The 53,598-nt window shown below is 50.8% G+C and overlaps 1 protein-coding gene across 1 annotated transcript; it reads right to left on the reverse strand.

Moving 5' to 3' along the window:
• Nucleotides 1–12,003: 12,003 nt before the first annotated feature.
• On the reverse strand, nt 12,004–45,211 carry SHROOM4 (shroom family member 4). The gene is made up of 12 exons (XM_015408935.1): nt 45,038–45,211; nt 31,553–31,704; nt 27,796–27,927; nt 22,827–25,050; nt 22,101–22,162; nt 20,738–20,898; nt 20,291–20,705; nt 19,860–19,972; nt 19,511–19,784; nt 19,036–19,198; nt 16,890–17,162; nt 12,004–16,342 (listed from the first exon to the last, which is right to left on the reverse strand). The coding sequence occupies exons 1-12, from the start codon at nt 45,209–45,211 to the stop codon at nt 16,073–16,075; spliced, it is 4,413 nt and encodes a 1,470-aa protein (XP_015264421.1). The 3' UTR covers nt 12,004–16,072.
• Nucleotides 45,212–53,598: the final 8,387 nt, after the last annotated feature.

Genomic DNA, 53,598 nt, shown 5'->3' on the forward strand with positions numbered 1-53,598 from the left:
GAGTCATATTTCATGGGTTTCTGGCTCTTCAGTGGTGGCGAATGAAAACCTGAAAGGTCCCACAGAACATGTTTTTGTCTTATCCAAATATAGTCTCCTTCAGGGGTCGAGAACCAAGTCTATTCTACACCGGTGGCTCTAGAACTAAATATGGCTCTTTTAAAAAGAAAATTAAATATCTAAGGTATAATGGATGAGTAGGTGGGATGATAAAATAACCTGTACATGAAGGGAAGGACAGGGAAATATTTGAATGGGGCCAAAAGTGTTTCTTAGACATGCTTCACTGAAAGGGAAATGATAGAGGTGAACAGATGCCTGTAATCCAAGTACAAACCATGCACAAGTGTATGCCAGTGTACTTAAAACAAATGTGCAGGGTGATTCTGTGTATGTTTATTACTTTTTGTGCAATCTCTTCTGTGCCACTTCCTAATGAAGGACACAAGAACCAGTGTTTGGGTGGCAGAGACTTTACTTGGTAATGGACATATTATTTAATACTGCATAATATTCAGTTATGTATATTTTAGTTATACAAATGGCCATTCTCACACCAGCTCATTGTTGGTCTATTGCTCTGAATTTTGGCATAGTTTGGCTCTTTGATTATAAAGGGTTGCTGACACCTTTCTACACATTTCCTTCAATTTGGTCTGCAGATATGAGTGTTCATGCATTCCTTCATCTTTATTTTATTATAGCTACATATAAATAAATATGGAGCACCTCAGAAAATTTTTCTTACTTACAAAGGTTACTTAAACACATAAACAAAATGAGCAAATGAATGCTGGAATAGAGAATGAAACTTTTACACTGAAAGAACAGGGAAATTGCAAAATGAATGGTTTTCATTAATTCTGGAAGATGTTAGAAAGAAAGCTGCGTGTTCACACCACTATTTTCTTTGATAAAAATAACAAAAAATCAGGCTTTAAAGTCACCTGACAAATTACCAAGGCATGACAGTATTTGCTTGGGAATCCTTAAAAATGCGCATATGAAAATGCTGATCTTTCAGTTAAAAAAAAATAGTCATCCTCAACCCAAAGAACTGGAAAACTACAAAATATCAGCTGTTTTTAAAAGGAATTCAGTGCTGGAATAGGGAACAAGAAAGCTGCAGGCTCATTAACCCTTACATGTTTCCAGATAAAGTGGGTGGATGGACATTACTAAATCTAGAATCATTAAACACATCAGTGAACAAGCCTTGCAGTGGAAAAGGCAGCACGAATTTTGCAAGGGGAAGGCCTGTCTCACCAACCTCTAATAATTCCTTGAGAAAAGCCAGTAATAAATGGATCTCAAAAGCATTAAATACTAACAGAAAGCTTTTAAATAAGTCTCTCACTAAAGGTTCCCTTTCGATGACATTACTATGGATTTCATTTTTTAAAAGGACACAGATGTTTGGAAAACAACAACAGTTCCCACAACGGAGGGAAGCAAACACTGGAAAACTCTAAGGATTTGTACTGGGCTCAGAGCTATTTAGTTTTTCGTAAGTGATCTAGACTCAGGGGAGAGCAAAGAGGTAGCTACATTTTTTGAGAACATTAAGCTATCCAAGAAGGTGAACTCCAAAACTGACTGAAATCTCTCCAAATGAGGTGAATGAGCAAAAACCCACCCTCCCCAGCAAATTAACCATTACTGATGCTTGGCAAACAGGTGCTTTCTTATGGCTGTTTTATTGCTTTGTTTTAGTGGTGAAGTTTCTTATAAACCACCTCCAAAGCTGTTACGCTGGGGATCTACATTTTAAAAATTAATAAGGTTCAATGAATATAAGTACCAAAAAAAAAGAACAGTGCATAGAGATGCCCTAGGAATTACCATCAGATTAGCCAGTTTGTGACATTCCCATCACAGTGCCATTCCTTGGCCATCTAAGCACCTCCCTCAAGCAGGAGCCATTACTGAAGAATCCTCCAGGGCCAGGAAAAGCTGTTCCAATTTTCACTGCTGCTTGGGGCAAACGTTTTAACAAGTAGGAATTACGAAGCCATCTTTGTCAAATTTACTCCTTACAAAGCACTCCAGAAACTGGCTTTGTCTTCTACCCGTTCTTGATGCATTCAGCAGAGACAAGAAGAATGCTTCCAGGGTTCTGGTTCAGGGGCCGTGCTCTGCACAGACTGCATGGAGAAAGGGAGGCCTACAAACACCTTTCTTGACTCTTCAAGATGATCTGCTGTAGTGTTTTGAAGGACTGATACAACTTCGCTAAGCCGTTTGGGAAAGGAACACATATTTCATACGGCCAAAGGCCTCAGGTACCTCGCCAAAAGGCTGACACACATCTCCCATGATATTCAACTAAAGAACCCTCAGGCCTGATGCACACACAACACATGCTTTCCAAGCAGACATCATCACGCAATTCTTAGGAGGCTGCCGTTACTATCAGGCATACTATTCAGCCCTGTTCTTTGCCATACTAGAAGAATATAATCAAACATGTAAAGATAAGAAATTCTGGGGAATTAAATGGTTGGGAAGGGGGAACAAAAGTGCCTTAGCTCACCTGGGCTTCAATTCTGGAGCAAAACAGCCCCCTTTCCACCCAAGCCTCATCATTATGGAGACTGCCCTGCCCTTAGTTCAGCAGTTGTACACAATCTGAAACAAATCAGCACCCTATATAAGGGAGCTACTCTGGATGGCTCCCAATGTGAACAAGATACCCTGGGGAGAAACGACAAGCCTAAAATGCTATTAGGAAACAAACAGGGAGCTCAGCGTTCCAACTCCCTCTGCCTCTTTCTTGGCCAGCTTTTCTGGCATCTTTCATGATAACTCCCCCCCAATGCCACTCCTTTGCAGCATGCTTTAGCGGTGCCCAGTTTTTAATTCCTCATCTGTCAATTTGCTGCAAGCTGTGCTCCCATCCGCACATAGAAATGTTCAGATCTGTTTGTCCAAACTGAGCCTCCAAAGAGCACCAGTTCCTTAGCTGCTGTAGTCATAACTTCATGGATAGAATAGGACACCAGCTTCCCCAGCATGCAACACCCGCCCAGTGTGGAACACCAGTGCATGCCCTGAAGGGTGGAAATTGATGCTCTTGTCATTGTCCACCAATGAGCAAAAGTGCAGATGCTGGGTTTGCACGTACAAACATCTAATCATTTGTCAATAATACTGGCCGTCTCAAGGCTGCTGCGAACAGCTGGGGATAGATTTCAAAGCACAGTCATCAGCTAATTTTTATAATAGCTCAGAATTGATTTCTTTCCCCTATTGTCTCCAAGAAACAATCAAACATGTTCTTCCGATTGCTTTTCTCTCTATTGTGTCTGTGGCTCATACATGCTTCCTGAGCATCATAAATGATTCTCCATGGTTCTCTCCTAGGAAGACTGCACAGGTAAGAGTTCAGCTGCCTTGGCTAACAAGGGGTCATTCCAACCTAACTATTTTCTTCACAAGGAATACCTACAAAATAACTCTTTTTCTGTTGAAGGGAGCTTTGACTCTCAAAAGCTCATACCCCGAAAATCTCGTTGGTCTCTAAGATGTGACTCAAATCTAGCTGTTCCACAAAATAACATTAGCTTCGGATCGCAAAATCCACAGAGGTTCTGCAGGAAAGATTCAAAAAGCACAAACAAACGGGAATTTACCTTTCAGCACACAGATTTTGCTTGCAAACACTCACTGTGGATTTTGCTTTATGATGTAGCTCCACTTTTCATAGGTATTGTTATATGTCAAAATCAGTTCTTAGACCCACACCCAAAAGACTACTGGTTATTTTTTTTAATCAGAGGAAGACCTTACTGGACCCCTCTTTTTAAAAATGCAACAGCGATGAAGATAGACTAGAGCACGGGAAGGTAACAGCGTTCCGTGCGCCTTGGTGTTTAGTCATGCCGGCCACATGACCACGGAAACGTCTTCGGACAGCGCTGGCTCTTCGGCTTTGAAACGGAGATGAGCACCGCAACCCTAGAGTCGGATTCGACTGGCTTTCAAGCAAGGGAACCTTTACCTTTACCTATATTTAAGGACGCAATCCATTTAGGGGTACAAAGAGCTAATGCGGACCGGCAAGTGTGATCACAGATGGTTGGGAAGTCACAGAGAAGCCACAGTGACCCATTCGTTCCTCAGCGAATGTCTCTTAGGGGACACTGACATTTGTGAGGATGAATTCTAAGTCTTTGCTGAAGTGAGAACTTTGCTAGGAAATAGCGACTGCTGCTAAATCATTTGTCACATGCAGCTAAATTACTCAAACCCCAACCAAGACCCATATGAAGGAAATGGGGAACTGCTCCATCGATCCAGAGTAAGGCTACCTGCCCTTTCAGGCACACAAGCAATGAAAGATCAACATGACCAAATCAATTCTTGGTCGTCTTAGCCCAACAGCATGCCTCCGACGCCGGTCAGTTCTGGATACCTGTAGTGAAACACTCAGGGCAGGGGGAGAGCCTGTTTAGGGATACTCTGCAAAGGTGGACATTTTAGCCCCTCTGTATTAGTTGAGGTTTATTCAACCCTAAAGTGATGAAAATGGCTTATCAGGCAATATTTGCAAAGAACTTGCATTTTAAGAGATTTATTGTGGCTACCCATAGGATGGCTGTTCACCTGTTTGTCACCTTACCCTCATCCACCTGGCATCCACCTGAAGCCGTGGAGCAGCAACACCACACTAATTCCATTGCCTCCCAGCACAGGGAGAATTTTGCATATGGACAGTGACTTCCTAGGAAAGCATATAGCAGACCAATGGCCTTGCTGAGCTATTCAAGACCACCTGCCTCACAATTACTACCATTGATGTTCAGACCCTGGTTGATTTTCCTATGCAGAAGAGAGTTTGACCCAGAGGCACGCCACGCACTCCCCAAACAAGCAGCAAAGCAGCTCTGTTCACCAACCTCCCCCCCCCAAAAAAAACCCCACTTGGACCCAGCAGTCTGTCCTTTACCTTGGTCCTCATCTGGCCAGAGGTGGACACTTTGCGGATGAGCTTATGGGAGCTGCCGTCCTGTTCGCCGTCGCTATCTGAGGACTCTTCTCCGACTGCCTCGCCTGGCGTCAGACGGTCCAGATCCAGGGAGGAGACCGACTCCCGGCCCTTGCGCAAGAACAGCTCCCCTGGGGGAGCCAGCTTCTCAGCCATCTTCTGCCGGAGGAAGGGCGGCTGTCCACGAGCCACGCTCCTAGAGGGAACAGAGAAGAGCCCTGGAGGCAGGCTCAGGCCCACGGGGGAGAGGAGGAGGGGGCGGAGCCTCGCACATCCGAGGGGAGGGGAAGGGGGCCTGAGGCGCTCAAAGGCAGCCTCTCCTCTAGTGTCCGTCCCCCCCCCCGCCCGTGCGCACACACACACACCTCTCCTCCTGCGTAAGAGCGCTCGCCGGAGGCTGCTTCCTCTTTTTCGCCCTCGGTCGGTAAACAGCGTGCCCAGCAGCAGCTCCAGCGCTGCCCCCTCCCGCTCCCTCGCTATGGAGCCCACCCGGCCGGCCTGCTCGGAAGCAGAGCGCTCGGGCGGCGGAGTCGCCGGCATCTGCACCGGAGCCGGCGAACAGGTGGTTGCCTGCTCGCCTTGGGCCGCGCTCGCTGGCTCGTCCCGTCCCCGGGCGGGCCGCAGCTCCCCCCGGGCCTCGACCTACCTGCCTCCCGGCCGGCCGGCACTCAGACGAGGCTGCCTTGCACCGCGCGGTCCGCCTCTCCGGCGGGCTCCTTCGCCTTCTGCAGCGCCGCGGGGGAGCGCGCGTGCCCGTCCTCCAGCCCGCCAGGCGCAGCGCAACTGCACCTCCACGCGCGGCGGGGCTGAGGCGAGGGCGGCCCAGCAACAGCCCCAGAGCCGCCGCCGCACGTGTTGCTTCCTCGCCCGCCAGCCCGGCCTCTCCCCCCCCCCCCCCCCCGCCCCCCCCGCCCCCCCCCCCAACCTCCAGAGTGCGGAGAGGGGCGCCAGCTGCCTTCCCGGCTTGTTTTTAATCCAAATTAATGGATTAATCCGTATTCATAATTGTGTCACCCTCAAAACAATCACATTATAGATAGGAGCGTGCGGGGGGGGGAGTCTTGCTCTGAGTGCGGTGGAAGTGCCCCCCTTCTTCCTACGGGGCCACCACACAACCCTAAGGCTCCAAAGGGAGCCAGCTCCTCCATTTGCCCCAGACTTCCCGCCGCGGAAAGGCTGAAGTGTTCAGGACTTTGGAGTGAAGAGAAGGACGCATGGGGAGGGACGGCTTGAGAGAGGCCTGTACAGTTATGTGTACAGTTATGTGTGGGGTGGGGTAATATTTTTACTCTCATACTGCAATCCTGTTTTAAGCCACCCTGAGCCCTGTCTTTCAGGGGAGGGTGGCCTAAAAGTCTAATTTAACAAATAAACTAGTCCCCGATACAAAATAATGGGCAGGAGGCACAGGACAGGCACACTTGTTCGCATAATGCATTCTTCTGGAACTCACAGTCGCAAGATGTAGTAATGACCCATTGCTGAAATGGCATGAAAGGGGGATTAAACTAATGCATGGAGAAAAGGACCCTTGGTTGCTGTTCACAATGACAAAATGGAACCCTCATGCTCAGAGGCAGAGTATGTCGGTTCTAGTGACTAGTGGAGTTGGGGATGTTCCCTTGCTGCCCAATTTGTGGATGTTATAGGTAGAAGCACCTGGCTGAACTAGATGGCCTGTTCCAGCAGGGTTCTTCTGATGTTCTTAAGGTAGACACATGTACATGTTGGAGCTCTCCTCTTGCTTTCCAGCAGAATGAGGGGCAGAAAATCAACACACAGGCTCAGATTCCTGATACGTGTTAAGAGATTGCAAAAGCAGCATTTGGGAGTAGTAGCTACTTTGGATTAATTAATCTAGTTTTTAAAAGAGGTACTGAGATCTCACATATGCATGCCAACGGTATAGCCTGAGCTGGAAGAAGACCAGATTAAATCTGCAGTTGTGCACATTCTTGCTAGTCACACACAATGTATGAGGTCTTGGAAACAGAAATAGTAAGCAGCCACAGTAAGAATGCTGAAAGCACCAAATTGAAAATTTATTTCTCACAAGATAGAAGTTTCTATTAGGCTACAGAGCGTCTGTGAGTTTTGACCAGGTGGACTGCAAGCTCTGTCGTAAAACCAGGGCTGCTACATTTGGATGATAAAGAGGTGCAGAGTTATGTGCCTAAAGTCCCACTGAAATCAAGGGGGGAGGTGTAGCTAATTGCCCCGGCGCAGTTTGATTCACGGTTACGCGATCAGACGCACCGGCAGCACACCACGGGTCCTTCCCTCGGCGCCGGCGGGTAAACGAGGAACCGGAGGGGAATGCCGCATGCTGGCGCGATCACACCACGGGCATCTGGAGGCAGCCGTGGCAAACATTTACTAGTACCTTGGAGGTACTAGTTTTTAAATGTGCATTGTCGGCAGTAAGCCACGGGTGCGCTCCACTTCCCAGATGTTGGGGTGTGATCGCACCCGGATAATCCGCCCACCTTCTGTGCCTCTCCTGCAGCAACTTTGCTGTGTGACCGGGGCCATTTTATTTTTGGTGCCTGAAGCTGAAAATCCAAATGGTGTCCCCTCCATGCTGATCACAAATCGAGTAGCTGACTGTTCAGTGCCCAAGATGGGTAACATCACCAAGCCTAATAAAATGGGCGTAACTGTGACAGCCCATGGCCAATGTTGTGTTTCATGCAAAGAGTGATTGGTCAGTAATAGCCAGTTGTTTGAATCTTTGACTTTCTTTGATCCAAGGGAAGCTCTAATAGAAAAGATTGTAGGTTTTGATTGTAGGATAGGAAATAGGGCTTTGATGACCTGCTTTATTTTCTCCAGTCTACTGCTTTTGCCTTAAGCACCAGCTCCTCAGAATGATATCCTTCTTCTCCCCAAAAACCTCTTTCTGGGCCTTTGTGTCCTTCTGGAGTGAAAACATTCAAGGTATTTGGCCCAGTTGTAAGATTTGCTGAATATCTGCTCCATTTCACAACTGTGGATTACAGCTTGAATTCAAGTGGGAGTGGTGTACTCTTGGTTGTCATCTGCCTCATGAGACTAAACTCCTTGCCTCCATTGTGGTTTATGAGGATTTTATCTCCGCTTCACTAATCCTCTGTCCCTGCAGTGTAACAGCCTTGTTGAGAAAAGAGATCCTGCATAACACAACCGTAAGGGATGGCGAGTATGGATGTGCTGCAGCTTTTGTACTTCAGTTCACTGAACAGCACAAATATACACTGAAACACATTGGACGGTTATTTCTTATAGCAGAAGACGAAGTTACTGCTTAGTAAGAAAGGCAGGTGTCTGCATGTTGTATCAAATCAGGAGGTCTGGGTTGAAAATCCTACCCACTGGGGTGACCTTGGAGCAGTAACTCTCAGTGCAGCCTACTTCACAGGGTTGTTGTGAAAATAAAACACAGGAGGTGGGATCACCTAAAGTACTCCTAAGCTCCTTGGAGGAAGAGTACGGTAAAATGTGACAGCTATCATTGCCTTAAAAATACTATTCAGCCATGGACTACTGTACTATATTAGGGCCACCAACTGAATCTATATTATTCTGCAGCAAAAGGGAAGCTTATTCTGGCTGGCCATTGACCAGAAGAGCCCCGGGCAATGATTAAAGGCAGGCAATAATGGGTTAATGCTGCTCTCAGACTGCACCAGTTAATATCCATGTGGATGTGAGATGGATTTGGGTGGCTATTTTGTTTGCCTTTGATATTCAGACACATTATTTTCCACTGGGGGGGGAGAGGGTGGTCTGTGATAAAGAAGAATGGAGAGCAGGAGTACCTGTCAGCTTCTAAGGAGCTAGGACCTCTTTGGCTTCCTGATGGGTAGCACCTTCTATAGAAACATAGTGTTTGCCCATTAATGGGCAGGGGGATCCCCCCCATACACACCATAGTCCAACCGTACTTTGAATGCATCAACCTGAGTATGTGCTTTACAAAAAAAGGAAGGAAGCCAAATGCGTGTACCTTATCAGACCACTTTAAAACAGGCCCACCAGGTGGCCTTAACTTCAGGCAGCTTTAACCATTGTGGCACAGTCACCAAGCCTGGTGCATCATTTGTGTCTTTGCTCACTCCAAGCTTGTCAGTCACTGTTGCTCATGTGTTCATGAGTTATAAGGATTTTCACTGCTGGGTGGTTTCTGGAGCCACATGGGGATAGCTGACTGGGGCAATGCCAGTCATTCATCTCACTACTGCTAGCTGTCAAGAGTAGAACTGTACTTGCTTCTCAAGATTGCTTCCTTACTCCGAGGGACACTCTAGCAACAAAACCCAGGATGGGGTTCCATCACTGCAAATGAGAACTGCCCTCTTCCCCTTTGAAATAAGCTTAGATTGTAAGGTAGGTTCAAATGTGGCCTTGAACATGAATGCACTAGCCAGATGCTCCCTAACACATTCTTAAGAAAACAACAGTGACTGGCCGTTCAGGGCTTTTGCAAGTATTACCAATAGTGCAGACGGGAAAACCCAAAAACAGCCTGGAAGGAGGGTTTTTTGAATGGCTGTGTGCATTTTGAAAGGACCCCCCCCCCCATAATTGTTCAACTTAGCTACCTTATGTGGTCATCATGTGTGTGGGAACTCTATGAAGGAAGGAGAATAAATAAATGTGTAACCAATAATTACAACACTCTCCAAAAGCTCAAACGTGCTTTCAGTACTCCTATTCATCTGAAGCATGTGTGTTTTTTCTTCCCTCCTTCTGAAGGCAGTTTGCAAAATTATTTATGCTCTTCTCTCAAAGGGGAGAGACTGAATATGTACATACATATGTAAAAGAACATTCAATACTTTTTCAGCCAGTCACTATCAGCCCTGCTGTTTCTCTCATTTCAGGGCTTGAAAAGCTACATTCATTCCAGGGACAACTCTTGAGCTTCCCTTTACATAGCCATTAAGAGACAGGAACTGCGGTGGCTCAAGTGGTTAAGATGCTGAACTGCAGGCTGTGGAAGGTCAGTAGTTCAGCAGTTTGAGACCCGAGTTGCCGCATGACAGAGTGAGCTACCGTCTCTAGTTCCAGCTCCTGCCAACCTAGCAGCTTGAAAGCAAGAAATTGCAAGTAGATAAATAGGTACCACTTCAGTGGGAAGGTAACAGCGTTCTGTGTACCTTGGTGTTTAGTCATGCCGGCCACATGACCACAGAAACTTCTTTGGACAGCGCTGGCTCTTCGGCTTTGAAACAGAGATGAGCACCGCAACTCTAGAGTTGGATTTGACTGGCTTTCGAGCAAGGGAACCTTTACCTTTAGTCCCGCTTAAAAGGTTAGTCATATTTGCAGTTTATGGACTTGATTAAACACTAATTAAATGCACCTATTTGCTAAATTAGCATTATCTGCCATCCCTGCAGTCTTATGCAGATTACCCAAACAGCAAATGCCACACAGTCCTAATTTCTCTGCCATTCTTGAGTCTGTAAGCCTGAGGAAGTTGCTCTTGAGACAGGCTAATTCAGGCGGAAATCATTGCATGTTAGGATTACCCCCCAACCAGTCCAGGTCTAGCTAAATCCAGGGCTGTAAAAAAATGGCCGTGTGCTCCACAATCTCTTAAATGGGTCACTAACAACTATTCCATTTGCAGGGCTATAAAACCAGATCAAATCAAGCAGGAGCCTTAAAAAAGGTTTTGGCACCGTGAGTCACCCTCCTATTGAAAGCTTCAAAGGACCGGGCTATCGCACAATAATTGCAGCCATCATCTGAAAAAAAAGGAGGTCCTCAGAATTCACCCTTCTGCTTCTGCCATCGCTTCCCTGGTTAGGATTGTGGCTGTGTTGCAGGGCCCTCTAGTGGCTAAAACAGCAGGCAAAGCTAACAGCCTTTTCCTTACAAGGAACACCGTTGATCAAGCAATTTCATCCACAAGGAACTCCACAGAACCTGCGCCAACTCTAGAGAAGTCTATAGGGGCAAAACTAAAATAAGAGTCTTGTGGCACCTTAAAGGCAGCTTTCATGGGCTAGAATCTACTTCATCAGATGCATGTGAAAGATTTTCACAAGATAATGCATTAAACATACAAACTTTTTTCCCTTCATGACCTCACCTAGAAGCATCTCCCTAGCTGCACCCAGAGGGTGAAGATTCTCTTGTTTTGTATTCACTGTCACTACAAATGCAGATACATGGACTGTGACAACAGAGCTTCCACACAGGAGTTTTCTGTGCTCTTTTTTCGTAAGCCACCATCTTCCCTGTCTTTTTTCCCATTGTGCTTCCAAAGGGCCTTTTAAGGGCTTAAGGAAAATCAGTAATTGCTATGTTATAGCACTATGGCAATTATACGGGGTGTGTGTGCAGGGGGGGTGAATGAGAGTCACAAGGGGTTGATGGAAGGAAAAAAATGGTGCTAATGGGAGGTACGACCTTTGGAAACGTTCACGTTGCTATCCAGAACATGCGACAACATGCATGAACTGTGTTTTATCAAAGGGAATGGTGAAAAGCAGGTTTGGGAAAGCATACTGTGGACAAGGAAGAGACAGCTCAAACACAATTAGACCACAACATCACGAGGATGCTCCAACGAAAAAAGGCACTTCAGTGTGGAAGCCAAAGCAGAGAAACACTCATATGGAAGGTAATGGGGATCCACTACGTGCACCTGGCAAAACAGGCTCGGGCCCCTAAAAGGCTAAGTGGGAATAAAATTGCATTAGCCTTTAGGATGCCAAAAGTTTACTTGGGATGCCAACTGTTTATTTTTGTGCCAACTCTGTCTCCTGTAGAGCACCAGCAAAGGTGCTGCTGGTGTTTGGGATTAAGCTCCAAGGTACAAGTGGGGGACCATCCTCTCTGGGGGAGAAAGGCCAGTGGTCGGCTGCAACCCAAGCCTCGTGCCCATCATGCCTTAGAGATCTCAGACGTGGCTCTCCTACCGTTCCCCGCAGCTAAAAGAGGCTGCAAACCGTTGCTCCGGTGGAAAATCACCACACAGGACTCCAGAAGCTTATCGTCATTAGCACCATTTAATGTGAGTGACTCTGCCCCTTTCCCCTCCCTCCCTACAACGGCACCCACGCCCAAGGCGTGAGCTGCTAGAGGTGGTGCCAAAACAGAACAGTTGACTGGCGAGAGACACCTTCAGAAACGCTACTGGAAAAGGCCTTGCTGTGGAAACGCTGGACAGCAACCATTGATTTCTTTAGTGTGTAGGAAGCACAAAATTACACCCGGCAATACATGCATTTAATAACATAGCAACATACAGAGCTGGCGCTTGGACTCTCCCTGTGCAGAGGAAAAGCTGGCCTAGGCAAGAAGAGGAAGCCTGCCCTGGCAGGGCAAGACAGGTGTACGAGTGGGGAGGAAGCCTGGGTCCGATCCCTTCATATACGAGGAGGAGGTGAAACCCATCTCCTCTTGGCAGCCCCCAAAAGAGAGAAGCGGGTGATCTAAAGTATGCACACCTCCAAGTTCCCGAACTGCTTTTACCCCCACCTGAGGAAGAACCCTGTTGCATGAAAATTTACACACTCTACCAACTACTTGAACTTGGTCAACCACACAGAAGCACTGCCTTACCTAGTTTGTATTCTGGCTTGGGGGAAGAGACTCAATGGCTGCACGAATGGTGGTGGAGCGGTACAGCCATGGCTACGGCTTACAGGGGGCCTGTGGCCCTTTCCCACAAGAGCTCCATCTCAGCCGATGATGGCCAGGGCTTCTGGTGGAGGAAGTGGTGCAGCAGAGGTCAGAGGAAGCCTCAGCTCACGCCCGGCTGCACCAGATGACAAACTCAAACCCCACTATGTAAAGGAGGGAGATAAAAAGCGGGCACACCCTAATCTAGAGTCTGAGCAGACCAGTGGGGAAGCCACACAGCCTCATGCCTAAATCCAGGAGACTGCTTTTGGGTGGCAGCAAGAGGACGAAAGCTGGGCTCTGGGTTAGGGGGACAGCAGCTTCTGGCCAGATCCACGGGGCTGGGAAATGGGGCAGTCTGCCCCATCCGCTGAGAGCTTTGGCGCTTGTTTCCAGGCATGTAAGCAGCAGAGAGTATAGCTGTGAGTGAGCCAGGGAACAGCAGCAACTGCAGATGCCAAGAGAAACCTGCAGTGCCGCACAGGGGCCAAAAGCCAGGGTTGGGTGTCTAAGTGCTGTTCAAAATGTGACATTAAAGTTTTCTTAAAGGTCAGGTCAGGTCGAAGGAAGAGAAGTTCAATCTTCCCTGTGGGATTGTGAACATCTGGAATAGTCTTCTGTGCAAAACATATAAACAACTTGGGGTGGAGGAAAACCCAGATTAGAAAGTCAAAGGACAGTGACAAGAGCCCTGAATAAGAGAGGTGGGGTGGATAAAGCAAACAACCAGGGCTGCCTGCCTGTGTTTGGAGCAAAGGCAGGCCTGGAAAGGGAGTCTTCAGTTGCAAAGGGGATTCTGGAATGGCTGCTGCTAGAAAACAAACCATCGTGCTGTGCCCCCTCAACTGTGCTCAGCCGCACACAGATCAGACTCTAACCATTAGGGAAACATCCCCCTCCAGTAGGGCAGGGGATGGAAGGTATTCCAGACCTGCCTACTGCCCCTGCCTTGCCCTGGGCTGAAGAGTGCTGCCATCTCTGCAGTCTCTGGGTTGTTCAGAACTGCAGTTGTGCAAAGGAGGTCCTGGATGGCTGTTTTTATTCAAACTCACTTTCTACCTTTGAGCCAAATGCAGCCAAGTTTGTCTAGACAGTTTTGACGCTTGTCTACGCAAAGTTAACAAAAGATCTCTAGACAGACGTGTTGAAAGGCTTGGCTGAGGACACACCTTTATGGCTCCCCCCTCCACAGGGCAAAGAGCAGCTCCAGGGAAGAATAAGATTTGCATTTGGAAAACAGTTAGGGAGGGTTAACCCCCCATGCTATTTGCATCTAATCTAGCTGAAGCCCAGCTGCTGTGCAGACAAACAAATGGTGGGTCGGGAGAAGAAGAGGAATGTCTCACTAGGGTAAGTGTAGGAGTCCTTTAACGGGAGGATTTGAAAACACAATTTCCTTTGCTGCAAACCAGAAAGCCCTAACTTGCAGGCCTTTCCAAGTGTTAAGTGCTATTTTTCCACCAAGGGGTCTCTGTTGTATACAACAAAGCCACCTCCTCAACAGCACAGGTTCTACTGAGAAAGCAACCCCGAGGTTAAAAAGTGTGGGTAGCTCCTGACTGTGCCAGCTGAGGGGAACGGCCTCCCCTTTCTGATTGCCGGCAGGAGAATTTGCAGCCAGAGAGCAGGCTGAGGGCAGCAGAGCACCCAAGGGGCTAGAGTGAGGAGCCTGGCCTCCCAACATTGTTTCAAAGACAATGGAAAGGAAGAGGATGTTGGGGTGGAATTTCTGTGGCAGGAGACCAGCACATTCCTTCGGCCACAGGAAGGGGGGGGGGGACGACAAGTCCTATTAACTCCTCAGACCCCAGAGTGAACCCAGAACGTCCTCTGCAAAGAGGCTTCCATGTTGGGAAAGATCAATTCCTCCAGAAACATGGGGAAAGGGAGGCTGGATCCCTTTCCATCCTCAGCACCTCCGTGAAACATGGCGGCTGAGTTTGCCGTGAGAACTAACAGTGGACAGTGAAAGGGGCCAACAAATGTGGATTGTACCCAAAGGTACATTAAGGCACAAGGAGGCTAATGCAGACACAATACTGTACCTGGCTGCCTCCTGCATGGAGACACCCAACAGTTCCAAGAGCCCCTGACCAAAGGTCACTGTGCTCCAAGACCCCTAACCTCAAACCCAGAAGGAGCTTTCTGGGATCCAGCCACACGTTCTTGGCAAGGGAGAGGAGGGCACAGACCCACAGTTGGCACAGCAGCAAATACTGCTCCCCAGCACAGCTTTATCAGCATGGTAAGGAAGTGGCTTGGCTTCTGGGGCCAGGATTACCCCAGACTCTAGCTCACGGGATCTGCAAAGCACAAGAGCCTTTCTCCGTGTTACATGGCGACTGGGGGCTCCATCTCCCCTTTGCATTCACAGGCAGTAAGAGGGACATGTGCAGCCTTCACAGGATGGATTGACTGACGTACAGACAGTCTTTAAACTTCACCCCTAGATGGAAATATGGGAAATGAGTAACCGGCTGAGAAGGCCCGGAGTGCTACCCTTGCTTCAGACTCTGATGGGAAAAGTTGGCTCAGCCAGGAACAGGAGCTGGAAAGGCTTTTTCCCCTTCCTGGACTTAGGAGAGCTGCTTTGGATCAAGGCACTATGAAAGGCCCCGCTGGCTAAATGGAAAAGAAGCTCATGGGTTCTGCACCGGGTTTAAATCCCACAGAGCTTCTACCTGAACAGACCTGTTCCCCCAGGTTAGGACAAAACCCTTCTAGGCCAAGGGATTAGGGTCCCGGTTGCTGCTGGCAGTATAAGCTTGGGATGAAGGCTGGAAGGACTAACTGCTGGCACCTGAAAGGAACGGCCTCTGTGCCCACAGCAGACAGGTCCTGTCACTATCCCTGCCACCTAACACGATTCCACTCTTGATTCTTTTCCTTTTTTAAAGAAACCGGTTAGGTAGGAAAATAAATATGATTGGAACAAGAGAAACAGAATGCTCCAAGTGTTGTCTGGCACGTGAGATGAGGAGAGGGGTCCCACAGCCATTGCTCACAGGCTGCCTTCGTCCTCTGCTTGGCAATGCAGCAGATACCACTGGAGCAGAAGGCTGCTGGTTCTCCTGGCGCAGCTTGCCCCCTACAGAAGACTGGGAAGGAGGCGGAGGAAGCTTGAACTGTCTCATGATCGCCATTCCAGTGTGGCTCCAGGAATCCCACCATCCTGTTCCTGAGCTGCTGCAAGAATCCATCCCAGCCACACAGCCTGCGTCCTGGCGAAGAGCACTTTGGTGAGCCCTTCCTTCCCCCCAGCCATGGAAGAAGGCGATGCAGTTATCTGGCATGGCAGAGTCTTTGGCAAAGATGATTATCCTGAGAGCGAGAAGGCAGCAGATGGCAAACGGTCCATGACAGGCAGGGCAGCTGGCACCTCTCCAAGGGGGACTTCTTTGGCACGTGGGAGGCCCAGGCTGTTCCTCCCGATAAACCCCCTCCTGGTGGCCACCAAGCAGGGCTCCGCTAACAGTCCCGGGGCACCCGGCGCAAGCTCTCTCGCAGGCAGCGGAGCTGTTCCTCGCCTAGCTTGATCTTGTCGTCCAGCTGCCGCTGCTGGATAGCGAGTCCTGACTTCATGCGCACAAAATGCTGGTAGTCCTGCAGCTGCTCGCTGGGCAGGCAGCGCGACACGCTGGCAAAGAACACACGCTCCCGCTGAGCAACATGCTCCTGCAGCTCCTTGGCATCCTCCAGCTGGGTTGTCAGCTGCCGCTTCTTCTCCAGTAGAGCCAGCTTGTAAGGAGGGGAAGAGAGACAGGAGAGGACAGGTAAGTGCCGGTATGGAGCAGGACTTTTGTTGGCAGCCGAAGTGCAAGAATTTCCCCCTCCCTCGCAGTAGTCAGAGGCAAAAGTAAGGGGCTGTCTGAGAAGCCAACAGAGAACAGGATTCTAGGCAGGCTAGCCTGCTCCCCCCCCAACCACGGCATCAGGCATTTCAGCTCACCCTTTCCCTGCTACACACTGGCAGATGGTTCCTCAACTCCTCTCCCCCTGTGCTGTTGGGTAACCCAAGTTCGGCATCAAAACAGCAGAATCCTGAAGCCCTCCATGCATAATCCCAAAGATTATAAGTACATTTGCATAAATATTTGTTCTGATTTGGCTCAGAAGCACAGGAGGTCGGGATAAAGAGACCGTAGGAAAAAGAGACCAGTCTGCTAACAGGATGCTCTTCCGTACAAGGGGACCAGCTGGCAGGTGTGTCTTCCTCTTGGCTTTACAAGCTCCCACTGGAACAGTGCCAAGTCCCATAACTGCACCCTCCCTACCCACTGCATACCTTTTCCTCCTCTGGGGCATCAGAGTCCAGGCTGCCAAGGGCATTCTCCACCCTGGCCAGTCGCCCTGACAGCGAGAGGAGCAGGTTGACCACTTTGTCCAGGTCTCCGATGAAGAGGCGGAACTTCTCAAATTCGTGGGGCTTGCAGACCACCTTGACGTGACTCTCCACTTCTTTGCCCAGGACTATGTTGGCATTAATGTCATCCTGCAAGCCCCGCTGGGCCTCCTGCAGCACCGCCAGCTTCCGGCTGATGCTCTCGATCAGCTGCACCTGGGAAAGCAAGAGATCACAGCCAAGGTGCCATTAGAAGGAAGCTGTGGCAGCATATCAAGGGGTGAAAATTGTTTTGAACTTGGTTTAGCCTTTGGCTACCGACCAAGGTACCACGAGAGCTGAAGTTCTGTAATTGCTTGGGGTCTCTGTCAAAGAGCTCTCAATACCCTCTCTCCAAGGGACATGTCCCAAGTTTTTCTGGGGACTGCAGGACACGACAATCAAGTGTTTTCAAAATAATCTGAATGTGCAGTGCAGGCTGGCCCTCAGTATCTCACCTGCTCTAGCACTATTTAATCAGATAAATTTGTGTTGGTGAAAAACTGAAGGAACAAAGCAAGCTTTGGATATACACAAGGCTCTCCTTCAGGCTGAGATCGAACATCAGATCCAGCTTGGAGGCTGGAGAAGACTCTGTAGATAGTAATATTGTAAATCTGAAATGTGGGAGGTGAAGTTTTAGGCAGGGGATGTTAACTTAAGTTTGACTCTTGGTGAATACCTTTGGGGGCCTTAAAATCTGCTCTACTCTCTTCCCACCTAAAAAGCTTAACTTTTATGATGCACATTTTGTTGTAACACCAACCAGCATCTTCTGGTTTCCCTCGCTCTCACTCTCTCATGCACACAGTGAACACAGCAAGTGCCTTGGTCTTTAGAGCTAGACAGTCCCCTTAGAGACCCCCTCCCCAAGTGGGACAGATGTGGGCATTTCACACTCAGCCAGAAGCTGCAAAAAAGGTGCCAGGAAGCAAAAGTACATTAGCAACGCAAATGGCAGAAAAAGGGACCCAAGAGGCTTAAATCCACCAGGCTAACTCCAGCAAGATTTAATGAAAGGTTTTCATGCACCAGGGAAGCCAGCATCCCTCTCCCCCCAACCCAGGCAAATGTTCTTCTGCTTGGCTCGGCAGGGCCCACACAAAAAGGCTGGGAGTACAGAGGGAAGCTGCAGGAAACAGGCTCGGAAGTCAACGTCCCAAGAGTGCCCAGCTTTCGAGCAGTGTTCAAACACAGCACGTTACTAGCCCTCATGGCTGCAACAAGACAGGCTTCAAAATGTGGGGGGCAAAGCTTGGATACATCCCAGGAGTCTGGGGAGAAAGGGAGGAAAGCAGAACTTCCAGAGCTCTGCGTGCATTTTGCTTCCCTCTCTGACTAGCAGGAGTGGAGCAAACTGGTGTGAATGAGCCTGTTGTGGCATGAAGTGCTAGAGTTGGAGCTGCAGGCCAGCAAAACTAGGGGCTGCTTTCTCCGCTGGACTCTCGTGGCGGCATCTCCCTCCAGACTCCCTGGGGCTACAGGAGCTAATGATCTCTGACACTCTCTGGACAAGGTACAAAGCACAAAAAACTGCTGGCTGAAATCTCTAAAGGTGAACAAAAATGTATAAAAATAATTATTTTAATACCAAGTTCAATAACACAATAACTAGATAAAGCCAAGGTGTTCTTACAAGAAAAAATAGTGCAGAGAAATAAAGCCCCGAAAGTTTCAATGTGTCTCACTCCTGTTGTATTGTAATTCCGTAGTCCAACTTGAGATACATTCATCATGGAGTGGACTCATACAGTTCCTTGAAGATCCATATAATCTTGAAATCCATAAACCATATGGATTTTCAAGGAACTATATGACTATGGAATTACAATACAACAGGAGTGAGACACACTGAACATCTTGGCTTTATCTAGCTGTATGGTTACTGTGTTATTGAACTTGCTATTAAAATCATTATTTTTATATATATTTTTTGTTCACCTTTAGTGATTTCAGTCAGCGGTTTTTCTGTGCTTTGTACCTTTTCATGTACGCTGGTTTCCCCTCTTTTTTTTTGTTTTACTCTCCGGACAAGAGCAAGGCCTCTCACCTTCTTCCGGGCCAGATCGTGGTCTGGCTCCTCCTCCTCCTCCGCACTGGCTCCCGGCAGCTCCTTCATCTTGTTCAGCAGCTCGGCCTTTCCTGATGACAGGTTGTAATAGGCTGAACAGGAGGTGCCCCCTGAGGTTGGGGATGCGGGCTGAGCCGGATGCCTGCACCAACAGAGAGCGTTATGGAACCTCAACCCCACATGAGCACAAGGGGCCACATGACCCAAGCCCAGGCGGGAGGGAGCTGTGAGTGGCAAAAGGCTGAACAAAGCCCTGGGTTTATGGGACACCATAAGGGGAACTCTAGGCCCATGGTTTTAGCTATGAGGGAAGACTGATGTCAGCCCCATGAGGCACAAAGCAGCTCCACAGGTAGGTCTCGGCTTCCTACTTCCCCAGCAACCCCCGTTCCTTCCGTTCCCAACAAATCGGGTGCTTCCATCTCCAAATCTCGGCTTGCCGAACTGTTCCTACCTCTCGGGGAGTCCCTTGCCAGCCGCCTGTGGTTGCCAGTCCTGCCCCTTCCACATGTCGCACTCGCTGGGGGAGAAGAGGTCACTCATCACCTCGGCCGCTGTCACCAGTCCCGAGGCCGGATTTAGCACACCAGCCAGGGAGCGGTCCCTGCCTGCCACGTCCCTCATCAGCTCCTCCGAGTTGAGGCGGAAGGGTGGTGCTGGGCTTGCCGTGCCTGGATGGCAGCTCTCTTCTCCAGCACCCTCTTGCGCAGACTCGGACTCTCTGGCGCCTGTGTGGAGACATGGTGTAAGTCAGCAGAAAGGACATCAAGGACCTGGCATGCCCAAGACCAAACGGGACTCACTCAGACTGGCGGGGCTGGCCTGCGGCAGTTCTGGGCCTCTGCTAGACACTGCGTTCTGCTCCTTATTCCACAAGGGCTCAGGTTTTTCTTCCTCTGCCAGGGAACTTGCCGGCCTTTAACACAAAACCAGCCAGGCACCGGTTAGAAACAGACCGACGACATGGCATCTTCACAAGTAGGGGTATTGCCGGCTCCCCTCTCCCAGTTTTTAGGTTTCAATCAGAAACTTTTGATATGGCCACAGTATAGTTCAGGCTGAACCTCCTTGAAGAGGGGCACAGTCTTCCCGTTTCAAGATACAGGATAACAACATATGAGAAGATACCTGGCACTGATTTCCCCAACTCTGCCCAGCTAGACATTCCTGCCACCCTTCCCCCTTGCCCTTCCCTGGAGCTCGAGCGACAGGGCGCAAAGTCCTCGGCACTTGCCTGGAGGAGTCACTCTCGCCGCTCAGGTCTGGGGTCGGCCACTCTGGAGTCCCACGTGGCGAGCCACGGCAGTAGCAGTGTGGGTCGCCGTGCTCCCTGGGCAAGGCAGATCCCCGAGGCCTGGGCTGGGGCTCCTGGGCCGCATCACCCCAGAGTTGCTCCAGGGGGAGGCTCTGAGACCGCTGCCTGGCCACGTCTGTGCTGATCTGGCTGGAGGCGCGAGGGTCTTCCGGGACTGCTGACAGGCCGGCCTCAGTGGGAAGCAGCTGGTGGTGGGAGGCACGGCGTGGGTGGTACTTCTCCCACTTTGGGGGTGGGGGGCGTGGAGGGGGCGGGCCCTTCTTTCTGGCCGTGAAAGGCAACTCCTCCAGCTTGGCCAGCGGGGCCTCTTGCCTCTGTCTTCTGGAAGCGCCGCCTGGCTCTCCCCACAGATGGCTTTCTCCTCACAGGCCTGGCTCTCCACAGCTTGGCCTGGCCTTTCACGGTCCCAAGAGAGGCTGTGAGTGGACAAAGCCCGACAGAAAGGAGCCCACTCTGGCTCAACGTTTTCCGAGCAGGGCCAGAAGTGGCCGACCCGCACAAAGCCCATCTTCTGTTGCGCCAGCTCGCTGGAAGAAAGGTCAGGACACAGTTTACAGAGCAGCCACACGCACCGGGACTCTCCAGTTAAGGCAGCACCTGGCGCTGCGCAAGGCACGCAGCAAAGGACTCCCACTCACCCCTCTCCTGAAGTTTGGCTGCGGCGACTGGACTCCTCAATTAGCTCAATTCACTTTGGCAAAGATCCCCCCCTACCCAAGTCGAAAGCCAGCTCCGCGAAGGATGCCCGCTCATTAGTTCCAGCCGGGAGCTAAGCGCGACTCTGGCTCGCCCTGCAATGTGGCTGCTGTCTCTCCAAGAAGAATGAACGGCTGTAGGAGACCTCTGGTCACGAGTCCGGCTGAGCAAAACAACTCAACTACAAAGGGGCAGTTGTCAACCCGCAGCAGCAACATCACAATAACGTCTGGCAAGAGTGACGAGGAAAAAAAAATCTTCTGAATGTCTGCTGTGTGGGGGTGGGGAAGGGAGGGGGAGCACCTTTGCTCCTCTCCCTGCGCAGGCTTCAACCGGCTCCTACAAGGACAGGCTCACGGGCAGATGATCTTCTGCCTATGGGGATCTCCTGCATGTACTAACAAAGTCTGGCTCTACTGATCCGCCCCCCCCTTCAACCCCCCCCCTTCAGTTATGCTCCCTCATGGTTTGGTATAGCCATGGGAAATGCCTTCTGCGTCAAGAGGAGGCTGTATAGATAGCTCTCCCTCTGCCCAGCGCAGACACACCAGATTGCCGTTTTGCATTCCTGGCTGTGCTCACTCCATTCACCCATTATGTTCCCAGCCCAGCAGGAGGAGTTTGTGGGTGGCTCTCGGCATCCCAAGAACGGTCCCCATTGGCCTCAGCTGGTGCAAACACCCGGGGCTGAAGCACCAGGAGCCACAAAGAAGCAGTATTTATCCGTAAACTGAACTGCATCCCGACCCTCCCAGGAGCTCAGCTATGGCAAACACAAAGCTCAACGGGGGTGGGAAGGAACGCTTTCACTATCCCCTGGCCTGCAAGAATCCCTTCCGTGGACTGCTCCTGCCCGAAGCCTCATGCAGGCCACGTGGCCATTGGTACAGAGGCCAATGCTGGAAAGCACTCTGTGGTGTTGGGTGCGGATTCAGCAGGCAGGAGCACCCCACCCGTACCCTGCCAACATCTGTGGCAGGCAAGGGGATTCCCTGCCGCCCCAAGGCCCAGTGTTTCTTGCCCTGCCCCTTACCTCATCGACTGGCTGTTCTTTCTGTTCATTGCCGGAGGCTCCCAATCATCCACGGGAAATTCCTGGAAAGAAGGACCCAAAGGTGAAGGGGATGCAACAGGGCACAGTTCTTCCTGCAGGCTGCCTTTCAGCCTGGGTGATGGCGATGGTGCCGGGCAGCCCAGGAGGGGCAGCCCTGCCCTTCCTCACTGGAAGGGGCCCAGCTTTGCTCCTGGCCTGCTTGATTCTCCACATCTAAGGGAACTGGGGCTCGTGTGGCCACAAGTGAGCTGGGAGGTGTGGGGCGAAGGTGACACCCACCCCTTTGCAAAGGAAGGGAATCTCACAGACAAGGGGAAGCCCTGAGCTAGCTGTGCTGTGCTTGCAGACAGAGGGAGAGCTGCTGGATGTGCAAATACCCCTGCCCCAACTCTGGGGCTCACCTTCCCACACAAAAGGGTCCGGCCATTCCATGTCTAAAACCAAAGCAAAACCAGACGCTCCAGGAAGCTTGCAAGCCACACGTGATGATTAAAACCCACCTGTCTCCTTGGGGAATGTTCTGTCCTTGGCCATAAACAGATCCCGTCCTCCGTTAGAGTTCTCTGCTTCCCTTACATCAGGTTAGCCCAATAGCCCCACCCACTCTGGCCAGCTGCGGCCTCCCCCAGCCCTGCTATAAACTGAGCCAAGCGACCTCGTACATGCAAACCGTCGCCACGGCATCCTGAGCGACGCCCCTCTTACCGGCGGGTAGGTCTTCCTGGCTTGCCAGGGACCCCCTTCCTCCAAGAGCTTGTGCTGAGCTGGGCAACAGCAGTCAGTGCAGCGGGCCCAGGGGCGAGGGTGGCAGTGGTGGGTACAGTGGCTGGATGGCACCGGCATGTTCCTCTGAAGCAAGGTGGGGCACCTTTCCCCACAGCAGTAGGCACAGGCCTCTCGGGTCGCACAAGCACAGGGAAGGGACCGCCAGCATTCACAGTCCCTGTGCCGGGCCAGTGGCTTGTAAAACCCAGACACCTCTGGCCGGAACTCCGGGTAGACGGGAGGCGAGGATGGAGGGCCGTAGGAATGGTCCATGGAGTGCCGGCGCTGGTCCCTGTGCTCAGAACTCACGGGCTGGAAAGCGTTCTGCTCCACCCCTCTGGGACGCAAACCGCCAGGCCTGCCGTGGCGGGAGGCTACGTGGGCAGAGGCTGGCGCCTTACTCGTCTCCTCAAAGAACTTCCGCCTGTCGGCAAAAGGCAGGAGGCCAGATTCCTCCGGAGGCCGCGACGGTGAGCCCAGCTCTGGCCCCTGGGGGCTCGGAGAGTGGGGCTGCAATTTGTGCTCCGGAGACCACCGCCAGCGACCCCTTCCCCCAGACGGCAACGGCAGAGCTGCCATGGTCTTCTCAGGCTCCGGCAAGGGGGCCTCCCACTTGGGCTCTGGAGGCACCCAGCTGGGGCTCTGGGGAGCAACGTCTCCCCGCAGCACACTCAGCTCAGAGCCCCAGCGCTTGGGGCCGGCCGTTCGGTGTGGCCTGCTTTCTGCGTGGAAGGCTGGAGGAACAGGGGCGGGAGCAGTGGGGCTGTCGGGGGGCTCCTCGGTCTCTTGCACCGGCTCCTCTCCACACAGGAGCATGACAGAGCCTTTGGCTTTCTGGAGCTGGGCCTTGCGCCACTGGATCTCGTTGCGCAGGTTGGTGGCGAAACGGTCACTGCGCCGGCGCATCTGGGCTGAGCGGTGCTGAGCCGAGCCTCCCTTCCTTGTGGCGGGCCGGCTCCCATCTCCGTCTTGTCCCCCTTGCACTGTCAAAGCATCCATACTGGGGACAGCCTCGGGGCCAGAAGGCTGCATCGACGGGGATGAGGGCAGCTCCACTGAAGCACTCCTGGGCCTCTCTTGAACTGTGTGGCAGCTCTCGGGGGTCCAAGACCCTTCCCCTGACACTGGGCTAAGATCCGGGTCTTGTGCTTGACCCGGAGGGCTCTGGCGGCCGGGGCCCTGCGTCTGCCATGACTCCTGAGTTCTGGGGCTCTTGCTCTCCACGTGCAGCGGAGAAACAGTCCAATGAGGTCCCTCCGGGCTATGGGCTACCTTCAGAGCCTGCAACTGGGCAGCCAGCAGTTGCTCGGGGGCACTGTGCCGGTGAGCCAGGTGTCCTGACCAACAGTCCTTCCAAGGAAAGGGAGAGAGGTGGCTACGCCCACCCAGATCAGCCTCGCTTTCTTTGCTGTCCATGCGCTGGGCAGGCTCTTCCGGAGGGGCAACTCCACCCTCCTCATTCAAGAGCGACTCCATGCTCTGCGCTCCTCTCTCCATGGGCGGGTGTCCCTCCGCGTGGGAGCTCAGCAGATAGTACTGGTCCGTGGGCAGAGATTCTTTGGTGTGGCTTGCGGAGGCCAACTGCCCGCCGGTCCCTTCAGGGCCTCTGCTGTGCACAGAGAGAGAAATGTCCGAGGTCCACCTGCCTTTCGGGTGCAGAGAATCGGCCTGGGGCGAGGCCCCCTGCGTCTCTGTGCTGGCTGGCGAGGGGTTGCAAGCCCGCAGGCTGTCCTGCCTCACCGGGGGCTGGGGAGGGGCGAAGGCTTTGGCAGAGCCGGGGAAGGGACCTTCCTGAGTGCAGGAGGCTGGCCTTGTGCTGGGGCTGAGCTGGCTAGCCGGGAAAGGCAGGCTCACTGTCCCGGTGGTCTCGCTGCCGTCACTGCCAGTCTGCAGGTAGCGGGGCTCCAGCAGCTGGCCTTGCTGGACGTATTCGGTGGAGCTGTTCTCCTCGGGTCTCAAAGCAGAATCAGAGGCGTTGGAGCTGGCGGAGAAGGAGCTGTAGGCAGAGTCGCGCTTGTTCTGGTACATGGCCTGGTCGATGGGGGAGAGGCTGCCCTCGTAGTAGGTCTGGCCTGGCTGGTCCAGACTCTCCATGCTCCCAAGGGAGCTGCTCTTGTCGGTGCTGCAGTGGCGGGACAGCGGGTTCCACGGCAAAGGTAGGTCGCTGCAAGGGAGGGGAAGAGGAGAGACAGGCTTAAGAACGCTCGGCACAGATGGGCCGGATCCTGTCCCGGCTTCCTCAGGTCACTCTGCAGTCTGGCTTACTACCCCTTTGCCTCCCTTCCTACCCCTTTGCCTCCCTTAAGGTGGTCAGGCGCCAGGAGGCTGCTCAGCAACCCAGCTCATGTTTAACATCCCCATTTAAAATGACCTTTTGGGGAAAGGCCCTGGAGAGCAGCCACCTTTCAGGAGACAGTGAACTCGGATGGCTCAGTGGTCTGGCCTGGTATACGGCAGCATCGTATTGACAAGTTCGGTTGTGCCGCTCCTGCCTCTGCCTCCCCCGTTCACCTCTGGCCAGGCCTTTGCTGCAGTTTCCCCTGTGGCCTGACTGAGAAGATGTTCACATCGACCCCTGTGTTCCCGGGACAACAGGCGGCAGGAAAAGAGCCACAAGCAATGCTGGCATCCAGTAGTGAGGAGGCACTCAACTGCCCAATAAACAGGACGGTTCCAAACGCCACGAGGGAGCAGCTGATTGCTTCCCTGCCCCATGGAGACGAAGCACTTTACTGAACAGCACAGCCTGACACAAACGGCCACAGGGTGGGGATTCTGCTGGGATGACACCCTAGTCTCAGATAAGCAAGTGGGGACAGGCCTTGGGGGAGGGGCTGCTGGACAAATCACTGCTCTCAACTCTGCCATGTGCCGAATTATTACCAAATTCTATTTCTAACCCACCTTTCTACCATCACAGAATTTCAAGGGTGTCTATGAGGATTCCCAGGGACCTTGCGTGGACCTACTTAGCTTCAGCTTGGTGGGTGCATGAGCCCCTAAGGCACTGACAACTACACTAGCTTCACAGGTAGGCTTGGATCCCAAAAAATCCTCCCAGATTTTACAAGCATGTTACTTTAGCATTCAGTTCCAGGGCTCCTATTGGCTGGCCTGCGACAGCATTTCATAACGCAATGCCAGCGGCTATGATACAGGGAGCGAATGACCTCCTCCTGGGATTCCACCCTGAAACAACTTGAGTTGCCCCAGGGGACCGCAGGTGGGTGCTATGTTTACAGGTGGCCTAATGGGTGCTAAAAGTTGGACACAGCTGCATGGGAGGGGCAATGCGGGGTCACTTTGGTCACAGGGAGACCTTCGACTGACAATGAAGAATGAGCAGCCAAAAAGGATAACTACAGTAATTCTGGACGGAAAGCAAAGAGCTTGCGCCATTCACTACAAGGAGATAACTCCAGCTCTACCAAAGGATCCTCCTTCAAGACACTCCTAACTGCAGAATGTCCAGATGTATCCAGACACTCCTGAGTCACACAGCAGCTCCTTAAAGGCTCTGGATGAGGGCCACCAACAACTTCATTAATGAGAGCTACTTCAGAGAAAAGGGGAAAAATCCCAAGCTGCTCCCCTCCTACACCCTGCAGGGTACCAGGTTTTGTTCTGTCCTAGAAACAGAACACGGACTAGGAAAAGCAAAAGAAATGAAGCTAACAGTTAAGCAGCATGGAGAAAAATCCTACCAGATTTAAAGCTTTTTAAAAAACAGAAACCTAGATCTTTTGCCAGTCTTCTAGGGAATGCATGAGCTACTCTGCAGCGGTTGGCTAGCTACTAGGCGCTTGTGAGCTACCTGCTGGAGACCCCTGCCCTGTATCACGCCTCCCTATGGCCCATGGTCCCAACCATTCCCTATAAAGCATCATGTTGTTGTGCCCTGCGGGGGATCTCTGACTGTCCTCCTTTCCAAGGCATCTTCTCCCCCACGCGCCCCTTCTTGAAAGGGCCCCTGCCTCTTTTCAGAATCCAGCCGGGCAGGAGCCAATCCCAAGCACCCTAAGAGCCCTTTCAGGACAGGGAAGTGTGCACTGAGCATGCCCGCCACACCCGCCAGCCATCCAGAATTGGCAGCTCCAGCTCTTTTCACTTGGGCAAGAGATCTGGAATTCATTACCTCCCTTTCTGGCAGCCAGAGCAGCTCCCAAGCCACCTCCCTTCCTGACAGGAGATGAGAGAAAGCTCAGCCCAAAACAAGCGGCTGCCAAGGGGAGCCAGCTCGAGCCCGTGCCCCACACCCAGCTCGCAGAGCAGCGACGGTTTTGCCCGGGGCCAGCCAGAGCTCTGAGAGGGAATGGGGCAGGCCAGCCCCGCCGAAGCTCCCAGGCTAGACCCATCTGTGTCGCGGAGCAGCCTGAAGCCCAGCAGCCCGGTCCACACCCAGCTCTGAGTTCCCAGACAAGGGCAAGGCTGACAGGAACTGCCGAGCGAGAGCGCGGAAGGGTTAGGCAGCCACCCCCCCTCCCAGCAAGCTAGGAAACGCAGCGCTGAAGCTACTCAGCGGCACAGTCTAACCCATGGCCTCTGAGGGTGGAAGAACAACCACAGAGCCCCCCCAGCTCTGGCTTGCTGCAGAATCCAGCAAAAAAAGCAGCTCTCCAAGATAGCCCAGGGGTACAAATCCAGAGAAAGAGAGGCCCAGATGGCCAGCCAGCCACCCTGCCACATCTCTGCACTTAAATGAAAGAAGACACACTGGGAGGGGGGGCTGGTACCAGCCATGAATGACTCTGGCCATCAAGGGAATCGGGGACCAAACAGTCTGGGCTTCTGGGTGCCGATTCATTCTCCTGAACGTACCCACCCTTCTCCAGCCCCCGCTGTTCCTAAGAATACTGCTCCTAAGAGGAGAACGCACAAGCGCAACAGCCCTTCTCCGCTGCCCACTCACCTGGTGTCACATCCCGAGTGCCAGGAGAGGCTGAAGGCATCTGCAGGAAAGTGCATGGCGGCAGTCTCAGTCCGGACCTCGGACAGCTTGGCCAGGTGCCATGAGTGAGGCCTGATGACGGGCACGTTCCTCCTGCCCAGTGGCAAGAATGGAAAGGACATTACTGGAAGGAAGGCACACTAAGACTCACTCACACACACACACACACACACACATAACAGGGAAGACTAATGAGGAGCTAATGGAAGGCAGGGATCTTGGATTTCCCCCCACTAACGGCTGCATACTGGGCTCCCTGGAAGGGACCAGCTCTGTGCCCCGCAACCAGTGCCAGCTCTCTTCAGCGCCTTTTCCCACCCAAACTCTCCTGTTGCCTCATCTCCAGCCCATGGCACCTTGCCCTTACTGCCCTGTGAACTGCAGCCAAAGATGTTCCCTTTCCCCGTAGGACCAAGTCTGGTTGTTCACTGGTGATGTATTTACAGAAAAGCCTCCAGGAGCCTCAGTTCATGCAACGGCATGTTGCACTCAAAGTCCATGAAGCTGTCGCTCTCTTAGTTGCAGACAAAAGCCCAAGGAAATCTCTTCCACATCCCAGAAGCCCAGATAAAAGCCCCCCCCCCCAGCATTTTTTACATTTGTTGTTCTTGTAAGATTCCAGTTGGATATTAAAGTGCCAACTGTGGTGCCAAGAGACATGTTGGGTTGGAGAGCTGTGAGTGAAACAGTCAGGATTTTAATGTTCACTTAAAAGCAACCATAAGGAGAATGGATTGCTAGTCTGCTCACCCAGTGGCAGCACTTGCAGCAACAAGGAGAAATCAGGGAACCCAAGACAGGACCCATCAAGACATGACAGCGATAGGCCCTGAGCAGAACAAGGAAGCAGGGCCTTGGCTCAGCAAGGATGCACCTGCACTGCCACCTGGGACTTACAAGTTGGCTGCTTCCTAAAAGTACAGAGCTGAAGGGGATACCAAAAGGCCATCTAGTCAGTCCAGCAGCCTGCTAGTAAAGGTAAAGGTTCACTTGCTCGAAAGCCAGTCGAGTCCAACTCTCGGATTGCGGAGCTCATCTCCGTTTCAAAGCCGAAGAGCCAGCGGTGTCCGAAGACATTTCCGTGGTCATGTGGCCAGCATGACTAAACATCAAGGCGCACGGAACGCTGTTACCTTCCCACTGAAGTGGTACCTATTTATCTACCTGCAATTTCTTGCTTTCGAACTGCTAGGTTGGCAGGAGCTGGAACTAGAGACGGGATCTCACTCTGTCATGCGGCAACTCGGGTCTCGAACTGCTGAACTACCAACCTTCCACAGCCTGCAGTTCAGCGTCTTAACCACTTGAGCCACTGCAGCTCCTAGCAGCCTTCTACAGCCACACTTATTCACCTACAATCCCACAAGTCCGTCCAATCCAGACCACAATATGTCATCCCACATAAGGGGCTCATGAAAGGACACCTACGGAACTCACGGCAGAGCTGCCGCCTGAACCATGCTCATAGCTTGTGCTATTAGCTACAGTGTTACAGTAGTGACAGGACAACATGGAGTAGGCATTGGCCTATCCTCACCAATGTCACCCAACTACAGAGTGCTGAAAAGACCAAAACCATTCCAGGCACGGAGTCTCCTGTAGCCTGTTTTCAGATCACAGTAGGGTAGACACAACATCCCCTTCACCACCCAATACTCCAGCATCACACAGGTTAATGCTCTCAGCAGAAAAAGAACAGCTTAAAAGAGAACACGGCAGGTCTGTTGAGGAGCCTTGTGGAATCCACCAGCTGAGCAGCACCCAGAGGACCTGCATGTGCCTGCAAAACTCCAGAAGTCCAAACAGCATGAGAAAATCTGTGCCTGCCCTTTTACTAAACAGGACAGAAGGATCCTCATCTCTACAGTCCTGTGATGCTCAATTTTGTTTACAGCCAAATGCATAGGAGAATCCCCCCTCCTTTTCTAAAAGGGAAAGGATGCAATCAGGGTAGGAGGCAGAGGTTTGTGCCCCTGTGGGCTCTACACTCACCTGTCACTGGGAAGTGGAAGAGACCTGCGGGGATTTGCTTAGAGGACAGAAAGCACGCCAGCGCTCCAGCCTACAGACAGCTGGAAGTTGTGGGGAACAGTCAGCTTGGAGGGGCTGGAACCTGCATGATAGGGAGGGGCTCCTTACTAGCCAAGGGTTTCCTGCCCCCCCCCCCACTCCCAGAGCCAGACACCATTCTCATTCCCTCACAGCCAGGAAGTGGTGAGGAAGTGATGTGCAGGGAGATAACACTGCACACAGAGCAGACGGCAGTAATAGCGGAGGCCAGAGACCACCCCCCAGGGGAACTGGGCTTCCTGGCTTTGCAAGCAGCAGCCATCCCGCTGCAAGACCTAAGGCTGAAAGAAACTCCATATTGCCTGCTTGGGAAAGAAAAGGCCCCAGTAGCTCCCAGCGCACGGCACCTGCTAGCCACTCTGTACTTACAGCAGGAGGCAGGCTGCTCTACAGGAGGGGGTACTGCTGGCCCCCAACACTGAGGGGGTCCCTGAAATGGGGAAACTCCCCCCAAAGCTCTGGACGGACAGGGGGAATTCCAGAAGTCCGCCTAGCGGAACAACTGCAGCCGCCTTCTGGCTCGGTCTCAACACTCACCCCACGCAGGAAGCGGCTGGGACAGAGCACAGGAAGGGTGAGATCACTGCCAGCTCTGTGCTGGGAGCCATGGGACTGGGGCTAAAGGAGCCTGGGTGTGCGTGCGTGTCCATGTGTGGGCCGGGGAGGGTTAGGTAGGAGAAGACAGCAAAGCCAGGGAGACCAATGGCATCCAAAGGCCTGGAGCAGAGAACCCTGCAGCTTTCCAGACACGCAACTCTGCCCTGCCTCCAAGGGCCGGCATGAGTGTGTGTGCGCGCATGTCTGATTGCTGTGTATGGCCAGGATCCTCTGGCTCAATGTAGGTGGCCATGCTGAAGGGCAGATTGTGACTTTTAAGTTGTATACAGAAGGGCCAAGAAAGAACTCACAGAAACACACCAACTTCACTACACAATCCTCTATCAGAGAATTGGAAGTAGGATGTTTCCACCTACCCTGGAGCATGCCTTTAAAAAAAACCAAACAGATCTTATCACTCCCACATAGGAAAAATCCAGATGCATCTATGCATTCCTGTAATTATGCTCTCTGTATCTGTGAATTAGTTCAACTTTCTGTTCTCCCGAATAACATTCTGCAAAGTGCAAAAGTCTGCACACTTTCCCACGAACGGCAGCCCATCTCATAAAAAGAAATGTTATTTATATCTCAGATCTGTCCAGTTATTACATGTTGAAGAATCACAGTGTTGGCGCTCCTAAATTATTAAATTACTGTTAACTCCAGTCTACTCCCGAAGGTGTCTGCGTTTGTGTGGACGGAGGGAGGTGTGTGGGGGGGGGGGAGATGTGTTTCCACACTCTCCAACAGGTCTGCAAATCTTAATTCCTGCCACACGAGGGCAGCAGCATTTCAGCCAAAGGGTTCCAGTGTCTGATAAGGGGTTGGAAAAGCTGGCACAGGCAAGGTATGGCGGGGAGCCACGAGGACCATCCTTTTGTTGCGGCAACTCAAGTACTGCCAAGCAAGCACCCCTGCACCTTCAGTGCCCAGCAGGACTGACACAATAGCAGGACGGGACAGGGGAGCAAGAGGGCCTCTCCAAGGGCTAGTTAAAGCCTGGCCTACCAGCTCCTGAGCCAGCTCCCGGCTGCCTGGAGCCTCTCACCTCCGGATGATCATCTTGAGTGTGCGGTAGGAGCCCTTAATGAGGATCAGAGCCTCCTGCCGAGAGCCATACAGGGGGGTCCCGTTGATGTTCACCAGCTCGTCCCCAGGGCGCATCTTCTGCGACAAGGCTGCCTTCCCGCCATCCTCCACCTGAACCGGAAGAAGGCCAAGTGTTACTAGTTTAGATATTTACACCTCACGTTCCTCCCCAAGGGAGACCCCAAGCAGCATACAACAACATCCACATTATCCTAACAACAACCCAGTGAGGTAGGTTAGGCTGAGAGTAAAAGACTGGCCCAAGGTCAACCACTGAGCTTCCACGGCACTGTGGGGATTCCAGCCCATATCCTACCACTGCCCTCTAACCACACCATCCGGCTGGCTTGTGAGAGGAGGCAGGCAGGCAGGCAGGCCAAGCTCCCACCAGGGCCTTACAGCACACCCCCAGGTGCTCCCCAATCGGTCCAGCAAGCGGCTGCCGCCTGCCACAAGGACTGAGGGGGAGAAAATGGAGGAAGACCCTCCAGTTTTCTCTTACAAACGTAGTGGCATTCTTCCCAAGCAGGTCTTGCTTCAAGCAACACGTCCTTCGTAGGCACCCTCTGCAGAAATGAACACCAGCTGGAAACTGCTTAGTTTAGCATTAAAGAGAACAAACAAGTCAACTTCCTCCACCACTGCCACACACAGTTCTCCTGTGCCCTACCGGTAGCAAGCGTGGGAAGGGCTTTAAGGGAGAGGAACCACACAGACAGTGCCACCAGAGGCCATCCCATATCGCAGGGCAGTCTCTTAACCAGGCAATGCCACGGACAAATGCTCCCCTCTCTCTTCTGCGGCTGGGATCTAGCACTTTTATTTATTTAGAAAATCCATACGCCACCTCTCCAGAGAAACTGTTTGTGGCTGGTCACAAAGTAAAGCATGATAAAGTCATTTTTAAAACAGCAGAAAATTCAAATTAATACACTATTAAAATCTCAACCAGAGCACTAAAAACAGCGTAAAACGATCTTCATAAAAACAGTCCTTAGGCTAAAAGAAGACCTTACAGAGGGAGAGGTTTCTGCCTGGGCTTCTCTTTACCTACCTCTCTTTCATATCCTCAACCACTTGCAGCTGTTCCATACAGGAGAGATGGGGCACTGATACAGTCTCTTCCCTTCCCTGAAACAGCTCCCATTAGCAGCCTCTACCCATCCCAACAACTTCCCAGTTTAGGAGCCAAGGAACTCCCCCTCCCACAACCCTTCTTCCAAGGGAAAGTACTCCCCTCTGCTTTGGAGCCTTACACTTTCCTGACCTCACCCTGAGAGAAATTCCCCCTTTTCTCTTGCATCCTCCCCTTGGACCAGGGAACAAGATAAAGGGACAAAGCAGAGAAGGCAGGTCCCTGGGCTGAGCCCTTGGGAAAGCTGGCTGCTCAGCCCAGACGGACAGGATAAAGCACCATCCAAAGAACCAGCAGTGCTAAAGTTGCCGGCTGGCCTCCAGCTACAGTCCACCCTCACTTACTGGCTGCAGAGCGGCGACCCCTGAGGAGACGGTTCTGCCAGCAATGACTCCAGAACCAAGCTGGGGCTGCAGCACCAGGCAAAGCAGAGAGCTGGGCTTGGCCACCCTTCTCCGTCGCAGTCACGTGAAATACCAAGGGGGCTCCCTCAGCTGCTTCCCCCGTGGCCTGGCCAACACAAGGGCCTATTGTGCTGCCAAAATGCCAGTGGGACTGTTCAGAACTCACAAAGGTCTTGCGTTGCTTGTTTGCTGGAGGAGCCCATGCTCAAGCCATGCCCAGGGGCGCAAGCCACAACTATTCTGGCTAACAGAAGAGTGGATGATAGGCAGGAAGGAAAAGGAAATGTTGTTTGACACACACATACCCCGAGCAACTGGAGACCTCACCACTAACTCATGTGCTTTGACAAGTGGTCAGGCATACCCCAAAACACAGGTGACGTTGACAGAAGACTCTATGTCACAACCCTTCTGTGCTTCTAGGTTTAGCTTCCAGATCCTGTCCTGGGGCTTGCAGGGAGAGGTCAATAATCAGAGGCACCTGCTATGTGCCAAGAGAGATGCCACTTCCAACACAGCAGGTCTTTGATACACTGGGCACAAAAAAGGCCAACATCTCTTCGTCTACAGGCAATGTGTTTTTCATGCCAGCATGGAACTATCTCATGTGCCCTTGAAATCTGGGCCTAGCCACAAGTCCCAAAGGACTCAACATCACACACACTCAACTAAGATACCCCCAAGGCTGTGGAATGTGTTGACCAATTAATGTTGCTGAGACTTTCTTAATACATGCATAGTGCAGAGCAGCTTAACACAATGGGAAAGAGCCTTTCTAAGTGAACCAGAAGCCACACAACAGGAGCCATTTTACGAAACAGTTGTTAAGCAGCTGCAATGAATTGCTTCTCAGAGTTAATCCTGGGATGTGTGAAAGTTGAGAAACTTTCTCAAAGCTGTAGAGGTAGGCAAGATTCCAGTCAAGATTCCAGTCTAGGCTGTGACAAGATTTCAAACCTAGATTGGCTCCAATCTCTTCTGGACGGGAGAGCAGAATTTAATGAGCAAAGCAGTTGAGTGACAGGACACAGTAATGTGAGCTTTGTCCAAATGGAAAGGAGGAGAACCCACCCACCTCCCACAGAATGGAACTGCCCACAGATCCCAAACAAAGAACAAATCCTCCTGTACAAAGTTTGGGAATCCCCATGACGGAAAAGGCCTGCCAAGGCAGAGATGGGACAATTAAATTCTGGGAGGGACTGCAATCCAAGTCTTTGACTTGGATGCTGCATGGCTCAGGCAAAAGAAAGCAATGTTCAGGATGCAACACCTCCAGGCTCTTAGCCACAGGTGGCAGCAGGGAGATGTTCAGTCACTGAGCGGTGTCTCAAGATTGCACTACAAGATTCCTTTAAAAAAATGGGATTCTGTCATTCTAAATGTGCATTCCCCACTGCTTGCAGAATCCTTTGCAGTTCATCACAGATGCAGACTTAGTGGATGCTGAGATGCTGCAAAAGGAAGCCACGGAAGGACAGACTCTCCAGCATTTGATCAGTACTATCCCTTGGAAAGAGCTAAAATAAATGATTAACATTACTAAATTCACCCTCCCCCAACAGAAAAACCCCTCTGGTCCTCTTAAGATCACAATCTTAATTGATGACAAACTCAAAAGGACAGGATGAGATACATTTTTTTAACATACGTATATGGAAGACACTCTGCCACTTAGAATTAATTTAAATCCAAAACATCTTGACAGCGGCCAGTTCTAAGGGCTTACCAAACACTAAGAAATACCTAGCATGAAAACCAACAAATGAACTCCAGCAGCCAAGGACTCGTGCCCTCAATTGTAATTCTTTTTTAAAAAACTTCGGAGGTATGTTAATCACATACAGATGCATATGCTGGGGCTTTGAGTACAGAATCTGTCATTTATTTCTGTTATAGCAATTTTCAGTGGAATTAGTGATGCTTCTTAACCAAACCACTTTTGCTCTGCATCGGAAGAAGAAGAGAAGAGATTGGATTTATACCCCGCCCTTCACAACCCAAAGGTGTCTCAGAGCGGCTTACAAACTCCCTTCCCCTCCCCACAACAGACACCCTGTGAGGTAGGAGGGGCTGAGAGAGCTCTTGACCGAAACTGCTCTTTTTCAAGAACAGCTCTTATCAGAGCTATGGCTTGCCCAAGGTCATCCAGCCAGGTGCAAGTGGAGGAGTGGGGAATCAAACCCGGTTTTCCCAGATTAGAGTCTGTACTTAACCACTACACCAAACTGGCTCTCTGATGGAGTCCATCAGAGCTCAGTTTTATGCAGTGAAAGTTCAGTTCCCAGTTTTGAACCAAGCCTCAACAGCTGGGCTGATAAACCTTGCAAACAAGGCCGAAGTCACTAGTCCACAAGAGCTGCTTACCTTACCATTGAACCATTGACGTTTGGAATGAAAAGTTTCAAATCTCTTCAAAGTCACAAACACTTCCTGCCTGAACACCTACAGGGGATTCTTACCTATATACCTTGTGAAGGGGCTATGGAAACAAACCCTCGCCCGCCAAACTGCTGGGAAACCAGCACCCTCCCACTTTCCAAAAATTACAATGCCTTCATAATTATTTTTACATAATCACGATCTAATGGCAGAATGATATCCCATAAGTTAGCCTTAGCCTCAGCAGAATGCTTCATTCAAATTCTGATGGAGACCCAACTCTACTTCGCTAGAAAAAGTCTAGTCACAGCTCCAGGGAGGGAACCCAATTGCAGGAAAGACAACACACACTGGAACGGCCTCAGAAGGGGGGAAGGAAAAGGAAGCATCTCCCATCCTTTCCAGCTTTCCCTCTCCATGATCCCACCTCCCCATTCAGCCACTGCCAGTCCCCCCCCCCCCCCCCCCCCCACCTACATATGTCTGCTGCAACTCCAAACACACAGAGCACAGCTATGTACAAAATCAGCACATTCTCTCAAAATGCTGCGAGGGGCTGAGCTCAGATCTGAAAGAAAACAAACAACGCTCTGCTCTAAACTCTGGGTCTGTGTTCCGCGCATCTCAGCCGTATTTCGGAAATAGAGTCCAGATGGGGACGGCCAGCACACAGTCGGAGGGCCTGGCACACTCAGAGCAAGAAGAGAGGCTCTCATTCCTCAAATCCCAGCTGGAGGCAACAGGGAGCTTGGAGTTTGCTGGGGTGGAGCAAACAGCAGGCCTGGACTGTAAGTGTGCTGGATGTGGAGGCTACGCACATGTCTCTGAAGCCCCAGTCATGCAAGCGCATGCCAGCGGTTTTCAAACTGCCTCCCAGAGAACTACAGGATTCTTTGGAAGTTCATCAAAAGTTCCTGTGTTCAGTCCTATGCTCCTCTCCCATCCAACCCTATCTACAATGGGAAATCCCGCTCCCTGAATCCCTGCATTTGCCCGGCAATTTTTCCAGTTTCCAAGAGCCTCAGCAGCCTGCTGACTGAGCCCAAGATACCACTCCTCCTTTAGGAATCAAAACGGGGGTCCCACAGAGGATGCAAATGGCCCAGGGATGGTGGGACAAGCAACAGAGAGGCCACAGCATTTGACAGCTTAGGTGTAGGAGGCCAAAAGCCAGTCCATCCATCTGTGGCACCAAGCCCAGGCAAGACTGCGGCAATGGGGGCATAGTGTCTAGACACTCCACCTATCCGGGGAGTTTGGGAATCACATAGTGCAATTACTAATTAGATGTAATGCCAAGAACATAAATTATAAAATGGTCCCTACCCTCTCAAAAACAAGGTATGTGGAATGGTCTGATTTCAAAAACAAAGAATGAGGAAGAACGGGACAGCTTTGGAGATGCTGGTGCCCCAAACAGTCAGGCAGTACCATTGAGCATGCCAGGCAAACAAGAGCATCAATACCTAGCTTTATGCGAAAGGGAGTAATGAAGCAACAATCCATGGGGGGGGGGACATTTTAAACCACTCCTGCCCCCCACACTTATATCTAAACTAGTCAGAACACATCAAAACCCAGGAAGGCTAAGACAGTAACTTTCGACCTCTCCCTGCCCAGTCTAAGACAAGGAGATAAAATACACCCTTCTTAGCCTTCAGGTAACCATAACGAAGGCAGCAGAGGTGGAAGCATTAGAAACTGAGCCTTCTGCCACACAAGCTACAAGGGATTCAGCCCACTGATGCCTACAGACAAAGGCAGACGTCCCCTGGGGGGCCTGAATTCAGAGCTCAGAATGAATGATCCAGATTTGCATTTAATTAACACTTTTGACAGTGGCTGTAAAATCTGGAATTCCACATTGTCTGGAACTGTGAAGGATGAGGAAGCCAGAAGACATGCTGTGGAGATCTGAGGCTGGAAGGATACTAGTGAAACAAGGAAGAGGAAAATCCCTTCTAGGAAGAGCTCACTGGGACAAAGAGATCCATCATCTTTGTCCAGCTTTTCCTCCTACTATGCCGTGGTAGGCTGCGAGAAGATAAGCAGACATGTGCCCCTCCCCACAGGAAACAGCTGGCCTGCGGCTGGATGGAGCCCACAGACCCCCTGCTGTGGGAGGAAGTGCTGTCTCCTCCCCACTTTCTGGACTACAATGCTGTTTGGCAGCAGCCGCTCTTCACACCAGAGGGGAGATGTAGTTGGAGGTGGCTGTACAGACTCAGTCTCTTAAAGTCCTTCCATGTAGCCAGGGCTCATTAGCATAATAGGCCACACCCAACAACAGGAACTCATTAGCATATTGGGCCACACCCCTGACAGCACAGCTCATTAGCACATAGCCCATGTTACCAGAAGTGTGGTCATCCAGCCACACCCACCTTTTGCTTCTTATTCTGTTTACCTTGCTTGTTGTCAAAACCCAGGGCCTTTTTTTGTAGCAGGAACTCCTTTGCATGTTAGGCCACACACCCCTAATGTAGCCAATCCTAATGCGTTTCTGCTGTTGCGTGTGGCCTGTTATGCTAATGAGTTCCTGCTGGCCGTGGCCAACTTGGGAGCCAGCCGGAACTCCGTTCCTGTGCGTTCCTGCCCAAAAATAGCCCAGCATGTAGCACCAAATCGAAGCAAGAGGACTTTGCTCAGGTACGATTGGCTCTCTCCAAACCAGAAGAGCAAGTCATCATGGGGACTCCAAAACCCATCAGTGGTCAGGTACTCAGACCCTATATCAGGCTACTGTGACAATGCGCTAAATGGGGCTGCATTAGAAGAACAGTTAAGATACTGCAGGTAGTCAGTTCTGACAGAGTTGGTTACATGGGTCTCATCATATCAGAGTTGCACCATTTGTACTGGTTTCTAAGTGGTTTCTGGGTCCAATTCAGCTGCTGGTTTTGAACTCTGAAGCCTTGAACCGTGTGAGTCCAGAGTACATCAACGGTCACATTTTCCTGTATAAACCTACACAGAATTTGGGACCTTTCTCAGAGCCCCATTGCGTGTGCCTTCCCTGTCAGATGTGAGCTGAGCAGGCCATTTCAAGAGTGGCGCCCAATTTATCGAACTCCCTTGCCAGAGGAGCAACTGAAAACAGCACTATTTGCAGTGCTGAGAACTAACCTAGCTGCATCTCTTATGTTTTTTTAAATTACAAAATACTGATTTCTAGCTTTTGCTGCAGCTTTGTACTAGGTTTGGTTGTGTTTATGTGTTGGATTATTTGATTGTATACTGTCGGTTTTAGGTAATTTGTGAGCTGTTCTTCAGAGAAGCACAGAGAGCAGGTCTGCTGGCCACTGCTGACACACAAGACGGGGGAGCCGGGAAAGGAAGCTGCATTATGGATCCTGCGTCTGTTAGACAGGGTTCTCTGACTACCAAAATGGGTAGGGCCGGGCCAGGCCTGCCAATTTGGAGAAAGGAGGAGCCGTAAGTCTTTTGGCCCAACACCAGGCCCCAGCTTCCAGGAGGGAGTGGGGAAGAAAGAGGGCAGGGCTAAGCCTGAGCACACAGAAAAAGGGAGTTCTTGGCCTGACGGCTAATTATGGCACAAAGAGGCCCTTGTTCTTGCTTGGGCGGCTGGTGACTTTGCAACAGAAGAGCAAGGAAGACGCTCGTGCCATCCCACCCTGTCAAGGAAAAGCAAGGAGGGGCTCCCTCTTTATACCCACTGAGAGGGACCCAGGCACCTCCCCACCACCATGCCCTCTGTTGCATCTCTTGGACGTATACACAATTCAAGGAAAGTTACTCAAGCTTGCATCAGCTGTATCATTAACCCAACACTAACCAGCAAGTTGCAGAAAGTGTGGATGATCTCCTGCACACAAAACAAAAAGGACTGGGGCACACGGAAACACGGACAGGAAGCTCTGGGGAGAAAGAGGGAATTCTGGTCACAACTGGGAGACTGAAGCCCTAACCAAGATGTTGGTAATGCCTTTTCCAAAACATACCAATCTTTGGACAAACTGTTTGGCCTTAAAAGAAACAGGGCACACAAGGGAGAAAGAGGGAATTCTGGTCACAACTGGGAGCCTGAAGCCCTAACCAAGATGTTGGTAATGCCTTTTCCAAAACATACCAATCTTTGGACAAACTGTTTGGCCTTAAAAGAAAAAAAGCACACAATGAAGAAAGAGGGAATTCTGGTCACAACTGGGAGTCTGAAGCCCTAACCAAGATGTTGGTAATGCCTTTTCCAAAACATACCAATCTTTGGACAAACTGTTTGGCCTTAAAAGAAAAAAAGCACACAATGAAGTCCAACTACTTAGGAAACCTAGAGTTGGTGCCTGATTTAGACACCATCCTGGCTCAGCAGTCCTGTCTATGTATGCATTTTACCCCTCTCTTCCTCCAAGGAGCTCAGGGCTCCTCTCCATTTTATCCCCAAAACAACTCTGTGAAGTATGTCAGGCTGAGTGTGCAACTAATCCAAGGCCACCTAGTGCACTTCACACCATGATGGAGACCAGGGCTTTTTTGTTTTGTTTTTTTGGAAAAAGAGGCGCAAGAACTCTCAAGAGGGAAATGAAGTTTTCAATCTGTATACTGAAAAGTCATGAACTTGTAAACATTTTAAAAAGAATTTTGTCAAAGAAGTTCCGGAACTCCGTGCTGGTGCGTTCCCCAAGGGAAAAAAAAGTCCTGATGGAGACTTGAACCCTGGTCTCAGAAATCCTTGTCCAACCAACCGCTGTACTACATTGCCTCTCCAATTAATCCACGGTCACACCTCCATGAAGAAACAAGCCAAGCTCAGAGCAAACAGCCAACCAACCCCTGGGATTGGGAGTAACGTTCTGAAGACCAAGCCTACCTGGCAAAGCAGTCTGCATCCTGCGATTCATTTCTTAAGTAAGGGATACAGTTCAGCTCCCACTCAGCTCTGTTCACTCCCAGAGGTGACTCACACTACTTTCAAGTGGCATCAAAGCCTTCATCCATGCAGATATTTTGCTCCATTGTGGCTTCCTTACAGCAGCGCTGTTTTGGAAGCATCCTCATGAACGCCATCCTCTTCTGTGTTTTTTCTTTCCTGCTTCCATCCCCCCCCCCCCATTTTGCTGTGATCTTTTCTACACCTGGTTTGGTGAGATCTATTCAGAAGATCACAGTCAAAGCACGCTTACAAGGAGTACAGAAGGGAAGGTGCACATTTTTGCCACTCCTGCCCAATCAGTGCCATTTTTCTTGTCTCAGTCCCGAGGCTGCCATTCACACACACACTGACAAAGGAGATTTTTTTGGGCTTAAAAACAGCATTAAAACAATACAGCCACAGACCAATTACCAGTGTTTAACACTCCCCCAATCCTCTGGTGGTGCAGGGAAGAAGGTGGGACATGGGGACTAAGGCAAGGAAACAGCAAGGGAAACAACCACGTGGATGTCCTGTTGCTGCTGGGAACACCTCTGAATACGTAGCAGTAATGAAGAGCTACACAGAGAATTGTGGCTGTGTAGAAAAAGCCACAGCTGTTTCACATGCACGGTGATAATGCAAGGGACGTGGAAAGGCGCTGCTGTGTGGAAGTGGCCATAGCAAACAGCAGAAGCCACTTCTCTCGACTATTTCAGCAGACAACAGCCATGGGGTCACACAGAAAGTAGACGGCATGTCCGTCACAAGCCACCCTCAGTGCTGCAGCTGCTCCTAAGTATAATCTGGTAGGTGGGTACTGATGCACACAAGCCATCCCATGATGACTTTACACAAGCCGGGTCTTGCCTTCAGACCCTGAAGCAGTTGTGGCATGTGGGCCTCCACAGATGCCTCAAGACAGAAGAGAATGAGACGAGCCATCACAAAAGCCATCCTCCACACACCTGAAATCTTTCTCCTTTCTTCTCCTCCAGTGGGGACCAATCCAATCCTGGCATCAAGAAGGCATTCCACCCAGGGGAGTGGCCTTGCTTCGAGCCCAAGAACCAAGTGCCAATGCTGGCAGCCAAGGAACAAGGACAGTTAATAATTCACTGCCTGCTGGCCCTGGCTGCTCAGCACCCAGCCGACTCTCCTGGCACACAGCCACCCACTCCAACCTGTCCGATCAGCAAGTGAGTTAGTGGCATATACAGGCAGTGCCACCCCAAGGAGGAAAGCTTTGCCAACCTGAGTTTATTTCACACACCGATTCATGTTAACAACATGGAAGAGCATGCAATGGTGGGGCTGTGGACTTCTATCAAGTGGGACATAGTGCAACACCAGTAGCAGCACCCCCAAACATTCTGCACCCTTTCCAGCAACGAGTGTCCTGGGAGGAGGTCAGACGAAAACTGGATGAAGTGGGAATCATTGTTTTTTCACTATTGCAAGTAGAAGCTTCATGTTTTAGAATCTGGATGTACACTGAAAAACATACATGTGTGCATTCCTTCCCCCCCCCCCAAAAAAAATGATAAGGACAGAACATTTCAGTCCTCATCTTTCAAGGCCCATCCTCATGACCATCAATGGCTAGTTCTCTCTCTTACATACATACAAGATACTTTTAAACTTGAGGATCGAGTCTGGAACTCTGTGCATGCAAAACAGGTGTTCTACCACCAAGCTACAGGGCCTTCACTGCACATGCCTACAGCCATCTCAGGTCAAAAACCACAGCTTTCTTCTGGAATCCGTAGAAAGACTTTTATAATGTGAAAAAATGGTCCAGGCAGAAAGCTTTGAACCTCAGAAGGAGATTTCGCAGCAGAGTGGGGGGAAGCCAAATCCATCACCCCAGGAACACAAGACAGGACTGGTCACCTCCTAATCAAGAAGCTTGGTAGAATTGCCTGGACTTATTAGAGACAGGGTCAGCCTCCTCTACGGGCCTCACTGTGGCTTTTTGGCAACTGAACCAAACAACGCAGGAGAGCAAGGCGTCAGGGCACACTGTGAAGAGGGGGCAAAAATGAGCAGAGAGCGCAGGATTGCGAAGCTTTGCAGATGCAATGGAGAGCCCTGCAGGAATTGCAGTCTCTTCCCTATTTACTTTCAGCAAGACCTCTTGGTGCATTTAGAAATCCACACAGTTATCACAACACTTGGTTAGTAGTTTCTCCCATTGGTCAGGAAGGAGTTTCTGTGGAGATTTAAAACAAATACAGACTGGGTAAACCAACACTTCAGGAAATGTTTTAAGGGGGGGAAGGAGAGAAAGGGTGAAGTGCAGCACAAAGCCTCTTTCACGGAAACCAAATCTGAAGCGGAGAAGCAGCAGGCCTGAAACCAAGTTTTGGGCAAGGGAAGCTCCCAAGGGCAGGCAAAGAAGGCACCACAAATCAAAATCTGTACAGCTTCAGGGACAGGGGACCAGGGGCCATCAGTGGGAGACTCCAGATACCAATGCAAGGGCATGGGATGTGCCAGCAAGGCTACCTTGTCTCTGTACCCACTGCCAAATAGGGGCAGGCGGAAACTCTAGGCAACTGTACTGCATTCCCACCCCTTCCTCATCCTAAAACTGCTGAAATACTTCCCCAAGTGAAGCACACAACTCAGCTTCATAGAGCCATACCTGGAAGAGAAGAATAGGAGAAATGGACAGCCATGATCCAGAGCCACCCCATGTTAAAGCCTACCCCTTCCTATGCTAGTGAATGAATAAATGATGTTTACTTACGGTCAAAGACCATTTGTCAAAATAATACATATTCGTTAAATACAAACAGATTAGCTTTCTGTCGAAAAATATATATTTAGACATACAACCTTAAAACTATTCAAATGTTAAAAAATAAAAAGTTTAACAGTCCATTATATCAGAATAACTATGAAAATGTCTAAAACTAATTATAAGTCATGCAAAAGGTGACTGAGGGTTTTTATTGTGGAATTTTACCAGCTGCAAGCAGAATTTAGCTGTTTGTCTGGAGTTTACCTATGCTAGTAGGTATGCAAGTAGCAGTCCGGCAACTTTCATCTCCTCCTGTATAATATGTTTTCTATGGTAAAAAATGTGTACAGGCTCAGTGCCTTCTTACTACTCAAAACTCACTAGATGCTTTGTCAAGCTTTGATTATTCACCATTACATCAATCATTTAATAGACAGAGGTGTGAAGCTGCCCTCACCAGTTAAATGGGGGATGGGGTGAATCCCAGGGCCTCTCTTTCAGTCAGGGAATTCTTCAACACCACCAGCCAAGCTGAGAAGTCTACTTAATTAAATAATTTATATCCTACCTTATTTCCTTGGACTCAAGGCAACTAAACATTCAATCACAAGTTGCAAGGACCCCAAAGGTCCATTTAAATTTACAACTAATGCACAGATTTTAAAACTCACACAGCTAAACCTGCTGGAAGAATTCACCCTCCCACAAACACCCTCTGAAATAGAACTGTCTTGCATGCTTCCTAGATGTAGCCACTAAAGAGACCCTGCAGTAGACCATTCCAAAGGAGTGGAGCAGCAACCGTGAAAGCCCATGATGACCTAGCTGCAGCTGCTGAATAGACAGTTGTATGCATGTTGCCTGCCCCTTGGATAAAGGATACTGTGCCACCCACAGAAGCTAACACACACCCCAGTACCAATCAATCAACCAGAGGCGGATGCCCTGATGGGAAGCAGGAATTTCACACAGGAAGGCATCTCTAAGAGAGATTGCCCCCTTATTCAAACCCATCCGCAACCTGGCAGTGCAAAACCAGCTGGCTCTTGACCTCCGTACCCCTCTCAACATCCTTGCTGGCAGCTTTTACCTTCTGATCCTGCCTGTGCTAAGCCAGCCTTCCTCCTCTTGCCCCAGCCAGTCCCCAGATGGGTTTGATTCCAATTGCCAAGTTGCCTGAGCAAGCCAAGCCCCAAAGGCCATCTCTGGTAGAGGCTGGCACAGGAAGGGATCCATCAACTACCCTAGGGGAAAAAATTATATGGCACCAAGTGTGTGTGTGGGGGAGACTTTTGCTTATAAGGATGCAGGGTTTGCCAACTTTCAGGCAAAGCAACTGCTAAGTGCCATTTGGGAGGACTTGACTGAGGGGCAGCATATAGTTCTCCCCGGTTCTATCCAGGGCATCCCCAGGTAAAGGTTCTCAGGTTTGAAGGTGCTGGGAACAACCTTGCTTTGCTGGACAGCCACCACCAATCGGGGGGGCCAAAGCCAAGCAAAACGGATGAAGGCCTTGACCTGGGAGTTTCAGATAACAGTTCACAGTTCGAAGGCGAAGGCCCAGCCAGTCCTCAGAGATGCTCGAGAGGCCCAATAACCCCGGCTGGATATAGTTACCTCTCCAGCTGGCCACGCCAGAACCGCTCAGACAAGGGCTTACCGAGTCTCCTCCCAAGCCCCCGCTGGTCTACAAGAGGGTCGCCACCACCCCCACCCACCCCGGCGTTTTGCAAATATGAGATAGGCAGGAAGGCGGTCAGCCCTCCCCCCGCCGACCTCAGACCACAAACTTCCCGGGCACACCAAAACTCCGGGAGACACAACCAAATGGCGGCGACGGAATAGAGCCGGCTGCACGCCTGCACCGCATGGCGACGGGCCTCGGCGGCCCGGAGGGAGCCTCTCACCTTGGAGACGATGAGGGGCTCGCCGTGCTCCAGCCCCCCGCGCAGAGTGAAGCCCCAGGGCGCGCCGCCGCCCAGCTGCACGTGCACGTACTGGAAGGAGACCAGCAGCCGGCTCGCCGCCGGGCTCTCCCCCCGCCGCCGCGACTGCGCTTCCTCCCCCGCCGGCCGCGCCATGGCACCATCCCGCAGCCCCTCACGCACGGCGGGCCAGCCCAGACCGACTGCCGCTCGGCATCAATGGGACGGAGGCTGCTTGCTGCTGCTGCTGGGCAGGGGGCGGGCCGGAGGCGGCCGCGGTGGGTGGGGCAGGGAGAGGCGGGCGGAGAGGGCTGGCGTGTCTGTGCCGCCCTTTACTTCTGAGTAAGCTCCCGGTCCCGGGGTAGCCTATGCGCCACCCTTGCAGATTCCCCAAATGACGCGTGGCCAGACTCTGGCGAAAGGGAGGATTTTCCGGAGGAAGAGGGCGCGCTTCGATCCCGTGAGCACGCACTGTTTCGCCTTCGTGACTGGGTGCAAAAAGGGACGGGAGGGGGGCGCAACGGCCTAGCGACGACACCAAACATCAGGGAGCCGCAGCTACTCCGGATTCACGATTGGAAGCGCTCTGCGCCACATGGAGAAACTCAATGATGAGTTTGAAAACGGGGAGCGGGGGTGGGGGGAGCCCTGGCTCCTCGTCTCAGGCATAAGGCAACTGGGCCGAGGTTACAGTAGAGCGGCGCATCCAGCACACGCTCAGCTGCTTCTCAGCCCCAGCAGTGCATATGCCCTACTGCATTCCAGAAAGGTAGCCTTGTGAGTCTGTTGTCGCCAGGAACGCCTTAAAGACTAACAAATGTATTGTGACAGAAGCCTTCCCGAGTGACAACTTGTTTACTGGAAAGTAAAGTCCCATTGTGTTCCAGGAGATTTACTCCCTGGTGTCTGCAGATTGCAGCCTTATTTTAATTTTATTTATTTATTTTCATTATTACCTCATGCTTCCCGGGTTTAGGCATAGCCTCGAAAACAGGTTCGGCTGCTGTTGAATAGTGGCTCACAAAATGCTTCAGGGAAACCAGGACCCATGACTGGTGCCAAAGCCAAACTTTCCTTAGCCAACATAAAGTAAATCTATACATGCAGAAAGAGTGGGGGAAAGGCACCATTATGACTTTAAAATGTGAGGATTAATTCTACAATTTATACAGCCAATTTCTAGTCAGAAAAGAACAGTGGATTTAAACTGTCAGACAAGGGCAGGGGGAGATCTGAGTTCAAATCCCCCCTCAGCCATGAAGTTCACCAAGTAACCCCAGGGCCACTAACTTACCTCACAGGATTGTTGCATGTACACCACCCTGAGTTCCTTGGAGGAAGGGTAAGATATAACTGTAACGGCAGATGAGCCACACTTCATAGCATGTCAAAGGAAACACACTGGAAAACACACACGCATAATACAATAGCATGGGAGGATCAACATTTTAGGGGGTTAAGAAGAGGCTTTAGAGGCTCTTTAAACATCCCCCTGGCCACTTGGTCCACATAGATGTATCGTCTGTATTAGAACTTTGAGGTAGAAAAGAAAGACTGCAAGGGGCCAAGAGTGGAGTTGTGTGAGACCTGTTGCCTGGATGAGGCAGGGGTCAAATGTCATGGGCTGCCTCCTTGTGAATCCCCAGCTGTGTTTGTTTAGGAGCAGTGAGGAAGAGAAGCAACCTTCTACACACATAACACACAGCTCCCCCTCCGTATGCCTCTGAATCTAAACCTATTCACTCAGAATTAAGTTGCATGCATCAGACTGAGAGTTGCCTTTTCTGCGACCCCACCCCGCCAACTCTAGACTGGCTCATTCCTCCTCCTTCGCTCCCTTGTGAGGACTCAGCACATCCACAGCTGGACAGGGGGGTGGGGAGCTAGGAACAGCCGTCCAGAGTGCGCCCATGGCATGGCTGTTGGAAAATTTCCATCTTCTCTCATGCTTCAAGCTATCTCACCCAGCTCCTGCCCAGGCATGGACTGGGAAGTCAAAATGGCCCTGGAGCAACCCAGGGTGAGTGGCTCTTGCAGGACTAAGCAGAACTACTGGCTTGGCTCTGTTTGCTCCTGGATTGCCAGGAGACCCTTCCGGCTGCAGTCCTCTGGGAACTTTCCCTGTAAGTGAAATGGCCAGTCTGCCACTGTGCCACCCCCTCTTCAGTCTGTATGGACTGGAAGAGCAGTAATGAGAAAGTGAAGGTGGGGGAAGAATATGAGCGGGACCCCAAAGAGGAATTTGGTTAAAAGAACAGAACATCCCTAGTAGTACCCAGGAGTTTTCAAGACTCGGGGGCTGTTTTGCTGGTACCCTGTGAATCATGCAAATGACCTGGACTTTTGCAGGGAATCAAAATGAGTAGTTTGGTGATCTTTGGCCCTGCATTCCAGTGACACAGCTGGGATGAGGCCCCTATACCTCTGCCCACATCTGTGCCCATACCCAACCAGAACATGGACAAAGGAGCAAATGAGCCACCTCCAAACACACAGGCAGGCATGGCTAGCCAACACGCAGTGCTGCCTAAGGGACATTATTGCTCTCTGAATAGCTCCCACCAGCTGCCCCCAACCCTCCCAGCACAAAGGCCAGACAATCATTAACACAACCCTGGGAAACAATAACCATCTTCTGTTACTCAGCTGGAAGGCCAGGAATGGGGGGGGGGTTTTGGTCATGAGGTTCTTCTGTGTCCTTGGTTGGCCTTTGCTGGAAGCTATTTGACCCGACTCTGAAGGACAGAGAAGGGAGCTGGATTTGAATTAGACACCACCAGCCTTGGAGTCTGATTTTAATGCTGAAAGCTCACTCAGCACTTGGAAACAAAGCTGCTGCTGCTGCTGAGTCCTGCTTACAATGGCATTCAGGTTGATATGTGGGGCCCTGCTGGGCCCAGCAGTGTTCCAAAAGACTCTGCTCTGCAGCAGGATCCTTTGCGTGTTGATGTTGATCTCTTGTTACAAGCTCTGAGCTTTTGCACTTTTAAGCCAGAGGAAGACAAAGGCTGTGCTTTATTGCAGGATGCAACACCCCCTACTGGATGCAGGCTGCTTGTACGCACAGTAGTCATCACTACCTCTGTTCATGCATCAAGTTGCCCTTGCAATTAAAAACTCCATCTGCAATAAATTAGTTAGGCTTCATGATGCTTCAAGCTTTCTGTTTTTTTGCACTGCAACAAGCTATTGTCACAGGTCTTTCCAAATTATATGAGATGCATTCTGAACCTTCCAAGGTGGTGGTAGAGATCCTTTTCTCAAATGCAAGTGACCTCTCCACAAAGTCTCAAATGTTGCAAGGCATGGCACCTTTGCATAGCTGTCTCCTTGAATGCCAGAAAAGCTGCCCCCTGAGGGGCTATGGCTCACTGGTAGAGCATCTGTTTGACACGCAGAATGTCCCAGTTCAATCCCCAGCATCTCCAGTGAAAAGAAATAATCAGGTGGTAGGTGGTATGAAAGACCTCAGCCTGAGACCCTGGAGCGCCACTGCCAATACTGACACTGATGGACCAATGGTCTGATTCAGTATAAGGAAGCTTTGTGTGTTCACACAGAGCAACCTCAGGAGGATCAGCAAGCACAGAAGTCTAAAATTCCAACAGTGTGGTTATTAGCAGAGGCTTTCCCCCCTTGCCATCAAGTCACAGCTGACTTATGGTGACCCTGTAGGGTTTTCAAGGAAAGAGACATTCATAGGGGGTTTGCCATTGCCTGCCTCTGTGTCATGACCCCAGTATTCCTTGGAGGTCTCCCATCCAAAATACTAGCCAGAGTCGACCCTGCTTAGCTTCCAAGATCTGGCAAAAAGCAGGCTAGTCTGGGCTACCCAGGTCAGAGTTATAACCTTATAAATCCATTTTTCAGTGAGTTTAGGGTCTAGAAGTTTGTAATTGGTGTAGCTGTGCTTTAGGCTTACACTACAGGTCAACTATGCATTGAAAAGTGGGGACCACTACATTTCCAAGCGGGCAGCATACATATAAAATCTTTCAAGGATTATAAATCCATTCAGTTGTACAAAGCATCTCTCTACAAACACTGGCTGAGGACTAGCCTGTTGCTCAGCACAGCGGCTCATCTGGAGGCAGCTGCCCATCTATTTTGCTCAGTTGTGTTCCGTTCTACCTGTGGTGCTTCTCCTCCTGCCATTTCATAGCTCCTACAGCAAAGGCTGCCCAGGTTCAGAATAAAACAGAAGTCTAGCAGCACCTTAAGGACTAACAGAATTTATTCCCACATACACTTCTTTGAGTCAGAGCTCACTACATCAGATGCATTGGAATATTCATCTAATAGGGCTGCCGACAACTTGGAGAAAAAAAATGTCCTGCCCCTTTAACAGAAGCTTAACGGGGATGCTATTTACCAGGTGAGGTTATTTACCTCCATGCCATAAAAAGCTTTACTTGCCCATATCCGGACATTATGCTGCTGTTAAAGAGGAAGACATTTCTTCTCCAGGATCTTGGCAACTCTACTAGGTAGCCCACAAGAAAGGGCAGTGGGAAATGTTCTCTCTGCAAGTTTCACCAGAGTTCAGCTTCTGTACAAGTGCTTAGGGGTGCATTCCAGCTCACCTCTGCGTGGTGCACCCTGGAGAGCACTAAAGAGCTAGAACTTCTGGCTGCCAGACTATTGTAGAATCTCCTGGCTACACTACACACATGGAAACATGCCATATGATAAACAAATAGTAAAAATATACAAGTGCTTGGGGGGGGGGTGTCAGAGACTACCCATCTCCTCAAATGCTCTCTCAATTACCTGCCTTCAGTATTTCTGCCCTGCTTCTTTTTTCCCCTCTGCCCCCAACCATTCTGCTGGGACTTGTCTCATTCAACAACTGTCTGTTCCTTGTCTCAAAACTCATCCACCTCCTTACACAACAGCCCCTGTTCCTTTTGCCAAGGGCTTTTCTCAGTGCCTGAACAAGGGAGTGTCTCAGACAGTCTCCCCTTTGGATCCCTATTTATAGCTGTCAAGCACCTCCAGGTGGGAGCTGCCTGCTTGGAAACTTTGAGACTGGTGCTACAGTAAACACAGCTGCTGGCTGGGGGAAACTCCCATTTGCCAGGCTTCTGAGCTGATGGAAAGGTCATGTGGCAATCAGAGACCTGGACTGGTCTCCAAACTATGCAAGTTTTAGGGTCTTTTCCCAGGTAAGGAGAGTGCAGCCTTGGGGAAGATGAGTCATCAGTTAGGACCATGTCAACAAGACGTTTTCAGAGCAGGGATAGGAACTGACAGGCAAGATATTCCTCCTTCGACCTTCCATCTTGATTTACAATGAAATTTTCCAGCATTCAGTGCCCAAAGCATCCACAGGCCCCAAGCTGAGTCAATCAGTAATATTTCATTTTACAGATGAGGGGCTGAGCAGAAGCGTAGAGTCCTTTAGTGGGAAATATAAGTGCATCCACTGCAGCCTGCATGCTGTAGCTAAACCTCCATCCAGTGAAATAGCCTAACTCTCAAGCATATTGCTCTGTTGAGCGAAATGCATGCAAAATCAATCCTCCCTTGCTCAGAGGAAGCCTATAGGGAGGTGCAACAAACACACCTGCACAGAGCTGAGGATCCCCACTTCACAGGCCCTGCAGCCAGCACCCCACCCAGCCCCTCCCCAACTGGCAAGCTCCAGAGGATCTACTAGTTGCTTGCCCCTTCCTCACATTGGAGCTCACAAACCCTGCTCTAGCCAGAGGCAGCCCCTTTAAAGAGGGACTCCTTCAATGTTGGCCTACTAGAGCCAACCTGACTCCTTTTTTGGTCTCCCAAAGCAGGGCTGCTGCTGGTGCAGGCCTCAGGTCCTGGCCTCTGCTCCAGCCTCCGAACTCTGTGCGGCAACAGCAGCCCCCTGGTGCCCTAAGCACTGACCCATCTTGGTGCTCCCCTCCTTTTGCGCACCACTCAACTGAACACGTTTCATTTTTGACGTTTACATGGGGCTGAAATTAAAAAGGGGCAGAGAGGGTCATTGAAATGACTGTCATGACAACTGAATTTGGCTCCATCATTTTACTTTTAAACACATGCATTTTACTTTTAAATATAGCCTATGGCACTGCACCTCGCCAACAAAAAATAGAAGATAACCCTAGGGTACACCATGATCAATTTGCACTAGTTTTATCAATGTTTTGTTTTTTTTAACAAATATTCATTCGTGTTTTTTTTTCTTTTCACCCTTTTCCCAACTTTGTGGTGCCCCCTTTGGCCCTGGTGCCCTAAGCACGTGCTTAGTCTGCTTAATGGTTAATCCGCCCCTGACTCAGCCCCCTCCCTCCGATCACTGAGCCAAGGGAAAAAGCACTCCCCAGCAGAGAATGCAGAGCGTATGCCAACAGTGGAAGTGGGTGTGACATGGATGTGTCAGCTGCATCAGCAAGGCTGAACAGGAGGGCTCGGAGGGCTCGAGACCTCCCTGCTATCTGGCTCAGCCTAGCCTGCCTCTGGTGGTTCCAGGAGAACAGATCAAAGGGAAACAGTCTGGTCACAATGGAATGAACCAGGTGGTGTGCCTCAGTTGCCAGGCTTTCCCCAGACCAACATTGCAGGCTCTGGGCTGGATTACCCCTCGCACTGTAAATAGGACAGAGCAAGCCCAGCCAAAGAGGGCTAGAACAGAGCCGGAGTTCCCCCCTCCCCCAAAAGCAGAGCAGAGGTGCCTCCTTTAAAAATTATTATTATTATTACTTTCAGTTTATATACCGCTCGAACCCCGAAGGGTCTCTGAGCGGTTTACACACGATTTAATTTCCTACCTAGGGCCACATTAACTGGGGAAGTGTTTTTTGCCTACCAGCACCCAGGCAGCTCTTGTTGGCTCTTTTAAACGGGCTTCAGGTGTTCTTTCTTGGCGGTCTACCTCCTGGCACCTTGGGACGGGTCTTGCTTCCTTGGGACGGGTCTTGCTTCCAGCGACTTCCTCTGGCAGGCTTTTATCCTGGGGCACGGCTACGCGCCAGCCACAGCTCCAGCTATGTCCTGCTGGCTCCGCCGTGCCGTCACGCCCCCGCGCCTCCATGACTCCGCCTCCGCCCAGTCTTCGTCGCTCGACGTCACCAGGTCGCCAGGGCTGCCCCACCGATCACTATGCCGCTCCACCGCTTTGCTCGCCAACTGCTCCGTTGTTCTGCCGCCGCCGCTGCACACCCCACGAGGGAGGAGGGTGCCCCCTGCCACCTAGGGCAGGTACCCAATTTATCTACTCGCATTATGCTTATTGTGCTTTCGAACTGCTGGGAAAAAATGATGGTGGCTGCTGTCCCCAGCACACAAGATTGGAGCCTGGGCTTCAGCTGGAGCGGTGATCCCCAGTGTGGCACCCACCAATGTGCTTCCTGGTGCCCACTTCCTCCATCACCAGAGCAAAAGGCCAATCCTAGCAGCCAACCCTAGCCATTTAGTGGTAGTGCCAACTACCTATTCTCAAAATCCCAGAAGTGTTCAACAAGGTTGGGAGCCCCTGAGCTAGAAGATTTGAAAGATAAGAAACCCAGACTGCCCAGAAACCAGGAGGTCTGTGCTGAAGAAGATTTCCAGATCATGTTTGTGCCTGCTTCCTCTTCCCTTCCCGCATTTATTATGCCATCCTGCCCCCGTCAAGTCTGCAGGAGCAAATGAAGGTGTCAGGGGCCCCTGGCCAGGCAGTAGAAACAACCTTGCTACCACCAGGACACGTGGCAGTGATTTCTTCTCCTTTCCCCCTGCCCATTTGCCTGCCTGTCACCATAACAAGACCTCACAGCTGCTCTGCCAGGGTAGGAATGGTGATGGTAAGAAGCAATTTCATTTTTCTAGCCTATCCCTCCAACCCAAATGACTTGAAGCCAGATGTGGTGTCAAAGACATGAGTTCCAGCAAGCCACCCCAACTCTCAATAAGCCTGCCACCAATTTGGGCCAACAGGTTTAGACCGGGTTACCAGTTTGGTCAATCTGCCCGTTACTGATTCAGAAACTCCAGTTGTGGCTGCATGAGGCTGCAGTCACACACACTATATAATGCACTTTCAATCCACTTTCAGTGCACTTTCCAACTGGATTTTACCATGTGAACTGGCAAAATCCAGTTGGGAAGTGCTTTGAAAGTGGATTATTTAGTGTGTGTGACCGCAGCCCCTCACTAAATAATCCACTTTCAATCCACTTTCAATGCACTTTCAAATTGGATTTTGCCAGTTCACACAGTAAAATCCAGTTGGAAAGTGCATTGGAAGTGGATTATTTAGTGTGTGTGACTGCAGCCTGAGACTCTGGCAGTTTCCTGTCACGTCTGGGCTCTTTAAGAAAAAAAGAACATGACTAAGAAGAAGATCATTGGGCCATACACATTGTCTCCCGTAACTAAATTTAGTAAGAGCTCGGGATTCACATATCTAATGACAAAGCCTGCATTAAAGGAAGAGTTCCCCCTCCCTGGTTAGAGCCACTCCAAATTGTGCAGAATCCTTGACAGGAAGTGTGTGTGTGGGAAATTAAAGAAAAAGAAAAAGACATTGCAGAGTCACTTGAAAATCACCAGATGCAAACAAC

Source organism: Gekko japonicus, unplaced genomic scaffold, assembly GCF_001447785.1.
Source record: "Gekko japonicus isolate JY-2015 unplaced genomic scaffold, Gekko_japonicus_V1.1 scaffold19, whole genome shotgun sequence".
In the NCBI taxonomy this organism is placed as follows: domain Eukaryota; kingdom Metazoa; phylum Chordata; class Lepidosauria; order Squamata; family Gekkonidae; genus Gekko; species Gekko japonicus.

What these genes read in the sequence shown, in the direction of transcription:
- SHROOM4 (XM_015408935.1), bottom strand. Translation starts at nt 45,211, where the DNA reads ATGGCGCGGCCGGCGGGGGAGGAAGCGCAGTCGCGGCGGCGGGGGGAG. An exon ending in AAGAACAGCCAGTCGATGAG is followed by an intron (nt 20,899 to 22,100) that starts GTAAGGGGCAGG and finishes CCTTTCTTCCAG; the next exon opens with CGAGCTGGCGCAACAGAAGA. An exon ending in GGCGAGAGTGACTCCTCCAG is followed by an intron (nt 19,973 to 20,290) that starts GCAAGTGCCGAG and finishes TTTGTGTTAAAG; the next exon opens with GCCGGCAAGTTCCCTGGCAG.